Source organism: Nicotiana tomentosiformis, chromosome 8 (genome assembly GCF_000390325.3).
Source record: "Nicotiana tomentosiformis chromosome 8, ASM39032v3, whole genome shotgun sequence".
NCBI classification, from domain to species: Eukaryota; Viridiplantae; Streptophyta; class Magnoliopsida; order Solanales; family Solanaceae; genus Nicotiana; species Nicotiana tomentosiformis.
In genome coordinates, this window is record NC_090819.1 from 57815914 (window position 1) to 57874794 (window position 58881).

The 58881-nt window shown below is 38.6% G+C and overlaps 3 protein-coding genes across 5 annotated transcripts; all 3 read left to right on the plus strand.

Moving 5' to 3' along the window:
• Positions 1-9203: 9203 nt before the first annotated feature.
• On the plus strand, positions 9204-14789 carry LOC104107780 (binding partner of ACD11 1-like). 3 transcript variants are annotated; one of them, XM_070182361.1, is made up of 6 exons: positions 9204-9399; positions 11188-11291; positions 11372-11447; positions 13616-13727; positions 13866-13949; positions 14015-14789. In XM_070182361.1, the coding sequence occupies exons 2-6, from the start codon at positions 11276-11278 to the stop codon at positions 14588-14590; spliced, it is 864 nt and encodes a 287-aa protein (XP_070038462.1). In that variant the 5' UTR covers positions 9204-9399; positions 11188-11275; the 3' UTR covers positions 14591-14789. The 3 variants fall into 3 exon arrangements, with proteins under 3 accessions (XP_070038462.1, XP_070038461.1, XP_070038463.1); XM_070182360.1 differs by having other exon boundaries at positions 13668-13727; positions 14015-14777; XM_070182362.1 differs by lacking the exon at positions 13616-13727 and having other exon boundaries at positions 9206-9399; positions 14015-14772.
• Positions 14790-22304: 7515 nt separating this feature from the next.
• On the plus strand, positions 22305-23507 carry LOC104085719 (uncharacterized). The gene is made up of 2 exons (XM_009589827.1): positions 22305-22699; positions 23216-23507. Exons 1-2 carry the CDS (start codon positions 22305-22307, stop codon positions 23505-23507), a joined length of 687 nt encoding a protein of 228 aa, XP_009588122.1.
• A 29398-nt stretch (positions 23508-52905) lies between these two features.
• On the plus strand, positions 52906-53946 carry LOC138897519 (uncharacterized). Its single transcript, XM_070183493.1, has one exon. It carries the CDS (start codon positions 52906-52908, stop codon positions 53944-53946), a length of 1041 nt encoding a protein of 346 aa, XP_070039594.1.
• The last annotated feature ends 4935 nt before the right edge of the window (positions 53947-58881 follow it).

Sequence of the window (58881 nt, forward strand, 5' to 3'; positions counted from 1 at the left end):
AACGAGTGTGAGGAGAGATTTTAGAAGCTCAAGACTGCTTTGACTATAGCTCCAGTTTTGGTTTTGCCTTCAGGGTCAGGTTTGTATACACTCTATTGTGATGCTTTACAAGTTGGTCTTGGATGTGTGTTAATGCAAGACGGTAGGGTGATTGCCTATGCATCGCGCCAGTTGAAACCCCATGAGAAGAACTACTCGTTGCATGATTTGAAGTTAGAAGCTATTGTAAACGCGCTCAATATTTGGATGCATTACTTATATGGTATGTCTTGTGAGGTGTATACAGATTATCAGAGTCTCCAGCATATGTTTAAATAGAAAAATTTGAATTTGAGACAACGGAGAAAGTTGGAGTTGCTGAAGAATTATGATATCACTATTCTTTAACATCCTAGGAAGGCCAATGTGGTAGCAGATGCCTTGAGTAGAAGAACGGAGAGTATGGGAAGTTTGGCATTCATTCCAACTGTAGAGAGACCTTTTAGCTATGGATGTTCATGCTTTGGCCAACAGATTAGTGAGACTGGATATTTCAGAACCTAGTAGGGTTCTTGCTTATGTTGTATCACAGTCGTCCTTGTTTGAACACATTAATACTCGTTACTATGATGATCCTCACTTGCTTGTCCTTAAGGACACGATGCAAAGAGGTGGTTCTAAGGAGGTGACTACTGGTGACAATGGGGTATTGAGGCTTCAGGGTCATATTTGTGTTCCTAATGTGGATGGTTTGACGGAGTTAATTCTTGAGGAGGCTCACAGTTCACGATATTCTATTCACTTTGGTGCTATGAAAATGCATTGTGATTTGAAGCAAAATTATTGGTGGAGAAAGATAAAGAAGGATATTGTGGGCGTGTTGCATGGTATCTGATCAGCATGTCAAGTATGAGCATCAAAGACCGGGTGGTTTGCTTCAGATGTTAGATATACCAGAATAGAAGTGGGAGCATATCACTACGAATTTTATGGTAGGGTTTCCACGGACATTGAAGAGATTTGATGTTATGTGGGTCATTGTGGACAAACTGACCAAGTTTGCACATTTCATTCTGGTCATGACTTCCTACACGTTTGAGCAGTTGGCATGGATCTATATAAGAGAGATTGTTCGCTTGCATGGTATGTCTGTGTCTATCATCTTGGATCAAGGCACTCAGTTTACATCGTACTTTTGGAGAGATATTCCACGTGAATTGGGCACACAGGTGGAATTGAGTACTGCATTTCACCCTTAGACGGATGGGAAGTCCGAGTGGACCATTCAGATCTTGGAGGATATGTTGAGAGCCTGCATTATTGATTTCGGGGTTCAGTGTGACCAGTTTCTACTGTTAGTAGAGTTTGCCTACAATAACAGCTATCAGTCTAGTATAAAAATAGCTCCATGTGAAGCCTTATATGGGAGACAATGTCGTTCTCTAGTTGGTTGGTTTGAGCCTGGGGAGGCTAGGTTATTGGACACTGATCTGCTTCGTGATGCTTTGGAGAAGGTGAAGTTGATTCAGGAGAAGCTTCGTACATAGCGGTCCAGGCAGAAGAGTTATGTTGATAGGAAGGTTTGTGATGTGGATTTCATAGAGGGTGAGAGGGTTCTTCTAAGATTTTCGCCTATGAAAGGCGTGATGAGGTTTGGAAAGAAGGGGAAGCTGAGTGTGAGACCCAGGTGTTTCTCTCTTCTCTTACGTAATATATGTAATGTGGCGTGGTTATATTAGGTATATATGATTGGGTATAGCATATTGGGAGAATAAGACTGAAAATGTGTGGTAATATCAAGGAACTAAACTAAAGCTTTAAGTCAAAAGAATCCCTTAAACAAAGGTTCATGGTTAAAGAAATGGCTCGGGTAGCACCCCGCGCGTTCGGAAGGTTTAAGTTAACTTGCACCTGTGGGATAAGACTAAGAGTGTATAATATGCTAAGAATAATATGTTATGAGGTATTATAATATCACACTGGTCACATGTTAAGTTTTGGAGTCAAGCAAGTTGCGAAATAAAAGTCGGCAAAAGTTATCGTAAATTTCTCTAATAAATTTTCTAAACTTTGGGTCAAATGTATCAGATCATTTCTCCCAATATATAAAGATTTGTGGGACCCACAATCTACCAAATCGAAGGTCTACGAGTCTAGTTTGCAACCAAAGAAATCTCACATCAAACCGACATTGGAGTAAAATGTTATGACTGTTTTACCGCGGACTGTCCGGGCTGAAATCGGGTCGCGAACCGGGTCGGGTCAAACAAGTGGTATAAGTCGGAAAATCCGACTTTTAAGACCCCAAAACATTTCATCTTCGTCCCAAAACAGTGAGAAAGCTTAAGAGAGGGTTTCATGGTATTCTTGAGTGATTAAGGTGCGTTTTTAACGATTTCTATCGTTAAAGTTTGCCCCCGTGCCTAGAAGCGCAATCTCTACGCTTTGCAATCGTTTTCCCCTTCTATTAGCTGTGTTTGGAGCTATTTTTGGAAGATAGGAAATTGTTGTTCTTGCTGGTTCTTTAGGATTTATACTTGGTTTGCCAAGGTAATCATCTTGGGACTCTTTTATGATCGTTTTTACAAAGTTCTACGGGCATTTTGTCAAGTTAGGGTCATATGGCAAATCTGCCAATTTAAACTCATTTATGAACTGTTTATAGGTGTGTATAAGCTGCATATATATAGTGGTTTCGAAGCTTAGGACGTAAGGAACAACTTTCGTGAAGGAACTATAGGCATTCGGACGTTCGTTGGAGAGGTATGTTAAGGCTAAGCTTCGTCCTTCCTTTTAGCACGAATTTTGGGAAATTCTTAAGACGCCAAATGTGATATTTTACTATTCTGTTGCTAAAAAGACCTTCTGTGAAAGGCATTGGTATCGTAGATAAAGTATTTTCATGATGCTATTAGGTTGATATTCCACTCGTTCGGTTAAAAAGGGTATTCGACATCTATATATGTCATTTTGTCGGCTTTCTTAAATATATGTCCATATATATGAATTCTTATTCGTCTTTGGGTTGTGTGACTTAAAAATAAAGGCATTTAGTATTTGCAATCAGTCCTTCTTCCTTGTTAAAGTGAATTTTAAAATCTCTAAAGTGACACGTCGGTTTCAAAATTCTCAAATATAATTTTTATGTTTAAACTACTAAAACATTTGATTTTTTTGAAATACTTTCTTTTACTAATTATCAAGAAATCAGGTATAAGGACTAAGTGAAGCACCTTAAGCTTTTTATGAACATATTCAGAGTTAAGTTATCTTTCTAAAAGTCGAGTTAAGTTTTCAAACTTATTAAAAAAGATATGAGGTTCCACGAGACATTTGTATGCGATACGAAGGTGATTATGAGATTATGAGAATAAGAGTACCAATGAGCCAAGGTTGGCTAAGTTCTTGTTATGGCCTATTATGTGCATTCAAAGTTCATATCATACATGACATATTATGCATGGACTTCGAGCTATAATCGGAGGTAAGGGGACTATTTGCCCGAAAGATTATATATATTGTACAGATGGCCACAGGTTGGCAATATGATACCGGTTAGCTACCGGGAGAGACCGCCATTGCTAGCATTTGGTTGGGTATGTCATGCATTTACATCAATATATATGTATTCACGACATACGATTACACGAGCATACCATGCATATTTTATTACTATGAGGTCGGATGTCGGCCATGGAGGCTATCAGAGTTTCAGTGTCAGGTGGTATCTTTATTACCTTTTTACATCAGCTATGTATGATTCTACTTTCTGCCTTAGATACCAGTACATTTTTATTCGTACTGATGTCCCGTTGCCTGGGGACACTGCATTTTTGTTTCGTGCGTGCAGGTCTAGGTAGGGACTCTGATCGACCCCTCCGCTAGGATTTCGGGGTTCAGCTGTGAGTTGGTAAGCTCCACCTCTTCCTGGAGCTTTCATAGGATAGTTACTTTTGTTGTACAGTTTGGGTATAGTTGGGGCCTTATCCCGACAGTGCTTATGACACTCTTAGAGGCTATTGTGGACACAATATTCTGGGTTTCTTTTTGCTGCTTTTAGTCTCCAGCCCATAGGCTTGGCATGTATATATAGGTGTGTAGGCATGTATGTCTCCAGTCGTGGCCTCGTCAGCCAGCTAGTATTTTATTATTTTGGCTTGTCTACCTATGTTTATATGGCTTATTGTTATTCATGTCATAACCTTACGGTCCAGGATTAGTATTTCAGATGTTGTGCTGCCCGATCTGTTGGGCCCCAAGTCTAGTTAGCTAGTATGTTTAGTGGCTAACTCGATCGAATACAGTATCGAGTGCCAGTCATGCCTCCCCTAGTTTGGGGCGTGACATTGAGCCCTCGGTACATTAGTCTATTTGAGGTTTTGGAGAGAGTGGGTGAGGTGGCTTCCAAGCTTTCTTTGCCACCCAGCTTGTCAGGAATTCATCCGATGTTTTATGTTTTCATGCTTCGAAAGTATCATGAGGATCAATCATATATGTTAGATTTCTGTTCGGTTCGGTTGGATGAGAACTTGGCTTATGAGGAGGAACCAGTGGCCACTTTAGATAGGTAGGTTCAGAAGCTGCGGTCGAAAGATATTACATCGGTGAAGGTTCAGTGGAGAGGTCAGTCAGTCGGGGAAGCGACTTAGGAGATCGAGCATGATATACGAAGCAAATATTCTCATCTTTTTGGCACTCCGAGTATGTTTCTAAAATCTGTCGAGAATGGACATTTTCTTAAGAGGGGTAGAATGTAATGACTCGAGCGGTCATTTTGTTGTATTTGAGCCTCGTTCCCTTATTTGATACTTTATGTATGTGTGTTTGTGATTTTGTGGCTTGGGGTGGTTAGTTTGGCTTCGGGAAGGTTTGCGAGTGAATTGAGATACTTAGTTTCATTTTGGAGGTTTAAGTTGTAAGAGTTGACTAAGGATTGGAATAGGTTAGTTATGCTATTTAGAACTTATGTGCAAAGTTTAGTTGGAATCCGAATTGGTTAGACCTGAATCGGATGCTTGGTTGCAAGTTGGAAGTTCTTGATTTTAAGAGAGTGATTTTGATCATCGATTCTTGGTTTGAATGTTATTCGTGGTATTTCGATCCCTTAGACAAGTTTGGATTAGGTATTAGAACTTTTTGGCATGATTAGACAGGGTCCTAGGGGGCTCGAGGTATTATTTAGGGTGGTTTCAGACCATTTTCCATTATTTTTGGCATTGTTGGTTTTTGGCAGAGTTTGGTGTGTCGCACCTGCGGAAAATTGGGTGCAGGTGCGAGGTCGCAGATGCGGCGAGTGGTACGCAGAAGCGTAAGTTGGCCTGGGCAGGGGAGTCCGTAGATGCGGACTTAGTAGCGCAGATGCACACGGGGAGGGCACCAACGAGACCACAGATGCGGAGAAGTCTCGGAGAAGAGGAGGTGCAGTTGTTTAAGTGAGTTTCGCATCTGCGATAGTTTTGCCGCTAATGCGACGTCACAGAAGCGACTGTTTTATCCGCAGATACAGAAGTCGCTGGGCGGAAGTTATTTTTCAAGGGTATGAGTTATTTTCACTATTTTGAGTTTAGGAGCTCCGCTAGAGGCGATATTTGGGGAGAATTTCATCACCGCTTTAAGGGTAAGTGATTTCTACTTGATTTTGATATTATATCGTGTTTCCCTATAGATTACTACACATAAATTATGGGATTTGAACGTGAAACTTGGGGGGTTTTACTACAATTTTGGAGAGTGTAAATTGGAGATTTGGGAGTCGATTTGGATTCGGTTTTGGAATCTAATCACATATTTGGACTTGTGGGGTTGTGTGTAGCCGATATCTACTCCTTGACTTGGGTTTTGACCATGTGGGATCGGTTGACTTTTGTTAACGTTTGTGGATTTGATTAAATATCCAAACTTTATTGTTTGGTTCGAATGTCTTTGTTTGACGCTATTGAGTTGTATTTGACTAGTTTTGACTCATTCAGTTGTTGATTTGAGAGGGAAGGCTACTTTGGAAGGTTAAAGGCTACCGGGTGGAAGTAAGTCTCTTGGCTAACCGTGTTAAGAGGGAAATTCCCAGGATTTGACTTGAATGTTATGTGTTTAAGATATTGGGGTGGTATATATATGTGATGGCGAGCGTATTTACACTTACCATATTTACATCATGACCCGGGTAGAATTGGAATACTTTATGCCTTGTTTTGATTATGTGCTATTTGATTCATGGTTTTGTTTAGCTTATATGACTATGTTCACAATTTTATTCATGTTAGAGATCATGCCTAGGTTTATAATTATTTGTGAAGGTATGAGAACTTATTCTTGATATGTTGAATTGCTTAAACCATCTGTAGTCATATAGAAATTACATGAGCACATATCCGTATAATCTTTATTAAATCCTTGTGCATCTTTTATCTATAATCCTTGAATGCATGCATACATTTCTTTATATGGATACTTGAGCTGGATTGAGAATTTTGGCACGAAGGGTAAGGCTTGTGGATGGGATACAGTCATTGCACACAAAAACAAGATGATTGAATACTTGATTATGAGTGAGCTATAGGCTCCTCTTTGCGCTTGGATTTAGATTCGTCCCTTCGAAGTCAGGTTATTATCTACATTACTTTGGGCCCTGTGAGCGTGGTCGATACATGGATTTTGTAACGGGTTATGATGATAGATGAATTTTGTATCGTGGTACATAGATCTTGTACCGCTTGAGTATGCATAGATATATTTGACACATTCACAAGTATTCATTTAGCTGCTAATTGTTGCATGATATCTCTATATGCTACCTGGGAGCCTCGGCTCCGTTATTTGATCATGTTATATGTTAATACCATATTTGAGCAGTGTTATGATTATTTATTACACTGGAAAAGCATGCTTTATACTCTTCGACTGTTGAAATCCTTGATTCTTGTTATTCGTGACATTATCTATTATTTTAGTTCTAAGTTCTATTATTTGTGTTGTAAGTATTCTCAAGCATCTAGCGTCGCCACTACTTCTTCGATGTTAGACTTGATACTTACTGGGTACCGATTATGGTATACTCATACTATGTTTCTGCACATCTTTTGTGCATATCCTCAGGTTGGTGCTAACGGAGCCTCCCGCTGAGCTTAGGTTTTATCGCGGAGACTCAAGGTGAGCTACACTTCATGGGTTCGTTTTGCAGTGCCCGAGCCCTGTTCTTTTATTATTTCCTGTCTATTTGTATTTCAGACAACTTTATTACGTATACATACTCGTTCTACTATTGTAGTTGCTCGTGTACTTGTGTCACCTAGTTTTGGTGGTTGTATTGTATTGATCGTGTTATTGTTACTGCTTTGAGACTATTTCTTTCTTTAGTTATAATATAACTTTGTTAATTAAAGATATTTGGCTAAACTTTTTGTGGAACGTGGTTGGCTTGCTTAGCATGTATGGCGTGGCTAGGCGTCATCACGATCTTAAGGCGGGATTTTGGTTCATGACAAATATGTTCTCGAAGGTTTTATGTTCTTGAGGCAGTCACTTCAACTTAGGATGGAATGGACCTTTTCTCTTACTCTTTTTACATGAGTGCACTTGAAAATATGAGAGAAGATTTTGAAAATTGAAATGAAAATAGGAAAAAGAATTTATGATTTTTGCAAATACTTCAAAAGAATTTTGAAAATGATAATGTGATAAGGAACATTCTGTTTTGGAGAAATAATGGCCCTTTATTTAACTGCAAAATGGGGCAATGGGCCCAAAACGTTCTGTCAACTTCAAATTACTCAGTATTAATTTAGTTTTTTGCAGAACTAGTGTGCGTTTTTGGAAGATAACTATCATTGATATACTATTAATTTAATTATATTGCACATGGATATGGTAATACTTTTGAGAATTGATAATTCGTTGAAACATCTCATTAATTTTTTTAAAAAATATAATTAATTTTACAAATACACTTTGCATCTAAAATTAAATATTGAGTTTTCTAATTTCATAAGGGGGATGGGGGCTTGTTATTTTATGACGCACCTAGACTAGGGGAAGGGAGAGTGAACTGTGTCTTTCCGGATTTTTGCGTGTCAAAAAATTTGGTTCTTTCAGAAATTTAGTTCTTTGACTTAACTATTCAATACAAAATTTAAGGTACATAAGCAATTTTAAGTAAAAAAAACCTTCTTGCTCGAGGGAGTAAAAACCATAATTTACCCTCGTAAGATTTGTCTCAAAACTTTAATAAGTTAAGAGAGTTGTTTTAGGTTATAATTTAATAATCAAAAGGGACTAACTCTAGTACATTAACCCCTACAAGTAGGGATACTAAATGGGCGGGTCGGATCAGATATCGTCGAACCAAAAATGGGTAATGCAAAAGCGGATAAAATATTTGACCCGACCCATATTTGATATGTATAGAAAATGGGTTAACCGGCGGATAATATAGATATTTATATTATCCATGGATTCTTGAATATGATCAATTTTGGAAGAATTCCTAGTCTTTCAAACTTGAGAAACATCAAATTTGAGTCTTTGCAAATGTAAAAGTTAAACTCATTGGTTATCTATTGATAATCTATTTTTTAAGTGGATAATATGGTTCTTATTCAAATTTGACCCAATTTTAAAAAGTTCATTATCCAACCCTTTTTTTAGTGAATAATATGGATAAATAACTATTTTTTTATCCACTTTGCCACCACTACCTACAAGTAATCCTATTGTAGCTACCCTTCCAAGATTATAAACCATTGACTAGAAAACTAAACAAACTCTTCAGATTTGATAACCTAGCAATACACCTTTCAAAAATAAACTAGGTTACAATTAATAAACAATTGACTCAACCTAAATAACTAAAGAATTTAGACAATTCCATCTTCTAGAATATATTTTTTTAGCTGAACAGTTTGAATCCTTGAAAGCACCTTTTTGCTATGATCGCTATGTGCCTCGATCAATTCTCTGAAACTATGTGAATATGTCTAGTTATGTCCCCCCTCCCCCCCCTAAAATTATTCTAATTTTTTCCTCTAAAGGTGTCCGAACAGCTAAAATGAGCCGAAAATAGTAGTCAAAATAATTCCTTCGCATTCCCGTAAAGTTAAAGTCGTGGCGTCAAATTTGAACTAAGGTTACCGCCCAATATTTACGTGTCGACCTGTAATGACAAAAAAAATCACAATTCTAGAAAAAAAGTAAAAATAAATAAACAAATCGGAAATCAGCATTATGTCAGCAAATACATGCTACTGGTCGAATTATGTACACAGTACACATAATAACTCCGTCAACGCCGTAAATTATCGCCGGCTCTCCATTTTGTAAACCCTGTCAACCCTCAATTCCAAAATCCTCTCTTCTCTTTGCTCAGTTGCAATTCATTCTTTTCGCCGTCTGATTTTTTCGACCTCTCTTCGAACGTTTGCAATGTCGGTGAGTAGAAGCTACATTTTGAGCATTTCACTTGCGGATTTTTTCGAAGTTTTGAATTGAATTTCTGTTGTTTATTCCTCTGATTTGATAGATTTCAATGTTGTTTCTATTGATTGATCCTGTTGAAATTCAGCTATGAGTAATGATCTTTGAGCTCTGAGTTTGAGTATTTTTGATATATCATTTTGCTAGAATTATAGGCCAATTTAACTGTTTTACCTTTCTTTGATATTTAAGCTATTCGCTTATTGTTCTTGATTTGTTTTGAAGTCTCCATGAATGAAGAGATCGAAAGGATTACAACGTCATTGTCTGACATTTTTGCTGTAATAGGTGTAAAAGTTTGTGATTTCATTCAAAAAGTTGACTAGCTAAATAATCAACTTGAATTTACTTGAATTGTAGGTTCATTTAACTGATTTACCTTTCTCTTGATATTTATTCATTTTTATTCATGTTTTAATTGATTTGTGTGACTTCATCTTCGATGAAGTGATCAAATGGAGTATAAACGTATTGTTGGCGGTTTTGCTGTTATAGGTATAAAACGTATAAAATTTGTGGTTAATTAAAAGGTTGACTAATTGAATAATTTTATCTGTCAAATGCTAGTCTTATGGACTATGAATTTGAACAAATTTTGTTTACTATCCGACTTGTGGATTATATGCGCCACATTTTGTGTTTTATTAATTGAGGAATCATATCAATTAATTGATTAAGCATGAATCTCAAACTATTGGAGTCGACTATACATACAACAACAATAACAATAATAAACTCAGTGCAATCCCACAAGCGGGGTCTGGGGAGGGTAGTGTGTACGCAGACCTTACCCTTACCTTTAAGAAGGCAGAGGAGAGGCTATTTCCGGCAGACCCTCGGCTCGAGTCAGCTCACTCTCTCTCATACCCTCAGACCCTTACCTTTAAGAAGGCAGTGGATAAGAGGATCAATCTTTAGATCTGAGATAGCATAGTATGATACAGACTTTGCAACTTTCATATAAATTTTCTAGATTTTGGCATCAATTATGTGAAGTTTTGTGACTAAGGGGACTAAGATCCCCGGGGAGTGAACTTACTTTAGAATATCTTCTGAAGCAAAATCTCCATGCTACATCATGAGTGGATATACAACATCTTTTAGTTCAAGGGCATCTTCACATGTAGGATACTGAAGAGAAGTTGATCTTATAATCCTGTTAAAAAAAGGCTGATTTGATAATCTAATTGCAATTTCATAACATTCTTGTAGAATAACTCCTTCAGCAAACATTACTTTTCCTTTTGGTGTGAAAGAGCGTAAACTATCACTGAATTATATTTCTAACTATGTCAAGCAGAAAATATATGGATCAGGATAGTTTCTCAAAAAAGAAAAATGGATAAGGACAGATAAATATTGAACTGGAGCAGTGGAGTTGGGATAGTACAATGATAAATAATTTACCAAAAAGGGGTCAAAATAACAGGGCCTAAAACTTATAATTGAATTAGAATCAAATTAACCAAATTTAAAAGGCTCAAACATTTTCGATAAGTTTCAAGTTGTTGCCTCTCTAATTATATCTCATTCCTAATGGAACATGTGTCTCAAATCTATTTGAAATTAATCCATACGCATCTTTGCATGATCCTTTGATATTTAAGATGTTGCTCTTTTTATTTGTTTTAAATGATGATAAGATGTTGTCCAAGTATGCCTTCTTGATAATGAGGTTTAACTGAAATGGTGAAAATGGTACTGTCTTCCCAAACGCTTGACAGCTTGCTTGTTCCTGAGCAGGTGAAAACTGTTAAAGTTAGCAATGTCTCCTTAGGAGCATCAGAGTGGGATATCAAGGAATTCTTTTCGTTCTCTGGTGATATTGAATATGTTGAGATGCAAAGGTTAGCCCTTGAGATTGTTTACCATTTTCTTTGAGCTAATTCTTTCAGTTTGTCATTAACCCCAACTTTTTACTTTGTAGTGATATTGAACGAAGTCAAACTGCATATGTTACATTCAAGGATTCTCAGGGAGCTGATACTGCAGTTCTTCTTTCAGTTATCCTCATTCTCTAATCTGTCAAAATTTTCAATTTGTTTCCCTTACTCTTTGGATTATGCTTATGTGGGCCTGGGACATTGAACCGATAATCTGAAATCTGATATTAATGGTTGCAACAATGTTGCCTTCTATATTAATTTATATCAAGTAGTATTGAGGCATAGTTGTTGTTGTAGCATTCATGTTTATCTTCTTTACTGTATTGTCCCGGCATATTACTGTCATTTGAGCATGTGACTGAGATGGTACTTTTTACTGCTAAAACAGTTCACTACTAGTAACAAACCTTCATTATAGTCTCTTGCTTACTCTTGTTCATATGCTGTTTGCTGACCACTTTCGTTACATTGTTTTGACTATATTAAGATTTTATGGAACAACTCTAGCTAACGCAATTATTAGAAACTTTTTTTATGTGATTGAGCTTATTGTATGTATATGTTTTTTATGAGGAAAATTTTAATTTTTTTCATTTATCAAGTTCATTTAAAATCTTGAAATTCATGCTAGTATATAACCGGGCATCGATGTAGCATTTCACTTTTCACTGCAGAAGTCCAGGTGCTCCCTTAGGGCTTATTTAAGAATGATAGTTTGATTGATAGGGCAGATGATTTTAGTGCAGACTCTCCATTGAAAGACTCTAGGAGTGAGTTTGGCTAACTCATCATATTAATGTTCCCAAGAAAACTTATCATGTAAGTGTTATTGGAGATAGGGGAAATGAAACTTTTGTCAGGCTGTTGGAAGTCTGTGTATAGTATTGTTTAAATATGTTAGATATAAGGCGGAAGTTGCAAAGGCTGAAAAGTAAATTTATAAGACGGCGGTAGTCTATTAAAATCATTCATGATCTATCTTGATATCAAAGAATCATAGTTTGGGTTCTTATGATGTCTCACCATCAGGTGATCACTAGAAGATGTCAGATACTTGCAAAAATTTCTCTATCCTTTGTAGTTCTAGGGAAGATACTGAGAGGCCTAAACATGAACTAGCACTTAGGCAAAAATAGATTGAACAATAAACTGGACGTTTAACCAGAGATGGATTCAAGATTTAAACTCTATGTGTTCAACCTTTAAGATTTTTAGCATTGAACTTATTATATTTTAAAGTTATGGGTTCATATCTACTATTTGTTGCAATTTTAGTAAATTTTTACACATAAACTTATGTGCCACGTCGAAAGTATTGGGTTCAGATGAACCCGGTACCAAAGGATTGGATCCGCCCTTGGTTTTAACTGTCAAGTCAGCTTAGAGTCCATACAGGTATGCATGGTAAAATGAAAGACCATGTCATGTTTATTCCCTTTCTAGGTTAGGTTGGACTATCTAGGATCAGAAGGTATTGAATGTAACATTGCAATAAGCCGAAGATGAAGCAAGGCAGATAAAGAGCAGCAGATAAGGAAGAGATTTAGGCAACTTAATTGACCTAGCGGACTCTAAAGAAAGGGTATCACTTATTTGGAAACTAGAAACTTGCCGGTTTCCAAGCTGGCTTCTATTAAATTTTTTTTTATTTTTTGCTAACTGTGGTTTCCGGACCAACTTACATCCCACTAGCAATAAGCACCAGGTAATTTTGTCTACCAAGGCTTGAACAGATGGGAAGAAATCACCTAGTATTTTTGCCTCCGTTGAGATTTGAACCTGAGACATCATGGTTCTCAACCCACTTCATTGACCACTAGGCCATACCCTTGGGTGCTTGTCTTCTATTCTTTTTTATTTTCTTATAAGTGGTTTTCGGCTGGGTACACCTCGACTACACTAGGTACCTTTACAAGTATTGGGTAACTTTGCATACAAAAGTTTAGGCGGATTGAAAGAAATAAATTAACTTCTTTGCCTTTCGTGGAATACGAATACTGGTCTATCACGACTTCCGGTCCTGCTTCGTTGATCACTTGGGAATACCTTTGGTAGTTTTGCTAAAACGAAAATAATTTCTTTGAATTATAATATTATATGACTACGATGCAAATGAAGTACTCCATTAATTATGCCAAAGGTACTTTATTTCAGAACATTGCCATGTATCCTCAATGTTGACCTTTACCTTATAATATTTGAAGTTTATATGTCGAAAACTCTTCTTAAAAAGGGTATCGACAATTATGATGTAATTCTCATGCGATAAAACATGTTTTCTTCAGATTAGCTGATTTCATTTCCTTTCAAATCTTTTCCTGCAAATTCCTTTATAAGGGCTCCAAATTTCTGATATGGCATAAACTCTACTTGAAGCAAAGAAAGAGAGTTTCTGTGGTGAGTTAATGAGAAAAGAATTCTAGTCCTTATGACTATCATATTCCCCTTTTAATGTGCTCATTCTTGTAGGCATTGAATGTCTGTAAATATAGAAACATGAAAGAGTTCTCACTAGCGTCTTCATATTTATTTCAGGGAGCAACAATAGTTGATATGTCTGTTACAGTGACTTTGGATCCAGTTTACCAGCTTTCTCCTGGTGCTGCTACAGCGCCCCCGGTAAAAAGAATCATACATATTGCAATATCTTTGAATATGAAAACACACATGACGACCCTCTGCAGCCAACTGGAAAGAAAACTGCTGGTGATTTAGAATCTGCTTTTCAGAAAGCAGAAGATGTTGTTAGCAGCATGCTCGCAAAAGGTTATATCTTAGGTAAAGATTCTGTGGGCAAAGCAAAGTCTTTTGATGAGAAGCACCAGTTGACTTCAAGTGCAAGTGCTAAAGTGGCCTCTTTAAACCAAAAAATTGGTCTCACTGAGAAGATAAGCATTGGTACTTCCATTGTTAATGAGAAAGTCCGAGAAGTGGATCAGAAACTCCAGGTTTCTGAAAAAGCAAAATCAGCATTTGTTGTAGCAGAGCAAAAAGTTAGTAGCGCTGGATCGGCCATTACGAAAAACCGGTATGTTCTCACCGGGGCTACTTGGGTAACATGCGCTTTTAGTAAAGATGCTAAAACAGCAGGGGAAGTGGGCCAGAAGACAAAAGAGAAAGTGGGAATGACTGAGGATGAGCAGAGACAGAAAATGGTCACTGATTTTGCACAGGTTCATTTATCTGATTCTCCAAAAGCTTCTAATTTCACGGAGCATCAGTCTTCCAAGCCTGCTACAGTACAAGGTTTAGTCCTTTGAGTTGATGCCCCTGTAAGTATCTTTGAGGACTTCCACTCCTCATACTTCATTTCATTTTCAATTCACTGGTTTATGAAGAAATAACAAGTGTAAAACAATATGTTCAATATGCAATTTTAGATGATCTCAATTTTGTTTTTGTACTTCGTCTTGTAACAAGATTTGATTGATTTGTATATCATTGATATTGTCAAGTAAATAAATTCATTGTTATGCCTTGATGAACATACATGAGCCCAATCTTTTTGCACTTACAGTTGCTTCATTTTGCTTGTTAGTTGCATGAGACATCCTTCTTGACTTCAGTATATTTCCTTAGATTGTAGAGAAAGATATTTCTGGAGAATGAGTGACCTAACATGTGAATTGTGCTTTATATCGTTGAAGGAGGTTGCTGGGCCTTCTCCTTTTTACTAGCATTGCAGATTCCTTTTTGGCAGTTTTTAGCATACTTCTTAGTTCCTTGGGTGTGAAATGCAGAATATTTATCATTGTAAAAGGCATCCATTGCAGGCCAAATTAGAAATGGTGCACTTTCTTATGAATGTGTGGAGTAGTTCTTTTAGATTACTGTATTGAAGTTTCTCTTGCTTGTTCATATTTTAGTGCTTCAATCCATCTATATAGGAGAATTGCCAATTATTTCAGGTGTATAACATTATGCTGCAATCTGGAATGCAAGTATCTGAATCATTCGCTTTTTTGCTAGAAACTTGAGTTTGATGTCCTGCAGACGTTCTTCCCTTGAGTATATACAGCCTGGTTTTCTGTGGCAAGGATGTGCTTTTGCTTTCCTTTTTATGTTTCACACTGCTAAAAATTCCTGTTCCACACTTTTCTTTGATACTCTTAGTTCTACACAAAATAGGAATTGCATGAACCTCTGGTTTTGGGTGGCAGTTATTTGACCCTCTTTTTTGATAAGGTATGTTGACCCTTGATTCCAATTCCTAGTAACTAGGGAAGGGGAACAAATCAAGTTACAAATATTAAGCCTTGCATAATCTTGATTAAGCTTTCTAATTCTTCCTTTTGATTCTTGTAATTTATGGAAGAATCGTCAGCATACACATAGTGAAATGATACTTTAGAACTTTAGATGTGTTTCACAATGACACCGGGATGCCTAACCTATTGGAAGTGTTGATGATTAGAAGGTACTCCGAAAGAGCATTCATACTTGGTACCCAATCTCTCTATATATATATATAAAAGGGGGAATAGGAAAGATGACTTGGCATATCTCTTTGGCCAAGGATTCTATTTATCTTTTTTCTGCTTTTTTTTAGATTTTTTCCTCTCATTTTAATAACTCATTTACTGCCTAGGAAAGTGAACTAAAGGAAAACAAATGAGGTTTACATAGAGATTTCAGTTATGGAATATATATAAATGTATTACTACCTAATTATAAGAGGATTTCAGTTATGGAATATAAAAAGGAGTAATTAACTAATTAACTTGTAACTGAAAAGCATACTGGTTATATAGGCGGTCCTTTTGCCCATATTTAGATCAAACTAAATCGGTTTGTTTAAGATTATTTGAGCTTTGAAGAGCTTATGCCAATTATAATGGAGCGAATGACGATGCATGCTTCAAGGGCAAGGCTTTTCAAGGAGTATAACAAAGAAGTATAGAGAGAGAAATCTGAGGGGGATTTGCAGCCGTATCTATATTTGTGCCACCTTTTAACCTGTACCCAATTTTTAAAAATTATTAATTTGGTAGCCAGCTGACAAAAAGTCCGTAATAATATTATAATTATACCCCTTACAAAAGATATAAAAGACGAATCACGCATTAATCGCTTTACCGTTCTCCTCCATCACTCCGTCCCTCCTCAGATCTCTTCTCACATCTGCCATAATCACGATCTCTGTCATAACCAGAAAGTTGAACCAGATTTAAATTTCGAATTCAAAATTACAAAATACATTATAAGTATTGCAATTCATCTTCAGAATTCAAATTAGTTTTTGAAATTGATTGATCTTCATGATATATGTTTCTGCAATTATTTTCGTAATTCATCATACTTTTTAAGTTTTAATTCTATCAACGCATATAGATTTTTTCACTTATGCTAATTTAATCACGCTTGCATGAAGTTGTTTGACGGATGAAACATGAAGTTTTCACTTATAGATCTTCAAAAACTTTGCATGAAAGATATAGAATAAAGTTGTTTCACGTTGAATTCAAAAGTTTCAATCAAATACAAGCTAAAATTTTATGCTACTGTAGCATGAAGATTTTTCACGTTAAACCTAATTTAGTGTGAAGTTGTTTCACGTTGAAGCTAAATATTTATGATAATGGATGCTGAAGTTAATTAGTTCACTTGCTAAAACTTCATACCAATAATACTGAAGTTTTGTAGTATTATGGAAAAAATTACAGTTTTGTCATGAGCTTTTTCCGAAACTTCAACGGAGAAATGCTGAAGTTATTTAGTTCATTTGCTAAAATTTCAGGACGAACGTGCTGAAGTTTTTGTCCTGCAGTATGTAATTTTCTAATGAATTTTATTTAATGCATGCTGAAGTTATTTAGTTCATTTTCTAAAACTTCATACCAACATATGCTGAGGTTATTTAGTTCATTCAACAGTTTTGTCATGAGGTTTTTCCGAAATTTCAGCGAAAAAATACTGAAATTGTTTAGTTCATTTGCTAAAATTTTAGGATAAACGTGCTGAAATTTTTGTGCTATAGTATGTAATTCTCTAATGAATTTTATTAAATGCATGCAGAAGTTATTTAGTTCATTTGCTAAAACTTTTGCTGAAGTTATTTTGTTCATTTTCCTAATACTTGACACGAAATATGATGAAGTTTTTATTTTGCAGGGTGAGTTCGATTTGCCTTGTTATTACTTTCAATGGGAGGTGGACTTTTGATTACAAATACTTGGATCATGATACAAAACTTGTTCTGCTTAATAAACAAGTATCATTCAATATTTTTCTGAAGAAAATTAGTGTAGTTACAGATTTTGATTCAACCAAATATTCACTAAAAATATGGTTTGATATCAAACTAAATACAAGCAAAGGGATGCTTGTAACTTCAGATGAAGAACTCAGAACCTGTATACATTTGCTAACAACTGATTCAGCCTTCAAGAATTGCCATTTTGTCGCCGAAAAAATACAACTCATTTCTAACAGTGTACCTGCTTCAGAATCTGCAATATTCAAACCATCTCTTGCACATACAATAGATTCAGAACAATTTTCTAATTATCAAAATGAACTAGAACAACCAATAATGGAAGTAGACAACGAGCGATAACCTTCTAACATTACAGCTGCTTCAGAATATGGAATGCTGCAAGAATTAACTGCCGCTACAATAAATTCATACCAGTTTGTTGAGGCCCAAAAAGAAGAAGGACAACTAATAATGCAAATAGACAACCAACACATAATCCAACAAAGTTTTTTGTTACCTTCTGCAATGATAAGCAACAACGAAGATGAAGAAAATAGAGAATTTATACCGATAACATCAGATACAATTGAAGAAATTGTTGAAACTTCTACTGCTTCTAAGAAATCAAGAAAAAGAGTGAGGAGAAAGCTGAAAGAATCTCCACCATGTAAAGTACTTAGGCACGATGCATTGCCTGAGGAAGTAAAAGTAGGATCAATTTTTGAGAACAAGAAGAGCATGACTAAATTTTTTTGCAGCTTGGAGATAAACCAAAAAGTTGAATTCACTACTGTTAGATCATGTTCAAAGAGATATGAGCTGAAATACATTGTGAAAAAATGTGGTTGGAATATACGTGCTACCAGAATAAAAAATTTCACACTTTTCAAGGTGATAAAATTTCATAACAACCATGAATGTTCGGTTGATGCAAGAAAATCAGACCAGAAGCATGCTACATCAAATTTTATAAGTGAACAAATTTTAGAACATGTTCGGGATAAAAAGATTGAGGTTACACCAGCCTTTGTAAAAAGTGAAATGAAAAAGAATTTGGAATTGACATTGGATATCACAAAGGCACGCGCAATTCAAAAAGTTATTGCTTGCATAAGAGTAACACCGGAAGAGAACTACCAGATTCTTCCTTCATACCTATACATGATGGTGCATAGAAACCCAGGGACGTACGCTAGCATAAAAAGAGATGAGCAGAATCGGTAAGCAAAACAATAGTAACCATCATTCTGAAGTTTCAAATGTTCCTATTTGAAAAACTTCACACCTTATGATTTGTTTTTTTTGTGTTTTACCTGTACATGTTTGCTTACATGTTCTTTGCTCCTGCGGCATCAATAACTGGTTGGTGTTACTGTAGACCCGTGATTGCAGTAGATGCAATATTTTTAAAGTCAAAATATCGTGGTGTTCTATTTGTTGTTGTATCAAAGGATGCAAACAATCAAATCTTTCCTCTATCTTTTGATGTAGCAAATTCGGAAAACAATTGTCACGACCCAAAATCTAACTAGTCGTGATGATACCTAACTCAACCCGCTAGGTAAGCCAGTTAACCACTAATAAATTCCAATGATATTTAATAAGATAGTTAGGTGAAGAAATTATCTGAATCTGATACATTTCCCAAGGACTGGTAGTACAAATCATGAGCTTCTAAGAATAGAATTTACAAAGCTGGTATGAAGTAAATACATCATCTGTTTGAAAAGTACATAAACATAGTTTTATGAATCTAAGGTTACCATGAACAAGATGCAGCTACAACCGGAACACAGGTACATCTTCAGATCCAGCTCCCAACGAACACAGCAATATCAACAGTTAATATCTGCACGCAAGGTGCAGAGGTGTAGTACGAGTACAACCGACCCCATGTACTCAATAAGTAACAAATTTAACCTTAGATTGAAAGTAGTGACGAGCTTGTACCAAGGTCAGAGTCCAACTCCAATAACCAACAACAGTTCATAACAACATAAAGCAAGTAATAAAAGAAGTATCTCAAAGAATAAATGCTCAGCTAAATCATGATTTCTGAAAATAGTTCTGCCTTTCAAGTGTATCACTGAAAATCCCAATTCTTTTACCGAACTTGCCAAAAATATAAGTAAATTTGAAAACAGTAATTCTCCCAAAAATTCTTTCAACAATAAATAAGATATTTCATTTTCTTTCCAGATAGCTAGTGGAAAAATGCATCACTATGCTCGTAGGCCAACATGTGTGAGAAGTCATGAATGACATGATACCGTACAGTATGAGAAAAATACATCTCTATGCCTGTATGTCATGTGTGCATGTCAATGCAATGTATCTCAGAGATGAACTCATGTACTCGCACTCTCGGAGTACTCAATCTCACTATCTCACACATTCCACTCATCATGCTCAATCACTCGGTAATGTATATGGCCAATTCGGCCCAAAGATCCATCCCAGAATATACACATCAACTGATCATCAGTCACTCAGTACCGAGTAGAGCCAATCCAGCCCGTGGAGAAGATCCATCTCCAGGTATAAAATGCTTCAGATAAGATCCATGTCCAGGGAAGATCCATCCCTTAATAATATCAACCGCGCTCACTGGGGGTGTGTGCAGACTCTAGAGGGGCTCTTTCAGCCTAAGCGCTATCATAAATCAGTATAACCACTACGGCGTGCAGCCCGATCCAATAAATGTCACTCATAATCAGGCACTCAGCCTCACTCAGTCATCAATCTCTCCAGTCTCTCTCTCACGGGCACACAGTATCATGAAACTAGCCCGAAAATAATGATATACTGTATCAATAAATAACAACAGAGACTGAGATATAATATGCAATGAATGAATATGACTGAGTATGACATTGCAATGTAAACAAATAACTCAACAGTAGTAATGACCTGAATGGGTCCCAATAGAATAAGCATGTAGCCTAGACATGGCTTCTAACATTAATCACAGCTCGATAAATTTAGTACGTAGAGATTTCATGATTACAGATAAGTTTAGGTAACTATACAGTACCACAGAAATAACGGAGTCATAGTTCACACGATGCACGCCCACACGCCCGTCACCTAGCATGTGCGTTACCTCAACACCAAACATATAACACGTATATTCAGGGTTCATACCCTCAGCTCCAAGATTAGAAGAGTTACTTACCTCGAGCAATACGAATCCAAATACTGAGCAAGCCAGGCGATGCTCCAAAAATGCCATCCCGCGCGTTCCGACCTCCGAACGGCTCGAAACTAACCAAAAATAACTCAAGTACATCAAATAATGCTAAAGGAACCAATCCCGATCGAAAAAGATCAAATCTTGAATCAAAAGCCCAAAATCGGCCAAAAGCCCAACCCTGGCCTGCACCTCGGAACCTGACAAAATTTATAAAATCCAACAGCCCATTCAATTACGAGTCCAACCATACTAGTTTCACTCAAATCCGACTCTAAATCGATTTTGAAAACTCAAAATTCCACGTTATGAAACTTTAGGCCAAAACCCCGAATTTCCTCTTTGAAAATCATCAACCAAAAGCTAGAATCAAAGGTAGATTCATGAAATATAACCAAAACCGAGTAGAGAATAATTACCCCAATTCATATGGTGAAATTTGCTTCAAATATTACCTCAATCCGAGCTCCATAGCTCCAAAAATGCAAAAATGGTCGAAATCCCCGAAATAGAGTACTTTATACTTCTGCCCAGGCATCCTTTTACGCGAACGCGGGAAGTTCATCGCGTTCGCGATGAACAAAAATACACTGCCACCAAAAGCACTATGCGTTCATGATACAAAGCTTCGCGAACGCAACTCACCTTTCGCGATCACGTTGAAGAATTCTCCAACTCCCAGCTGCCAAACCTCAACACTACGCGAACGCATAGCAATGGACGCGGACGCGAAGACAAAAATCTTCAACCCAGTGCGAACGTGACCTCAGAAGCGTGAACGCGAAGAACAAATAGTTCCACTGACCAAACACCTTTCGCGATCGCGGCTACACCTTCGCGATCGCGAAGAACGCCAGAAGCAACAGGTAACAGCAGAAAAACCAGCAATGCAAAGCCATTTGAAATGATCCGAAATACGTCCGAAATTCAACCGAGCCCCCCGGGACCCCGTCCGAACATACCAACATGTTCCATAACACAATACGGGCCTACTCGAGGCCTCAAAACACACATAACAACATCAAAACAATGAATCATACCTCAAATCGAAATCTATAAACTTTGAACTTTTCAACTTCAATAACTCGTGCCGAAACATAGCAAATCAACCCGGAATGAACCCAAATTTTGTACACAAGTCCCAAATGACAAAACAAAGCTATTTTAATTCCCGAAATTACAATCTGAATCCGATATCAAAAAGTTCACTCCCGGTCAAACTTTTCAAAAATCCAACATCCGCCATTTCAAGCCAAATTCCACTACAGAACTCCAAATCACAATCCGAACGCGCTTCTAAGTCTAAAATCACCCAACGGACCTACTAGAACCATCAAAACTCCGTTCCGGGTTCAAATTCATAAAAAATCAAACTTGGTCAACTCTCCCCAATTAAAGCTTCAATAATGAAATCCATTCTTCCAATTCGATTCCGAATAACCTGAAAATCAAAACCGTTGATTCACATAAGTCATAATACATCATACGAAGCTAATCATACCCGTAAACTACCAAGCAAAGTGCAAAGTCTCAAAACGACCGATTGGGTCGTTACAACAATGCTGCATACATTTGGTTCTTCAAGAAAATGAGAAAAGCAATTGAAGTTCGTCATGAACTGGTTTTCTTATCAGATAGAAACCAATCGATCGCAAATGGGATTAGAAAAATTTATCCTGAAGCTCGCCATGATATCTTCCTCTATCACTTTGAGAAGAATTTAAAGCAAAGACATGCAAAAAGTACGGTAATAAATCTTTTTCAAAGCGCTGCAAGGTCATACAGACGTGAAGATTTTAATCAGTTAATGTCCCAAATCAAAAGTGTTTACAAGAAAATATACAATTACATAATGGAAGAGCCGCCAGAGAGATGGGCTCGATCGTGGTTCCCACGGCGACGTTATGATATGCTGACAACAAACATGGTAGAATCAATGAATCCCGTGTTACTAAAAGCGAGAGAAATGCCTGTTTTAAGAATGTTAGATTTCATCCAAGAAAAGTTGGAAGAGTGGATTTACGAACGGAGAAAAAAAGCACATGAAACTTTTCACAAAGTATCAATATGGACATAAGAAGAGATGAATAAAAAGATGGACTTGGCTTGCAAAATATTTGTAAGTATATTTATTAACTTCAGAATTTACTTCAGCGTATTTTCTCTAAAGTAATTAACTAATGCATAATCACTTCACCTTTTAATATCTGCTGCAGTGATTTACTGCTTACACATAAAAAAACTTCATACTTTTTCTTTTTGAAGCAATAATACACTAATATAGTTTTTCTACTTTTTTATTCCTTCTTAGGTGTTCAACCTTGATTTAATATTTTTTAGAATAAATAGTCATGGAATGGAATTCATTGTGGACTTAAAGAAGAGAACTTGTAACTGCTTGGAATTCCAACTTGATGAATTGCCCTGTCCACACGCAATTGCTGCTATCAATAAGAGATATTTGCAGAAATATGATTACTGATCAAAATGGTATTCAAGGGAAACATGGTTCAAAATATATGAAGGACATGTCAATACTGTGGGAGATCAAAATTCATGGAATATACCACAAAATGTAGAATCTGAAATCAGAAAATCTCCTGATGTAGAGATTCTACAAGGAAGAAGACAAAAGAAGAGATATATCCCTGCGACTGAATCAGTACCATTGAAGTCTACCAAATGCAATCGCTGTAAACAAATTGGGCATAACAGAACAACTTGCTTGTCTTCTCCAGCACCCCATCCATATTTCAAGAAACACGCTGAAAAATACTCCAATGTTCAATAATCCTTGGTAAACAAATTCATTTTAAAGGAAGATAGATATTCTAAATTTAAACTTTCATTATTGAATGATATATTTGAAATGTGATTGTTTTCATAGAAATAAAAAAAATAAACTCTTGGATTGAAAAATACTCTTTTATATATTGCTTGAAGTACAAACCACTAATTTTTGTTGGTGGCTTACAGGTTTGGTTGCATTCTAAAAAAGTACGCAATGACTTCAGTGAGAACAAACTGTAAGTGAAATACATATCGTTAACACACACACAAAAAATATATATATAATAAAAAAACTACACTTTTCTGCATGAAGTATTCATACTGCAGGACAAAAATTTCAGCATTTTTAGTATGAAGTTTTAGAAAATGAACTAAATAACTTCAACATATTCTCTCTGAAGTTTCGAAAAAAATCATTACAAAAATTACAGACTGCTGGACAAAACTTCAGCATGTTTTGTGTGAAGTTTTAGGAAATGAACAAAAAACTTTCCGCGTGGATAAGTCTGACTCTTAAAAGATGTAGTTACAACCTTATATATGCCTATTAACGTGAAATATTTACAAAAAAACTTCAGCCTATAAAGTGTGACTATCAAAAGTTATAAACTTTATATCAAAAAGGTTCAAGTTTCTAACTTATATATGCTAACTTCAGCTTATAAGGCATGAAGTTTTAGGCGTACTATATTATTACATTAAAATGAGAATGCAGCCTTCAAAATTGAAAAAAATTATACACAAAAACGAAACAAGATTTTCATTTATATAACATAATACAACATAAACATTAACAAAAGACCACCATCATCAGAACATTAACAAAACAAAAGAAGAGCCATAAAAAACATTAATAAAAACACAGAAAGGGATTACAAAAACTATGCATCACCACCATCATCATAACAGTACTCCTCAATTTCTTGATATATCTCATTATCATTCGAATCAGAGATAATTATAGGATACTCATGCAAAAGACCACTAAGTCTAATGAGATCACACTTCAACTTGTTGAATTGATCACACAACTGATTTTGTTCAATTATTACTCTGTCCATAAGATAAGGAAGACTCTTCAAGCTATTTTGCAACTTGGCATAGTCGTCCCAGATGGAAAACTTAAAACAATTAAACTGCTGGACAACCTTGTCGAACGAGGCTGAATAACCTTCACAACTGCGTTCGAGGTTCAGCCTGTTCTGGAATGATTCATCGGCAAAAAACTATGGCCCGATTCTTTCCCAATCAGCCTTTATTTGATCCCACGTCTGCATAAGATTAGCCATTGGTACATTACTATTCCAATCAGACTTTAAGCTCTCCCACTTCTGCATAAGTTCTTCCATTGTAAGCTTCCTACTTCCGCTAGCACCAGACATTATTTTTTAAAAAAGCTAAAAGGCTAAGGATGAATATAAATTTAAAGAAATATGATAGAAGTCTATGGATGACTATGAAATTTTCAAGTAAAGAGATTGTTAGTATAGCCAAAGAGTGCACCTAATCAATTTAATATCTATAAATGCAAAGGTAACTTCTCACGTCTGTTTACTATTTTACGTTCAGAGAAATTGAATGTAACAAGATAAGTAGGTGGTAAAAGACAACAAGTAGATGGTAAATGCAAAAAAAAATGTAACTTCAGCCTAATAAGTCCACAGTTTTTCTATAGTAAAAAAATAACTTCAGCCCGAAAAGTAACTTTTCAGGTCATTTACTATATGGTCAGACAAATTTAAATGTAAGATGTAGTAGGTGGTAAAAGACAAAAAGTAGTTAGTAAATGCAAAAAAGATAAGTTTCAAGTTAAAAAATACCAAAACATGCTGAAGTTTTGTCCTGCAGTCTATAGTTTAACAATGAGTTTTCCCTAAAGACTTCAGAACAAAAATGCTGAAGTTATTTAGTTCAATTGCTACAACTTCAGACTGTTGTCTCCTACAGTACGTAATTTTCTATTGAGTTTGTACCTAATTTCAAACTTATACTTGCTAAAGCTTTTTTGTTCATTTCCTAACACTTCACACTAAACATGTTGAAGGTAAAACCTCATGCTAATATAGCTTGAAGTTGTTTCACATTGAAGCTAAAACTTCAAGCTAGTGAATGTTGAAGTTATTTAGTTCATTTGCTAAAACTTCATACCAAAACATGTTGAAGTTTTGTCCTACAGTCAACACTTTTGTTATGAGTTTTATCCGAAACTTCAGCCTAAACAAGCAGAAGTTATTTAGTTCATTTGCTAAAACTTCAGCCTAAGCATGCTGAAGTTTCACAAAAATATACTTAAGTTCATGATAAAAGAGACAAAAGTATTTGATACAAACATGTTGAAGTTTTGTCCTATAGTCAGAACTTTTGTTATGAATTTTATCCGAAACTTCAACCTAAACAAGCAGAAGTTATTTAGTTCATTTTCTAAAAATTCAGCCTAAGCATGCTGAAGTTTCACAAAAACATACTTAAGTTCATGATAAAAGAGACAAAAGTATTTGATACAAACATGTTGAAGTTTTGTCCTACAGTCAACGCTTTTGTTATGAGTTTTATCCGAAACATCAGCCTAAACAAGCAGAAGTTATTTAGTTCATTTGCTAAAACTTTAGCCTAAGCATGCTGAAGTTTCACAAAAACATACTTAAGTTCATGATAAAAGAGACAAAAGTATTTGATACAAATATGTTGAAGTTTTGTCCTACAATCAACACTTTTGTTATAAGTTTTATCCGAAATTTCAGCCTAAACAAGCAGAAGTTATTTAGATCATTTGCTAAAATTTCAGCCTAAGCATGCTGAAGTTTCACAAAAATATACTTAAGTTCATAATAAAAGAGACAAAAGTATTTGATACAATCCAAGACAACCTCAGACTAATTAACGCAAATAGAACAAAAATTTAAAACTCCAATTAATGCAAAAATTTAATTCACAAAAATTAATGTATATTCACAAATCCAATTTTGTTTTTACTTACATCCTTCAAAAAATAACAAAAAAAATTTTATTTTTCATTTACATGTTATTCTCTATCGAACAAAATTCGCATAGAGTGTCTTCATATTCTCCATAGTCATGTCCTAGTTGCTCTTCTGGAGTTTCATAACCGCTAAATTATTTCCACTTTTCATGAGCCCAAAGATTTACAGCCAATTCTCTCCTCAATATCAACGCATCACTTTGATTGAATTTGAAGACATCATCTTGCTTCAACCGCAACTCAAGGAACTTAAGAGTAAATATACCACAATCAACACTACAAAAAGAACATGAAAAAAAAATTGAAGAATAGTTAACACAATCACACAAAAGAAAAAACGATAAAGATAAGATGCATGGTAAACATATGTCAAACATGTACTTGTTATCCTGTAGGGGTGTGTTCATCCACTTAATCGCAAATTTTTCCACATGATTTTCCCCATAACTTTTATTGTGTGTGGCAAAGTTCAAGCATTTGAGATAGTGTGGGATCAACCGGGCATAATTTTGTATATGTTCAAGCGCACGCTCATATGGTGTATTACTCATGGAATCATACATATATATAGTTTTTTTTTCAAAGTGCAGAATTCCAAGAAAGTAGTGCGTAGATGACTGGCGACCACTTGGCTTAAGTCGAAATGGAAAGAATATTTTTTCGGCAGATGCCCATGTGATACCACATGAAAGGTCAATGCCTTTTACGTAGTTGGCCACCTTTTCAGTAGTTGATTCTTCAATAAACCAGGTAAACTCGGTAAGTTCCTCAATCTCCACTTCTTCTTCTTTTCCATAATCCCCAGCTTCTTGTTTTTTGACCGCCCGCTTTCTCTTTGATTTGCTCTTTTTCCCTTTCCATTTTTTTTCTCCTCCATTCTCTTTTCCTTATTCTAATTTTCTCCTTCTGTTCATCTAAAGGATGAACACTAGCCAAGTTAGTAATATACTGATCAAAAAGTAAATTTGTTACTGCACATTTTGATTTTGAATAACTTGGAAGGTGATAACAATATTTTTTGCGCAACAAATATACGTCCACTTCAATATGCTGCAAATGAACAACAACAAAAGAAAATATGTGAACTTAAGCACAATATAATTCATAGTAAAAAATAAGATTAGCTAATGAAATAAAAAACTTCAGCATGTTCACTGCATGACAAAAACTTAAGCATTGTCACGACCCAAAATTCATTAAAGGTCGTGATGGCGCCGGACACCACTGTCAGGCAAGCCAACACTAAATAGTTAATTAAATTCTTATTTTAATATTTTTGAAATCGTAAATTAACTTCAATTTATCAAGTAAAAGATGTATTTACAGAATAAATAACAATATTTTCCAATTTCAATACTGAACATTCCATAATCATCCCAGAACCCGGTGTCACAAGTGCATGAGTCTTTTCTAGGAATTTAAAATAAAATATAGTAACTGTCCGGAATATAAATTTGGACATGAAGGAAAGTACAATACTCTGAAGGAGACTCTACTGGCTGCAGAGCGTCGTATAGAATGCAACTCACCTAAGTCCCCGCCATAATCGCACCTCTGCTCCCACAAGGCCGCTAAACATATGTGTACCTGCACAAAAATGTGCAACAAATATAGTATGAGTACATAAATCAACGCATACCCAGTAAGTATCCCGCCTAACCCCGAAGAAGTAGTGACGAGGGGTCGATTTCGATACTTACTATGGGCTATAAATAAATGGAATAATATCATTAAATTAGACATGGATTAATTAATACGGTTTCAAGCCCATTATTCTAAAGTAAGTAAACGGTTCTTTCATAATTAAGATATCTCCAAATTTTATCTCCCATTATTTAACGATTATATCTCCGGCCAATGAAGCCATATCAAATTATCAGTTTATCTCAGACCAGGGAGGCAATATCGTTATTTATAAATTTCAAGGCAAGCAATACAAGGATGCGCAAATCATGCCGAGGTCGTACGTCCCGTTCCAATAATTATTTAAATTGTGCACTGTCAGAGGGTCGAATGGCGCGAACCATAGTCTATTTAATCTAACGAGGCGTTCGGCCTGTTACACAAAAGATAACACATTCAAATAATCAATCAAGAATCCATCAAGGGGTAATTATCCAAGGAAAAGGCAATTTCTCTTTTAAAAGTCAAGAAAATGATGTCTAGCCTTTTAGAAATTTATAAACAAAGTTCGATATGATTTAAGCATTTTAAATTGACAACAAGATTGCAAATATTACAAGTAAAGCATGCTTTTGGTTCCTAGACTACCCGAACTTAAGCATAATAGTAGCTACGCACGGACTCTCATCACCTCGTACGTACGTAGCCCCCCCACAAATAAGATCACACATTGATTTATTTAACCTATGGGGTAAATTCCCTCTTACAAGGTTAGAAAGGAGACTTACCTCGCTCTGAAGTTCCATAACTAGATTCCGAGCCCTTCAAACAACTTGAATCGATGCACAACGCCCCAAAACTAGCCAATAATTATGGAAACCCATTAATATATACTCAAACACTCAATATAATCCAATTTATAACAATTTCTAACCCCGATCGGAAAGTCAAAAAAAATCACCTTCGGGCCCACGTGCCCGGATTTCAAAAATTTTCGAAGATAAACTTTACCCATAACCTCACGAACTCAAATATATAGTTTATTCTCAATTCCATGCCCAAATTCGGGGTCAAAATCCAAAATACCAAATTCTAAGTTTTCTATCAAAAATCCCACAATTTATACTAATTTCCATGTTTAAATCCTTATACTAACCATGTAGTTAACTTATAATTGGGGGGGGGGGATCACTTACCTTGAGTTGCTTGCTGAAACTCTCCCCTTGAAGCTCTTCAAAATCGCCCAAACCAAATGAAAAGGGGAGAAAAATGGCCAAAACCCCGCTTAAAAGCATTCTGCCCAGCCCGAACTTCGTACCTGTGGTGCCTTGGCCGCATCTGTGGTCCCGCACATGCGGAAATCCCATTGCAGGTGCAGCTCCAGCTCGGCATAACATTTTTCGCACCTGCGCTCCATGCGGTGCATCTGCGCGTCCGCTCTTGCGCTGCTCTCTTCGCACCTGCACCTTCGCAGGTGAGCAAATCTTTCCGTTCCTGCGGTTCTCAGCAGCCTGTCCCCTTCCGCTTCTGTGAGCCATTTTCCCGCACCTGCGGGCTCATACCTGCGGTCCTCTTCACGCATGTGCGGTTACACCAGATGCTCAGCTGCTTCAGCCCTTCTTCAAATTCCAAATTCGATCCGTTAACCTTTCGGAATCCACCCGAGGCCCTCGGGACCTCAACCAAATATATCAACACGTCCCAAAACATATTACAAACTTAGTCGAGCCTTCAAATCACATTAAACAACGTCGAATTCATGAATCGCACCCCATTCCAAGATTAATGAAATTTAGAATTTCAACTTCTATATTCGATGTCGAAACCTATCAAATCACGTCCGATTGACCTCAAATTTTGCACGCAAGTCATAATTGACATTACGGACCCACTCCAACTTTCGGAATCGAAATCCGACCCTGATATCAAAACGTCCACTTCTGGTCAAACTTCTCAAGAACCTTCAATTTCTAACTTTTGCCAAACGACTCCAAAATGACCTACGGACCTCCAAATCCACTTCCAGACGCGCTCCCAATACCGGAATCACCATACGGAGGTATTCTCAAACTCGAAATTCCAAACGGACATCGATAACATCGAAATGCACCTCAACCCAGATTTATGGAATCCTTCCAAAATGCTAACTTCCACAATGGTGCCAAAACGCTCCAGGGGCATCCAAAACCCGATCCGAACATAAACCCAAGTCCGAAATTATCATACGAACCTGCTGGAGCCTTCAAATCTCGATTCTGAGGCCGTTTACTCTAAAATCCAAATCTTAGTCAATTGTTTCAACTTAAGGCTTTCGAAAAAAGAATTTTCTTTCCAAACCAACTCCGAACTTTTCAAAATTAAATTCCGACCATGCGTACAAGTCATAATACCTGAAGTGAAGCTACTCAAGACCTCAAACCGTTGAACGACGCGCTGGAGCTCAAAACGACCGATCGGGTCATTACAAGTATTTTCACTATGAAGTGTTAATAAATAAACTAAAAAACTTCAGCATGTTTGATTTAAAGTTTAGAAAAAAAAACTGCAGACTAAAACTAGAGACTGCCTGGCAAAAACGTTAGCATGTTTAGTCGGAAGTTTTAGCAAATAAGCTAAACAACTTCAGTAGTTTTAGTCTGAAATTTTTAGGGAAAAACTCATTGCTAAACTACAAACCGCAGGACAAAAACTTCAGCATCTTTTAGTATGAAGTTTTAGCAAATGAACTAAAAAACCTTAAGCATGCATAAGTCTGAAGTTTAGCAAATTACAGTACAAAAACTTTAAAACAAACATAAAGCTGAAGTTTTAGGATATACAGTTGAAAACCAATTCAAAAAACAAACTTAATAACTTACTTCATCCGCAAGATTAAAGGTAGGGTCCACAAGCTCGGTAAAGAATGACTTTGGAATATCGATTCCATCTAATCTGAATGGCTTGGAATTATATTCCCTAGCATCCACTGTAAATCTCTGTATCAATCCACTGTCTTGATTAATATAATGGAAGGGACACCTTCGTGTAGTCTTTCCTTCTTTCCAATCTTGCCCCCTTGACTTTTGTTTAGGAATGACGTAAGGAGATTTCAACCAAATACTCTCCATACGAATCCTTTTCCCTATTTTAGTTGGTTTTCTTTTTGATTGCTCTTCCTGCTGTTCTGTCGCAACTAACTGATGCGGTTCAGCAGCAGGGGAAATATCCACAGCCGTAGCGGCAGATACTTGACCAACTCCCTATTGTTCATGATGTTCTAGTCTCTCTTCATCAACAACAACAACAGCAGAATTACCTTCTGAACCACTCCCTTGTATACTACCCAGCGAAAATGAACATAAATTGAAGTTGGGGATATCACTGGTGTCACACAAAACATTAGGCGAACTGGACACTTTCCTTCTCTTAGGATTTGGAAAAGGTTGTGATACATCAGATGAGATCTGCAAAAACAAGGGAAATATATACATAAATACAACTGATACAAACACACATTAGGCAAATAAATACCTTGTAATCGAATTGCAGCAAATAACTACCTGGTCTAAGTATTGCGATGGTGTTTGCATTCCAACGGATCCACTTGCATTACCCTCATAAATGCCTATATCTTCATGTAAAAGAAAAATTAAATAATACTAATTAATTTTAAAAATACTACAAAGACACTTCACACCTGTCTTTGAGCCAACAAGTGTGAATAAATGTATTTCTCCTTTTTCAGATAGCCGAATGAGCTCACCAATTTCTTTTTCGACTGCAATGAGTCTTTCTGAATAATCATCAAAAAGCATAAAAAATAAAAGAAAGTATGTAAAATTTCAAACTGAAAATATATACTTGGATCAAAAGTAATAAATTCGTAATCTATAGAATACCTTGACGTTTGTCTTCCACTGTGGTATCGCCAGACTGCATACCTTTGTCGATCTCAGTAGCTCCAGCTTTATTCAATGGTGCAACATCGTCGAGGAGCATTGGAGAATTCTGCGGAATCATTTTTTCGACTCTATCTTCATGCAATGAAGCATCATCGGAGAGTATTTGAGTTGTATCAATTGAAGCACCACTATTTTCAACTTCCACTACAAATTCATAGAGAGGGGGGAGGGATCAATAACATAATATATATATATATATATAGAGAGAGAGAAAATATTTATACATATAGTGACAACTTCATGTGTCTCGACACCTAAAATTTCTTGGCAAATAGCTATTGCTTCCGCAAACGGATTGCCTTTCCCAATAGAAGTACCCACATCACTAGGTGTCTGTTCTTCAGTACCAACAGGTTCATGACCTCCATCCCCACATGTCACGACCCAAAATCCGACTAGTCGTGATGGCACCTAATCCAACCCGCTAGGTAAGCCAATTAACCACTAACCAATTCCAATAACAGTTAATAAAGCTATTAAGTAAAGAAATATCTGAATCTAATACATTCCCCAAGAACTGGTAGTACAAATCATGAGCTTCTAAGAATAGATTTTATAAAGCGGAAATGAAATAAATACATCGTCTGTTTGAAAAGTACATAAACAAAGTTTTATAGATCTAAGGCTGCCACGAACAAGAGGCAGCTACCACTGGGACGCAGGTACATCTTCAAATCCAGCTCCCATTGAACACAGCAACATCAACAGCCAACATCTGCACGCAAGGTGCAGAAGTGTAGTATGAGTACAACCGACCCCATGTACTCAATAAGTAACAAACCTAACCTTAGGTTGAAAGTAGTGACGAGCTAACAAAAAGGTCGGGTCCAACACTAATATTCTACAATAGTTCATAACAGCATAGTACAATAACAAAAGAGTATCTAAGAAATAATAGGCTCAGTTCGTTCACAGTTCCAGAAAAATAGGCATTTTTTTTCAAGCATCTCAGTAAAACCCAAATCTTTTACCGAAAAAGCCAAAATACAAGTAAGTTTGAAAACTGTGGGTTTTCTCAAAACTCTTTTCAACAAATAGTAAGATGTTTCATTTTCAGATAGCATGAGGAAAGTACTTCTCTATGCCTACATGTCAAGATACAGGTAAAATCATAAATGTCCCCAAAACTGGGTAGCAGAAGGAAATGCACCTCTATGCATGTATCTCAAGTACGCATGTCAAATGCAATGCATCTCGATGATGAGCTCATGTACTCACACTCTCAGAGTACTCAATCTCACTGTCTCGCATTCTCTCTCACTATGCTCAGAACACTCAATCACTCAGCGTTGTACCATACCCGCTGCGGCATGTAGCCCGATCCATATTTATAGTCGACTGCACTCACTGGGGGTGTGCAGACTCCGGAGGGGCTCCTTTCAGCCCAAGCGCTATAATCCGCACGGACAACTCACGTGCTGCACGGACAACTCACGTGCCATAATATCAATATCTGGAATCTCACGGATAACTCACGTGCTATAATATCAACATCTAGAATTGTACGGACAACTCACGTGCTATGGGATATTTAGTCTAGCATGATTGACAGCTTAACCCCCGGCCTCACTCAGTCATCAATCTCTCCAGTCTCACTCACAGGCTTACAATCTCATGAAACTAGCCTGACGATTTTGGAGAGCTTCAAGGGGAGATTTTCATCAAGCAATTCTAGATAAGTGGTTTCATCCCATTGTGAGTTAAATACATGATTTATATATGGATTTAGACATGGAAATTAGTATAAATTGTGAGGTTTTGGTAGAAAACTTAGAAATTGGTATTTTTGGAATTTAAATACGAATTTGGGTAAGGAATTGGAAATGAATGATATATTTGAGTTCGTGAGGCTACGGGTAATGGTTATCTTCAAAAATTTTCGGAATCCGGGCACGTGGGCCCGAGGGTTGTAAATTGTTATAAAATGATTAATTATGAGTATTAGAGTATATTTTGATTCGGTTGCGTCATATTTGACTAGTTTTGGAGCGACGAGCATCAGTTTGAATTGTCGGAGCGGCCTCAAAGCAAGGTAACTCTCCTTTCTAACCTTGTAAGAGGGAATTTACCCCATAGGTGAAATAAATCAATGTGTACTCCTATTTGTGGGGGCTACGTACGCACGAGGTGATGAGAGTCCGTGCGTAGCTACTATTATTCTTAAGTTCGGGTAGTCTAGGACCCAAAAGCATGCTTTACTTGTAATATTTGCAATCTTGTTGTCAATTTAAAGTGCTTAAATCATATCGAACTTTGTTAATAAATTTCTAAAAGGCTAGACATCATTTTCTTGACTTTTAAAAGAGAAATTTCCTTTTTCCTTGGATAATGGCCCCTTGATGAATTCTTGATTGATTATTTGAATGTGTTATCTTTTGTGGAATGGTCCGAAAGCCTCGGCAGATTAAATAGATGCATCTATGATTTGCGCCATTCGAACCTCTGGCAGTGCACAATTTAAATATTATGTTGGATCGGGTCGTACGACCTCGGCATGATTTGCGCTTGCTTGTATTGCTTGCCTTGAAATTTATAAATAACGATATTGCCTCCCTGGTCTGAGATAAATTGATAATTTGATATGGCCTCACTGGCCGGAGATATAAATTGTTAAAAGATGAAAATAAATTTGGAAATCCCCTATTAACAAGAGAATTATTTACCTGCCTCATGTTATTGTGTTTACCGTTGCCTCATAAAATCCATACTTAATCATACCATTGGTATTTTATTTATAGCCCATAGTAAGTGTCCGAGTCGACCCCTCGTCACTACTTCTTCGGGGTTAGGTGGGATACTTACTGGGTAGATGTTATTTTCGTACTCATACTACACTTGTTGCACGTTTTGTATAGGTACATATATGACTAGTGGCCTTGTGGGAGCAGAGGCACGGTTATTACGGGGACTTAGGTGAGCTGCATCTTAGGTACGACCCGCAGCCAGCAGAGTCTCCTTTAAAGTATTGTATTTTCTTTCCTGTCCAAATTTGTATTTCGGACAGTTATTTTATTTTAAAATATAAATATCCTAGAAAATGCTCATGCAGTTGTGACACCGTGTTCTGGGATGATTATGGGATGTTCAGTATTGAAATTTGTAAAAAATTATTATTTTATTCTGTAAATTCATCTTTTACCAGATAAATTAAAGTAAATTTACGATTTCAAAAATATTAAAATGAGAATTTACTAGTTATTGGTGTTGGCTTGCCTAACGGTAGTGTCAGGCGCCATCACGACCTTTTAAGGATTTTTGGGTCGTGACAACATGGTATCAGAGCACTAGGTTTACTTAGGTCTCATGAGTCATGAGCGAGTCTAGTAGAGTCTTGCGGATCGGTACGGAGACGTCTATACTTATCTTCGAGAGGCTACAGGGCTGTTAGGAGCACTTACCTTCTTGATTCTCATCGTGCGATTTGATTCCTTTGAGGCTTATGCCTTTATTTCCTTCCCATTCAATCATATGCGACGTGAAGTGTTTTCTATCGATCGAGAGTTGAGGAATTATAATGGTTCTACAGATGTGGTGCAGGATGTTTCTCCCTGCGTAGCTGATTGGGCTATTGTCATCGCCTTGTGGAAGGATATTCTGTCATTTCAGCCTAGTAGTTATACTTCTGAGAGCTTTGAGGCTATGCACAGGTTGCTATGATACTCATGAGTTGTTATCGTATAGTATCGATATGATGGTAGGGTGCTTGTCCATGTGTCGGGGCAGTGAATGACTTGAAATGAGGTTTACTCAGTGCATGATTCAGAGATCCAGTATTTTATTTCTGGCGAAGGAAAGGCAATCGGACTATGAATGTTCAGGTTTGGGTTGATGGAGTAGCGAGACTTGGTATTTCGAGCATGATGGAATTTTCATTTATGATGTGGTGTCGTCGCCCTGGATTGAATGTGTTAAGTTCGCCGATGTTATTGTCTTTATCAATTTGCCTTCGGGGTAAGGTAGTGTGAAATAGTGTCGGGGAAGCGGCTGTCAGAGATCGCAGTGTGCAGTGATTCAGGACTTAATCGGTGGTACGGGTGTTGAAGGCTCAAGGAAGATGATCTTCGAAAAGGTTTAAAGTTGGTAGCGATCTATCGGTTCAAGTGCTACATAGGTAGATTATGATTTAAGGCAACAACTAGGCAGCGAAGGATGAGAAAGGACATGTGGGAGGTGTCTCGCGATGGTTAAACTTCTAGGAGGCCAGGTGTGAGAAACATGAGTTGAGTAGTTGCTTAAAGGAGAGGGTTTGACCAAAGTGGGAGAGTGGCAGAGTAACAGATGGGTTCTGTGGTAGGATAGCTACACGCCTTGGGGAAAGTTTGGAGTGATTAGGATTCATGGTGGACAGTGACTAGGTCTACGGGCTTAATTTGGAATATCGGCTGCTATATTGAGGAAGATTGGGTGTGACAGGAGGGGGTATCTTAATATGAAAAAGGATACAACATGACTTTGGATTGGAATGTATTGTCACACGTTTAGTTGATGCCAATGGGGAGTGAACGGGCTTGTACAGCTGGTGGACGAGCACGGGCTTAGGATGGTTTATTGGCTTCGTGGTAATTATACTCGGTGCAGTGTTGTGGGAATATGTCGGCATGTAATTTCCACAGGTAGGTTATCTCCTGTGAGCATGTTAGCGATCGCGTGGTGTTGACCATGCTTCTGCGAAGAATTCTACTGGCTACCCCGTAAGAGATTGAATATGTAAATGTGGCTAGTGGTTCGGAGTGTTTATTAAAGGTTAATAGAAGGATTTCGAGGAATTTGGCGGGTTGATTGTGCAGGATCATGTTGATGAAGGAAGAATCTTGGTGGGTTCCAGGTTTATACAATGGTAGCTTCAGGCTAAGTGGGAGAGCCCCACCGTCTATGATTGGATTATGTAATTGTCAACTAGTGCGGTTTTCTGGTTATCAGTGTATTGACGGGTCATTACGACTAAGGGAAGAGAACATCAGCAGTAAATTGAGAAAAGGAGTTGAGGAATGTGTGCTATATTTGGCCTTATCGATTCATGTTCAGGCTTTGGGAAGCCTCAGAGTTTATATTTCGTGTAGATATGATGTACAAGGAAAGTGATTCAGCCGGATGCTTATTGAGAGAGTGTTCATGTGCTAGCAGAGTCTTGGAGTTGATTATATTAGGGACCAGCTCAGAATGGGTGACTCTCAACAACGGTCCTAGTGGATTCAAAAGTTAAAGTGCGGTGCCTAAGGATTTCGAGCTTGTAGTATGGTTAAGTATCGAGCTTTTGCAGCGGATTATGAAAGGGGCTTGGAGTGTTCTACGTTATCTTCGAGTTGCGGTGTAGCATTGGAGGAATGGAAGAAAATAACTTCGGATTCATAGAGGGATTTTCCAGAATAGGTTTACCAGTTGAAGATGCGAACATGCGCACAAGGAGGGTATGAGATGGTTCATGGGATTTGAGACAGCATGGTCTCATGAAATAAGGCCACTCAGGATGAGTGCGAAATTAGGTTCGTGATGTAATGATTGGAGCTATTATTATTTCTAAGGCAAGTTAAGAATAAATTGGGAAAGGACGGGTTGGCTAACAATGGTTGAATTGGCATGATGGTGGCAATGATCAGTTCTTTCAGCGTATTGAGTTATGCATATGATTTGTTACGGTACGTGCAAGGCTTGACGTCCGCCATAATTGATTTTATTTGGAGGAATTCAAGTATTATGGCATGTTATGTGTAGATGGATTCCAGAAGAGTTATGGTGGTTTAGACCACTACTTGAGGTTGGTATTTTCTGCGGATATGAGAATTCAGTTACGTGTTGCAGTGGTTCTCTTGAAATGAGTTAAGTAGAAGGTTTCTATATGATGAAAATGTTTACCCTATTAGTGGTTCAGGAGTTATGATGAAATTCTTGTACTCCTACGCATTAGCGTGATTTGGTGCATCATGGGATTCGAAAGTTGAGGATTCAAGATTGCGGTTCGGTTATGTCAAGGATATCATGAGCTCGGATGAGCAGGAAAAAGTATTTAGATGTTTAAAATAAGATGGTATTATTTTTGGCGTCACCTAAGGTCGATGTCATGTGTAAGAGGCCTTGTGTATTTATTTGAGGATTCTTGATTTGCTTTACAGCTTTAGTGTGGTCGGTGGTATGGATCTGCAGACTTGTACGCTGGTGCGGAAGGTCATGGGAGCGCATCCCACGGGAAGAAGGTGTAAGTATGACGTGTAATCACTTGATTGAGTGAATATTGAAACCAGGTATGAAGATTGTGGTAATATCGCTGATCCGAGAATCTATGCCTGGAGGGCGCTCGGTTCACTTGGTTGTGGACTGTGGAAGTTTGTTCCGATTATGATGGTTGTTCTTGTGTGTTATGGGAAAAAGGGTTATTATGGATCCTTGAAAGGTTATTAGCCTAGTACGGTGCGATCATAATCGGCTTGTGGTCTGTGGATGGATTTAAATATGAATATGGGCTCTGTATCTGGCCGGATGTGTTCATTTCAGCATCACGCTCCTTATGGAGGAGTATTCGGGCGTTGGATGTCGTTTCGTCGTCGACTATTTCATGTAATACTATATTGTGCCGTTTGAGTTGTGAAACGGCTTGCTAAATTTCTTATGTGTTGAGGTTCCGCATAGCGATGGTGTTATGTGAGTAGGATGGCTCTTGAGATTCAAATCATATATCGCACCTTAGTTGTGCTTGAGTTTTGTAGCGTATGGCACTATCTGTCTCCCCAGGGATGGTATTATGCACTTAGCGTGCTTGTGGCTGATATTCGGGTATTTTGTATTAATGAGCATTCTAGCTCGGTAAGTATCTCTTTATGTAGATTTTATGTGTGGATCGGGTGGCACGCCGCCACTGGTATATTGTTTGGATCGGGTTGCACACCGCAACAGTGGGATGTTAATTACAGTCCCCTATATCTATTTTCGTGTGCTTTGTTTTTCATTTTCTGGGGAAGGTTCATAACACCTTTTCGGTTGTTTAATTAGTTGTGTGGGTTGAGTAGTGCCTTCCAGAGATTCGTTTTCCTTATGCATCACGTTCGAGTTTGTAGCTTAGTGGCACATTGCGGCATCATATGAGACTTTTGGTCATGTCTGGGTGGCTTGTTGCCTAAGCAACTTATACTGGGTGAGACGAGGTTTTTGAATCTGGTATCAGTGCGATCGGATTATATAAAGTATATTATAGAGAAAATACCATTATTTGGTTCATAATGGGGTGATGATTCTAGTCAAAGGGAGAGATTCAATGGTTTGTTGACTTTGCAGTTGATTATGAATTTCTACACATCTCTTCCATCGTGGCGGCATTGCAAGAGTTGGAACAAGATTTATATATGTCACGAGATGCATTGTGAGCATCAGATTCGTGGAATTTCGGCTATTGTTATCAGAGGATGTTATTATGGTCATGTGAGTTATGCAGTGTATAGTGTGAATTCAGTAAAGGTATGCAATCATGTATCAGTGCATCGTGTAGTGATTGATACAGAGTTCGTATGTTGGAAACAGTCCTAGCAGGAGATTTTGGATGTTGGAATTTGGTTCTAAGTCTAGTTTGACTAACAAAAGGGGAATCTTCAGATCTACTCAATCCAGTGTGCTCAACTGAGTTGTGGAAGCACGGGTAGGTGCACAAGGTGATAATCAGTGATTTCGGACAACTCCATAGTATTTCTTAGCACGTTCGAGCACGAACGTATGTTTAAGTGGGAGAGAATATAACAACCCGACCGTTCGTTTTAAGCTCTAGCGCATCGTTCAGCAGTTTGAGGCCATGAGCATCTTCACTTCAGGTATTATGACTGGTACGCGTGGTCGGAATTGAAATTTCAGAAGTTCAGAGTTGATATGAAAAGAAATTTCTCATTTCGGAAGCTTTAAGTTAGGAGAATTGACTAAAGTTGGATTTTTGAGTAAACGATCTCGGAATCGGGGTTTGAAGGTTCCAACAGGTTCGTATGATGATTTCGGACTTGGGCGCATGTCCGGATCAGGTTTTGGATGACCTGGGAGCGTTTCGGCGCCTATTATGGAAGTTGACATTTTTTTGGAAGACTTTCATAGATTTGGGTTGAAGTGGATTTCAATGTTATCGATGTTTGTTTAGAATTCCGAGTCTGAGAATAGCTCCGTATGGCTATTCCGATACTGGGAGCGCATCCGGAAGTGCATTTGGAGGTCCGTAGGTCATTTTGGAGTCATTTGGCAAAAATTAGAAAATTTGAAGGTTTTTGAGAAGTTTGACCGGAAGCGGACTTTTTGATATCGGGTCGGATTTCGATTCCGAAAGTTGGAGTAGGTCCGTAATGTCAAATGTGACTTGTGTGCAAAATTTGAGGTCAATCAGACGTGATTTGATAGGTTTCGGCATCGATTGTAGAAGTTGAAGTTTCAAAGTTCATTAAGCTTGGAATGGGGTGTGATTCATGAATTCAACGTTGTTTGATGTAATTTGAAGGCTCGACTAAGTTCGTAATGTGTTTTGGGATGTGTTGGTATAATTGGTTGAGGTCCCGAGGGCCTCGGGTGGATTCCGGATGGTTAACGGATTGAGTTTGGACTTGGAAGAAAAGATGAGGCAGTTGATATCTGGTGTGATCGCACCTGCGCAATAAGGGTCGCAGGTGCGAGCCAGTGGTCGCAGGTGCAGTTTGGGTGAAGCTGGGCAATGATCACAGGTGTGAAGGGTTGTCCGCACCTGTGAGGTCGCAGATGCAGAGGTGCGTCACAGGTGCGAGAGTGAGAGAAAGGTCTGGGAGCGCAGGTACGAGGGTATGTCCGCACCTGCGAAGGAACAGATGCGGAAGGAAAGGCACAGGTGCGAAGTCGTGCTAGGCAGAGGGAATGCACAGGTGCGAGGTTTTGGCCGCACCTGCGAAGTCGCAGGTACGGCTACTGTTCCGTAGGTGCGGAAATGTCACTGGGCAGAAGGGTTTTTATAAACGGGACTTGGCCCATTTTTCTCCCATTTTTATTTGTTTTGGACGATTTTGGAGAGCTTCAAGGGGATATTTTCATCAAGCAATTCTAGGTAAGTGGTTTCTTCCCATTGTGAGTTAAATACATAGTTTATACATGGATTTAGACATGGAAATTAGTAGAAATTGTGGGGTTTTGGTAGAAAACCTAAAAATTGGTATTTTTTGAATTTAACCACGAATTTGGGTAAGGAATTGGAAATGAATTATATATTTGAGTTCGTGAGGCTACGGGTAATGGTTATCTTCAAAAATATTCGGAATCCGGGCACGTAGGCGTAAGGGTTGCTTTATAAACCTTTCGAACGGGGTTGGAAATTGTTATAAAATGATTAATTATAAGTATTAGAGTATATTTTGATTCGGTTGCGTCATATTTGACTAGTTTTGGAGCGACGGGCATCAGTTTGAATTGTCGGAGCGGCCTTGGAGCCGGTTATGGAATTTCAGAGCAAGGTAACTTTCCTTTCTAACCTTGTAAGAGGGAATTTACCCTATACGTGAAATAAATCAATGTGTGCACCTATTTGTGGGGGCTACGTACGCACGAGGTGGCGAGAGTCCGTACGTAGCTACTATTATGCTTAAGTTCGGGTAGTCTAGGATCCAAAAGCATGCTTTACTTGTAATAATTGCAATCTTGTTGTCAATTTAAAGTGCTTAAATCATATCGAACTTTGTTAATAAATTTCTAAAAGGCTAGACATAGTTTTCTTGTCTTTTAAAAGAGAAATTTCCTTTTTCCTTGGATAATGGCCCCTTGATGAATTCTTGATTGATTATTTGAATGTGTTATCTTTTGTGGAACGGGCCGAACGCCTCGGTAGATTAAATAGATGCATCTATGGTTTGCGCCATTCGACCCTCTAGCAGTGCACAGTTTAAATATTATGTTGGATCGGGTCGTACGACCTCAACATGATTTGCGCATGTTTGTATTGCTTGCCTTGATTTTTATAAATAACGATATTGCCTTCCTGGTATGAGATAAATTGATAATTTGATATGGTCTCACTGGCCGAAGATATAAATTGCTAAAAGATGAAAATAAATTTGGAAATCCCCTATTAACAAGAGAATTATTTACCTGCCTCATGTTATTGTGTTTACCGTTGCCTCATAAAATCCATACTTAATCATACAATTGGTATTTTATTTATAGCCCATTGTAAGTGTCCGAGTCGACCCCTCGTCACTACTTCTTCGGGGTTAGGCAGGATACTTACTGGGTACGCATTATTTTCGTACTCATACTACACTTGCTGCACATTTTGTGCAGGTACATATATGGATAGTGGCCTTGTGGGCGCAGAGGCACGGTTATTACGGGGACTTAGGTGAGCTGCATCTTAGGTACGACCCGCAGCCAGCAGAGTCTCCTTCAGAGTATTGTATTTTCTTTCCTGTCTAAATTTATATTCCAGACAGTTATTGTATTTTAAAATATAAATATCCTAGAAAATGCCAATGCACTTGTGACACCGGGTTCTGGAATGATTATGGGATGTTTAGTATTGAAATTTGTAAAACATTGTTATTTTATTCTGTAAATTCATCTTTTACTAGATAAATTGAATTAAATTTATGATTTCAAAAATATTAAAATGAGAATTTACTAGTTATTGGTCTTGGCTTGCCTGATAGTAGTGTCCGGTGCCATCACGACCTTTCAAGGATTTTTGGGTCGTGACAATATGATTCTCAACTAAATATCTTCAACATATAAAACTGCATAGAAAATGCCAAGATTATTTGACTACAAAATTCCACGGAAACAATTACGTCACAATTTCTATGGTGCACGCCCACACTCCCGTCACCTAGCATGTGCGTCACGTCCAAACAATTCACATAATACATATATTCAGGGTTCATACCCTCATAATACATATATTCAGGGTTCATACCCTCAGCTCCAAGATTAAAAGAGTTACCCTCGAACAAGACGAATCCAATGCCGAGCAAGCTAAACAATGCTCCCGAAATCCCATTCTACGCGTATCAACTCCTGAACGGCTCGAATCTAGCCACAATAAATTTGATTCAGTCCACACAATAATTCCATATCAAAATACTAATATTTTCCCACAAAATCCGAAATTACACTCCAAATATCGCCTGTGGGGCCCACATCTCGGAATCCGACAAAACTCATAAAATCCGACAACCCATCCAATTACAAGTTCAACCATACTAATTTCACTCAATTTTGACCCCTAATCAATATTCAAAACTAAAAAAATTATATTATGAACTTTAGGCCAATACCCCCAATTTCCTCTTTAAATTCATCAATCAATTGCTAAAAAGGAAGATTGATTCATGGAATATAATCACAAGGGAGCCAAGAACACTTACCCCAAGTTGTGTGGAAAACTTCCTCTCCAAAGTCGCCCAAACCGAGCTCCAAAATGACCAAAATGAGAAAAATCTCGGAAACCCTCATTTTTTAACACTACCCAGGCATTTCCGCACCCGCGGTGCCTGGGCTCGCACCTGCGCATCTGCTTTTACGGTAAGAATTGCGCTTCTGCGGACATCCCTTGCCCAACGAGCCTCCGCTTCTGCGATGCCAAGGATCGCATTTGCGGTTGCGCTTTTGCGCAACAGGCTCCGCACCTGTGAAGACCCTCGCACCTGTGAGTCTATTGTCACTTCTGCGACCATCGCACCTGCGAGCCCTTTTCCGCAGGTGCGATCACACCAGAACCAGCAAATCTCCAGCAATTCTTCAACTTCGAACCTTGGTCTGTTCACCACCCAAAATCAACCCGAGGTCCCCGGGACTTCAACCAAATACACCAACAAGTCTTATATCCCAATACGAACTTAGTTGAACTCTCAAATCACCTCAAACAACATCAAAAACAAGAATCGCACCTCAATCAAATATTAATGAACTTTGAAACTTAAACTTCCACAACTGATGCCGAAACCAATCAAATTACGTCCGATTGACCTCAAAATTTTCACACAAGTCACATTTTGCATTACGGACCTATTCCAATTTCCAGAATCGGATTCCAACCCCGATATCAAAAAGTCAACCCCCGGTCAAACTTCCCAAAAATTTGACTTTTGCCATTTCAAGCCTAATTCCACTACGAACCTCCAAATAATTTTCCGGACGTGCTCCTAAGTCTAAAATAACCATACTGAGCTATTGGAATCATCAGAATTCAAACCCGAGGTTGTTTACACATAAGTCAACATCCAGTTAACTTTTCCAACTTAAGTTTTTAATTACGAGACTAAGTGTCTCATTTCACTCTGAAATCCTTTCGGACCCTATCCAACTAATCCGGTAAAATATAAAACAACTGTAAAGCATAAGTTGAGCAGAAAATGGGGGAACGGGGCTGTAATACCCAAAACGATCGGCTGGGTCGTTACATTCTTCCCCACTTAAACATAGGTTCGTCCTCGAATGTGCCAAGAGTTGTTTCCAAGCCACCAAATCACTATTCCATCTTATCACGCACGAACCCGTGGGTGATCCCATGCCACCCTATTCTATATAGGCTTGACAACACAATACAACTAAAAATCATTAATTTAACATTAGCCCATAAACCTTGGGATTCAATTCTCAACATTCAGAATTTCTTATAAGACCCAAATCTCACAGTTACACACTGTATAAGTCTGAACAAGCTGCATCGAGCCATAACCATAACCACGGATATAATCACCTAACACATTACACAACTCGCATGCTCGTAGCACCATTCCTGATTACAGTAACTACTTCGAACCAACCAAGTACTAGCATTAAACCTCATATTGAACAAAACCTCATCCCAAAACCTTCATACACTATTGATAATAAAAGAAACACGTAGAATCTCGTAACCCCTTATCAGATAAACAGGAGCTCTCTCGCCCCAACCAGAATCATAATCACTTTCTAAACCGACTTTCAATATTATCCTCCCAAATATACCGTTTCAAACCTGATAGTACCTATTCTAGGTCCAATGACCATATATTATTAAACACAACTATCCCAAAGACATGCCACACCAATATAACTGAGAGCCACAAACCGTGCCATCAGTGCACTAATACGCAATAATTTAAATATACTCAGTCATGGAAAATGACTCAAATGAGAGAACTGCCCCACAAGATTAACAAGTACCTCCACAACGAAATGCTGAAAATACATCACACACCGTAGAACCATCACATGATTCTAACACAAGGTTCATACCTTAACATAACTCCGTTGCAACAAGTGACCCCATCCAAACACTGGTCTATCTTATATACCTCGAGCCACCCTGCTCAAAATCAATAACCACAGAGAGGCAAATGACACAATGCCACACAAAACCTGAAAGAACCTAACCAATACGCAATCGATCATGCAATACCCAAATACTCATCTCGCTCAGATTCCGCCATAAGGCCTCCAATAGAATCGCACCATGTGTGCATATAACCAATGAATCACAACTCCTCGTAGCATAGGAGAGTAACTCACCGATCATTTCAGAACACGAATAAGTCCAACACCAACCGAATGGCACATCCCTCAACAATAGCAGTATGGAGCAAACCAATCCGACTCGGTGTAGAATACACATCCTAATTGGGCCTACCAATGGACCCCCAAATCCTCTCTGGTTACCTACAAATAGATAAATAACCCTCCGACAATCCACAATGACTGAGTCATAATACATACTATCATATGGCTAGCTCCAGCCATGACTTCACAGTTTGCAACCAAGAAACTATATGCTCATGTAAACTCCCAGTCTCCAAATCCATAGAATACACGAATCATCATTTCTGATTCCATCTCCACAGCCCGAATGTCTAACACATCTCTTATACACGATCTTCCCACGAGGAATACTTCACCTATTCTTTCGTGCCACATAGAAACAACTTAAAATCAACAGTCGATCAACCAGGAGAGTGCCGCAATACCTATGACATATCCATAATTCAAAACAAAGTTCGCCTTTTGAAATGTACACTATACTCACGCAATACCAAATAGTTATAGCATTCATCTAAACATCGAAAACCGTCCATGCCATCTAAGAATTTATGACCTCCCCTTCAAAACTAAACCATGACCTTGCACACACCAACCTTAATCCCACACAACACACCGCATCTATCATGCCATCATATGAAAAATACGAGAACCTCATAATCATTCTGAGTCACAAGTAGAATACATATCTGATCATCTAGAAGCCTTCCATTTGATTCGATCCAGTAGAAAATCACAATACTCTACATGCTACCTCACATCGGTAGAAAATATCCATCTCAAACCATGGTGGACACCACCCAGAACACTTTGAAATCCATTTGCACATAACCAAGCTATTAGAACTGAATTCTTCTAACTCGACCTAGCGATGCAGGTCACCAAACCCAAGAATATTTCCACCAAAACACCTATAAAGTCTTACCACATCGTGATTACCCAAAGAACCGATCCTAGCATTGCCGTACTGGTCCAGCCTACTACCCAGTTGTCCTATTTCTCCGAGTCCCTTCCGAATTTGTCTTCAGATTGATACTTCTCCTTGCCAAAATGCCACGATCTTTAACCACAACTCACCCCACAAACCTTAGCATAGAACCACAATGCCCTACGGCCCATAAGCAACTGTATTCTTCTTAAGCACCTTCATAAATACCACAACTGTAACACTCACTCTGAAAATACCTTATGTGAATTTGAAATTGTTCTTCTTACCTTCCTTATACAAAATGTAGAATCCATAGTCATACGGAATTTCTGCAAGTCCAGGCACCATCAAATGCAAGTCTCAGAGTTTTTCCATACACAAGTCCGGAGAAATTCTCAATTGCTATATATAAACCTCGAACCTATTAGAACATTCTTAAGAGTCTCCCCCTTTGTTCAAATCAAAATTACACCGCCCAAATGGGCCAAAAGACACGTGCCCCATTAGCACAACAACACTCAAATAAGTAACTCTACTTTAATACCACCTATCAAACCCATACTCCGTGCGCACTTCATCATTCACAAATAACAACTCACTCATCCCACGATTTTCATATACTCATAAAGCGCAATATAACTCGTATCCAGGAATTTCCTTACTCGAGTCATTCTCGAACTCCACCTCTGCAAGTCATAACTAACCTACAAGTATGCCTCAGCCCAAAACTAAACCTTTACATATAACAATGAAGTTGAATTGTCAATAGCAGGCTCCCCCACTTAGCTCAAAGCCATAGATTAAAACACTCGATAACTCACAATACCCATACTCTATTACTGCCTTAATACCGCAGTCAGTTCAACGAAAATATTTCTCAAGCTCTTACCATGCCAACCATAAAAATACCTCGATCGTCTGCTAAGCTCGCATTCATTCTCTTAACACTCGAGTCAACTTTCTCAACCAGATTCAAATTCAAATCTCAACACATACGCCCCAGTGGCAGAAAAGAAACTCTCCACTCACATTATAAGGAACATACCCATGCAGATTACTCCGTAGGGGATAATCCACCTGCTTAGCCTTAAATTGGTATCTTGTTATACCCTTTCACAGTTACAATTACTATGAAATCACTTAATCTTTCGGAGTCCAAACTCATTAACCAGTCATGAGAATTTAATTTGCCCCAAAATTTAACAACGTGAAAGATCCTTCAAAACATTCGTACTCGAGACTATACATCACATCAAAATGAAAATCAAGCACCCAATGGCCTTTCCTTTACATTTCAAGGAAACACTTCTTGTCACATTCAAATAGTCTTAACTCATCCCGCAGTTACATCATAATTATCCCAAGGACATTCCACCGCTCATCGAGCTACAAATTTCACCCGTAGGGACATCACCGGACATATGAGTCCAAATGTACAAGTTACAAATGAAGCTACCGAGCTCAAGCTGCGGTCTAACCATGGTCTCAAGTCCTCCAGACTAGCCAATCACCAAAACACAATATACATATCTCGAACTTTCATAGAATCACAAGCCGGCGATGCACAGATGATACCGAGCACTCATGTGCGCATACGAATGCGTGGAAGGAATTCAAAGAGTTATGTCTCAAGCTGAATCAATTCCGCATGATAAGAAAAGAAAGATGGGAACTATATATCCTAAATGCCCTGTAGCCTCTCGAAGATAGGTATGGACGTCATCATACCGATCCGCAAGACTCTACTAGACACTTGCTCATGACTTGTAGAACCTATGAACCTGGCTCTGATACCAACTTGTCACGACCCAAAATCCAACTAGTCGTGATGGCACCTAACCCAACCCGCTAGGTAAGCCAATTATCAACTATCCAATTCCATTAACAATTATTAAAGCAATTTAAGTAAAGAAAAATCTTAATCTTATACATTCCCCAAGAACTGGTAGTACAAATCATGAGCTTCTAAGAATAGAATTTACAAAAGTGGTATGAAATAATACATTATTTGTTCGAAATGTACATGAACAGATTTTTATAAATCTAAGGCTACCATGAACAAGAGGCAGCTACAACTGGAACGCAGGTATATCTTCCGATCCAGCTCCCAACAAACACAGCAACATTAGCAGCCAACATCTGCACGCAACGTGCAAAACTGTAGTATGAGTACAACCGACCCCATGTACCCAATAAGTAACAAACCTAACCTTAGGTTGAAAGTAGTGACGAGCTTGTACCAAGGTCGGGTCCAACTTCAATAATCAACAATAGTTCATAACAACATAAAACAAGTAATACCAAAAGTAACTCAACGATCAAATGCTCAACAAAAACATGATTTCTGAAAATAATTCTGCCTTTCAAGTACATCAATAAAAACCCAAATCGTTTACCGAAGTTGCCAAAAATATGAATAAGTTTGAAAACAATAATTTTCCCAAAATCCTTTCAATAATAAATAAGATGTTTCATTTTCTTTCCAGATAACCAGTGTAAAATAAATACATCACTATGCTTATCTGTCAATGTGTGTGAGAAATCATGAATGATGTGATACCGTACAGCATTAGGAAAATACATCTCTATGCTTGTATGTCATGTGTGCACGTCAATGCAATATATCTCAGAGATGAGCTCATGTACTCACACTCTCAGAGTACTCAATCTCCCCTTTTCACATATTCCACTCATCATGCCCAATCACTCGGTACTGTATATGGCCAATCTGACCCAGGGAAGATCCATCCCGGAATATACACATCAACTGATCATCAGTCACTCAGTACCGAGTAGGGCCAATCCAGCCCATGGAGAAGATCCATCTCCAAGTATATAATACTTCGGACAAGATCCATGTCCAGGGAATATCTATCCCTCAATAATATCAACCGTGCTCACTGGGGGTGTGTGCAGACTCCGGAGGGGCTCCTTCAGCCCAAGCGCTATATAAAGCCTATAAGGCCTGCTGCAGCGGGCAGCCCCGATCCACATAATAATAATAATAATAATATATAAAGCCAATATGGCCTACTGCAGGCGGGCAGCCCCGATCCACATAATAATATCCTCGCAGTCACCCTCTCGGCCTCCCTCAGCCATCAATCTCTCCAGTCTCTCTCTCATGGGCTCGTAATTTCATAAAAATAGCCCAAAAATGATGATATGAAGTATCAATAAATAACAACAGAGACTGAGATATGATATGCAATGAAATAAATATGACTCGGTATAAATTTTCAATTTAAAATAAATAATTCACAGCAATATGACCTCTGTGGATCCCAATAATACTGGCACATAGCCTCTACATGATTTTTTTATATGATTCTCAACTAAATTTCTTCAACATATAAAACTGCATAGAAAATACCAAGATTATTTGACTACAAAATTCTACGAAAATAATTATGTCATAATTTCTATGGTGCACGCCCACACGCCCATCACCTAGCATGTGTGTCACCTCCAGACAATTCACATAATACGTATATTCATGGTTCATACCCTCAGATCCAAGATTAAAAGAGTTACTTACCTCGAACAAGACGAATCCAATGCCTAGCAAGCTAAACAAAGCTCCCGAAATCCCATTCTGCACATATCAACTCCTGAACGGCTCGAATCTAGCCATAATAAATTTGATTCAGTCCACACAATTTATAGAAATTAATTCCATGTCAAAATACTAATATTTTCCAACAAAACCTGAAATTACACTCCAAATATCGCTCGTTGGGCCCATGTCTCGGAATCCGATGAAACTCACAAAATCCGACAACCCATCCAATTACAAGTTCAACCATACTAATTTCACTCAATTCTGACTCCTAATCAATATTCAAAATTCAAAAATTTATATTATGAACTTTAGGCCCACATCCCCAATTTCCTCTTTAAATTCATCACTCAATTGCTAAAAATGAAGATAGATTCATGGAATATAATCACAAGGGAGCCAAGAACACTTACCCCAAGTTGTGTGAAAAACTTCCTCTCTAAAGTCGCCCAAACCGAGCTCCAAAATGACCAAAATGAGAAAAATCTCGGAAACCCTCGTTTTTAACACTGCCCAGGCATATCCGCACCCGCAGTGCCTGGGCTCGCACCTGCGCATCTGCTTTTGCGGTAAGAATTGAGCTTCTGTGGACATCCCTTGCCTAGCGAGCCTCCGCTTCTGCGATGCCAAGGACAGCATCTACGGTCGTGCTTTTGCACAACAGGCTCCGCACCTGCGAGTCTATTGTCGCTTCTGTGACCATTGCACCTGTGAGCCCTTTTCCGCAGGTGCGATCACACCAGAACAAGCAAATCTTCAGCAATTCTTCAACTCCGAACCTTGGTCCGTTAACCACCCGAAATCAACCCGAGGTCTCCGGGACCTCAACCAAATATACCAAAAAGTCTTATATCCCAATACGAACTTAGTTGAGCTCTCAAATCACCTCAAACAATGTCAAAAACACGAATTGCACCTCAATCAAATATTAATGAACTTTGAAACTTCAACTTCCACAACCGATGCCGAAACCAATCAAATTACGTCCGATTGACCTCAAATTTTTCACACAAGTCACATTTCGCATTACGGACCTATTCCAATTTCCAAATTGGATTCCGACCCCGATATCAAAAAGTCAACCCCCGATCAAACTTCCCAAAAATTTAACTTTCGCCATTTCAAGCCTAATTCCACTACGCACCTCCAAATAATTTTTCGGACACGCTCCTAAGTCCAAAATCACCATACGGAGCTATTGGATTCATCAGAATTCAAATTCGATGTCGTTTACACATAAGTCAACATCCGATTAACTTTTCCAACTTAAGTTTTCAATTACGAGACTAAGTATCTCATTTCACTCCGAAATCCTTCCGGACCCTATCCAACTAATACGGTAAGTCATAAAACAACTTTAAAGCACAAGTTGAGCAGTAAATGGAGGAATGTGGCTGTAATACTCAAAACAACCGGTCGGGTCATTACACAAGTAGTTGGTACCGGATGATGGTTGAATTTCGAAGATTGGGTAACCGATAACAAAGATTTGAAGAGTTGTATTTGAAGAGTTGATATCGGATAGCATTCAATGAGCAGCCATTACAGATATTTACATTTATATCCAACCGTTATGCAGCCATCAATGACGATTTTATTCTCATTCAAGAGGAGCTTGATGGATCTTGTCTCCCTAAGTAGAGCTATAAATAGGAGAATTAGTATCCAATGTACAACACGAAACATGTTGTACATAAAAGCTAAAATCAGCTCCCATTTTATAGCACTATTCTTTTACTTTCTGGGTCAAATATATGGGTAAATAGTTTGACGTCCACTGTGGGGCATATACAATTGTGTAATTGCTTTGATTCATTCATCTGTTACTAACAAATTTTGATTCCTTTCTTAGCAAAAGAAAAATCAGATATGGTAGCTAACGATGTTAATAATTCCTATAATATTGGAGTAAATATTGAACGTGAGGGTGTGTTCCAACGTGATGATTCAACCAGCAAAACCCGTAATGAAGGAGATAAAACAACTCTAGCGAAGATCAAAATCCTCGACATGTGAGGAGTCCAACTCCTGATGATGCGGATGATGAACACGTTGTTGAAATGGTCAAAATCTTAAGAGAGGAACAAAGGGCAATTATGGATCACCTCTCAAGACAAGATCAGGTGATGACAGAGTTGAAGCAGGCATTCTCGGGTGCTTCCAATAATGCTAATGGAAGAGCTCATATTCCTCCCAGCCTCCTACAAATCAAAGAACCGATAACGACGCTCCAAGGGAGGAGTTTAGTTTTAACAAGGCAGGAGGTACCAGTAGTGGATCCGGGAATGACAACAACGCAAACAACCCTTTCAAAACTGAGCTCATGAGATTTATGAGGGAAATGAATGAACGAATGGACCAAAACGCTAAAGAATTCCATTCCCAGATGGATCAAATCCCTGGAGCGCCTCTGGTGTTAAAGGGACCAGATTCTAGGAAGTATACGCAGTTGCTATTTAAACCAAATGCAAACCCAGAATTGATCTCGAAAGGTCCAAGCAAGGAAGGCGGATATATTCAGAATATCCCAAAGAGAATCTAAACTATTGTGAGAGTTCGTGATCCGATTTCAAAAGGAAAGGATGTTGTTACCGGTAGTACCGGATGAGTGGGCAACGGAGGAATTTACAAAGGGTCTCAACCCGTTGAGTTCCGATGCCTCCAAGAAACTAAATGAAAGCTTGCTAGAATTCAAAGCAACCACATGAACAGATGTTCATAATCGCTACGAGTCAAAGATCAGAATAGAAGATGATTAACTGGGTTCGTCAGTGTCTTCCAAAGGACGGAATCATGATCAGAATTAGGATAAATTCAAAAGTGATTTTAATGTAGATTGGAGGTCCTCTAAGAGTCGTTTTCAACCTTACAAAAGGGCCGATGGGCGAGGAAACAAAGGTTTTCAGTCATCGAAGAAGCTTGCTTCTGATAGAAGGGTGGATCGTGGCCGAAGTAGCAGATCTTTGCAGGAGAAAGAGCGCGGGATCCCGTGAGTCAACATATCCTAGGTTATCCGACTACAACTTTAATGTCATCTTGGTAGAACTAGTATCGGTTATGAGGAATATTAAAAAATCTAGGTTCCCGAAACCAATCTTATCGGATCCTAGCCAAAGAGATCCTAATCTATGGTGTGAGTTCTATGGAACTCACAGTCACATGACTGGGGACTGCCGACACCTTCGTGATGAGGTAGCAACATTGTTGAAGAATGGTCACCTTAGAGATTTTTTAAGTATCCGGGCCAAGAGCAACTATGGGAAAAATCAGGATGTCGCAGAACCATCAAAACCAGCTACAGGGTCACCTCGTATGATGCAAAACATGATCTTTGGTGGAGACAAAGTAAATGGGGTAACATCTTTGGCAGCAAAGAAGATAAATATATTGGTAACTCACGGCAAGAGGATCCGAGAAGTTTCAGAAGATGACATCACCTTTACAAAAGAGGATACTGATGGACTTCTTTTGTCGCACGATGATGCTCTGGTAATTTCTCTTAATGTTTTAGATTTTAAAATTAAATGTGAACTGGTTTATCTAGGAAGTTCAGCCAACATCATACAATGGAGAGTTTTGGAGCAAGCAAAGTTAATCGAAAACATAGTTCCGACAACAAAACTTCTGGCAGGGTTCAACATAACGAGTGTAAAGACCCAGGGAGAAATCTTATTGCCAACGTATGACGAAGGAGTAACAAAGACCACCTTGTTCGAAGTGGTAGAGGGCGACATGGGTTATAATGTGATCCTTGGAAGGCCATGGATACATGAAATGAAAGTTGTACCTTCAACATATCATCAGATGTTGAAATTTCCTACTCTAGAACGGATCAAGCATATCAGAGGAGATCAACCGACTACAAGGGAGATGAACACAGTTACTGTTTCCAGTAGAAAGGGCAAAGAAACAAGCAAATAGCAATTACAGGAACTAGTGCCTTCTTCCACCTCGATTAAAGTTGATAAAGAAGAGGAGTCATCGGAATTTTATCAGGTACCTGTAATGACCCGACCGGTCATTTTGCCTTATATATTCCTATTCCCCTAAATGAGACTCCACATATGTGCTTTTACTATTTTATGACTTGCGAGGATGGTTAGTTTGGGGCTTGAAAGGGTTCGGGTTCAAATCGGAACACTTGGTTCCTTAATTTAGCTTTAAAATACTAAGTTTGACTTTGGTCAAACTTTTACGTAAATGACCTCTGAACTGGGATTTTACAGCTCCAATAGGTTCGTATGATGATTTTGGACTTGGGCATATGTTCGGATCGGGTTCTGGATGACCCGGGAGCGTGTCGGCGCTTAATATTGATAGTTGGAACCTTGAAGGTTTTAAAGTTCTTTATATATGGTTTGGAGTAGGTTTTAGTATTATCGAGGTCTGTTTGGGATTCCGAGCCTGAGAATAGTTCTGTATGGTGATTTGGGACTTGCACGCAAAATTTGGTGTCATTCCGCGTAGTTTAAGTATGTTTCGGCGCGTTCGGAGTAAGTTGGAAGAACTTGAAGTTCATAAGTTGATTCAATTTGGTTTGGGTTGTGATTCTTAGTTTTGATGTTGTTTTATGCATTTCGAGGGTTCGAGCGAGTTCATTTTATGATTTCAAACTTGTTGGTATGTTTGGCCAGGGCCCCGGGGGCCTTGGGTTTTAATCGGACGAGGCGCAGAATTCATTTGGACTTGGAAGAGCAGCTGAAGCACCAGGTTTCTGGTGTAATCGCACCTGCGGAGGGCTAGCCGCAGGTGCGAGCTCGCACAAGAGAGCCTTGGACCGCAGAAGTGGCACATCACAGGCTGCCCAGTGATCGCAGAAGTGGCAAAGGGACCGCACCAGCGGAGGCGCAAGTGTGAAGAAGACGATCGCAAAAGCGTAATAGGTTCGCAGGTGCGACGAGCTCACCGCATAAGCGGACTCCTGTCCGTAGAAGCGAAACCAGCCAGCCTTAGGCACTTCCGTAGAAGAGGACCTTAGTCCGCAGATGCAGCCTAGCGACCGCAGGTGTGGAATCGCTGGAGGCAGTGTGGTCCTTTTTAAAACGGGACTTAGGCTATCTTGAGTTCATTAATTGCACACTTGGGAAATTTTGGAGCTTCAAAGAGGGGGATTTCAACCTAGCTTATTGAGGTAAGTAATTTCTATGCAATATGAGTTTAATAGATAGATTATGGGTAGATTTAACGTGTAAAATTTGTGAAATCATCGGTTTAGATGAAAAACCTAAATTTTGATAAAATAGAATTTAACCACAAAAAATAGTTAGGGAATTGAGTGAAAATTATATATTTGAGTTAGTGAGGTTATGGGTAACAACTTTCTTTGAACATGTATTTATTAATTTATATAATGTTTGGCTAGTTTTGGATTATTCGGCACCGAGTTGGGACTTTAGAGCAGAATTTTGACCGGAAAGTGAGCCTTGAGATGAGGTAAGTCTCTTGTCTAACCTTGTAAGAGGGAATTTACCACATAGGTATTTTAAATTAATGTTTTCCTCTAATTGTGAGGGCTACGTATGTACGAGGTGACGAGAGTCCGTGTATAGCTACTATTTATGCTGTGTCCGGGTAGTTTAGGACCCAAATCATGAATTATTTGAAATGTCGCGCCCTATTTGTCAATTAAAGTGCCTACAATATGTTAGAACTTGTTAGAGGAATTGTGAAAGATCGTTTATGGAATTGTACTACATTATGTGCTAGCCTTTAATAACGTCTATGTCAAATGCTTACAAAGTATCCTCTCTTCTTGTGAAGCGAGCCAAATGCCTCAGCAGTAGATAGATGTATCTATGGTTCGTGCCGCTCAGCCCTCGGCACTGTACACATTATTATGGATCGGGCCATACGACCTCAGCATAATCGTGTGTGTTAACACTCAGAGTTTAATTATATATTTGATATCATATCATGGCTTGAAAGGTTAAAAGTGTACATGATGGAATTAATTTGGGACATACCATGTGTGAAAATTTTTTTTACTCCATGCTTGTTACTTAGTTGTTATCTTGATTACATAATCCATATTATTTAGAACTTCTATACTTTTATTGGTAGCCCATAGTAAGTGTCGATGTCGACCCCTCGTCACTACTTCTTCGAGGTTAGACTTGATACTTACTGGGTACATGTTGTTTATGTACTCATGCTACACTTCTGCACTAATCGTGCAGGATCTGAGGCGGGTGCATCTAGCGGTCCTACCGGCGCGTGTCCCAGATATTCGGAGCCCTAGTGGTGAGCTGCTTCCATAGCCGTTCTGCAGCCCTTAGAGTCTCTCTTTGTATTTATATTCTGTCTACTTTATTTCGGATAGTAGTTAGAGTTTAGTATATTCTACTAGTTGCTTATATACTTGTGACACCAGATCTTGGCACACACTCTAGTAGACTTTATGGTTTTGGGGTATTTACATACTTATGCTCGCATTTAGATGTTTTCATTTTAATCATTTGTCTCTCTATTTCTCAGATTTCTAAACGAATGGGATTTAGTTACTTGAAAATTGTTTAAAAGAAAATATCACGTAGTAAATGCATCGTAGGCTTGCCTAGCGGTGATGTTAGGCGCCATCATGGCCTATAGGAGAAATGTGAGTCGTGACAACATGGTATCAGAGCACTAGGTTCACGTAGGTCTCACAAGTTATGAGCAGGCCTAATAGAGTCTTGCGGATCGGTGCGGAGATATCCTTACTTATCATCGGGAGGATGTAAGGTGTTAGAAAACTGATCTTTCTTCATCTCCTAGCGTGCAGTTGATGTAGTACTAATCATTTTTCTCTCATTCTCTCACAGATGGTGAGAACGCGTACAACGGATATACCAGACCATGGAGGAGCTGCTCCCCCTATTGCTAGAGGCCGAGGTAGGGCTCCAATTCGTGGTAGAGGACGAGGGCGTCCTAGAGTTGCTCCAGTTACACAACCAGTGGATGCAGTAGAGGATCCCATTATTGAGGAGCAGGGTGAGGTGCCTGCAGTAGGACCAGCCCCGGTGGATTTCATGTCCGCACAGGGATTCCAGGAGGTCATGGGCCTTATGCTATGGTTCATAGATTCTGTGACTCACGCTGGTTTATTTCCAGCAGACCCTGCCACATCTCAGGCAGGAGGGGGAGCACAGAACCCTACCGCTCAGGCTCCAGGGCACGCAGCAGCCATATATCAGACCCCGAGCGAACTACCCATGGGCGGATCTCAACCAGTTGCAGCAGCTATACCTGAGCCCATACCAGCTACGGCCGATGATCCGCATAGGCTATTGGACAGATGGACCAAGCTACAACCTCCTGTCTTTGGAGGTGAGCGACACGAGGACCCCCTGGACTTTATTGACCGGTGCAGGGACAGACTGCACAACATGAGGATATTGGAGTCTCATGGGGTGGATTTTACTACCTTCCAGCTGGAGGGCAGGGCCCGTAGGTGGTGGCAGTAATATCTTTTCGGCAGACTAGCGGGTTCTCCTCCCATGATGTGGGACCAGTTCACACGCCTCTTCTTGGACAGGTATATTCCACCCTCTCAGAGGGAAGAGTTGCAATTTTAATTCGAGCAGCTCCAGCAGGGCCAACTGTCAGTGACTGACTATGCGGCAAGATTCTCTGAGTTGTATCGCCATGCACTTATGATACTTCCGACAGATGCAGAGAGGGTGCAGAGGTTTGTTGACGATTTGCACTCCACTAGCAGGCCACTATGGACCGAGAAGTGGATATGTGGACTTCTTATGAGCTAGTTGTAGAGATAGCTCGGAGGATCGAGGATGCACGTCAGCGTGGTCGGGAGCAGGCTACGAGGGATAAGCGATTCCAGTATTCTGGAGAGTTCAGTGGTGCCCCGGCTGGTGGCAGGGGTCAGTTAATAAGGGGCCAGTCTAGCAAGCCCACATATCCAGCACTGCCGCCTCCTCGGGGTGCTCCAGTGCGACCTTATTTCAGTGCCATGCCAGAGACTTCTTACCGCCCGCCAGCTATTTTAGGGATCCTCCAGTGGGTATTCAGGTCATCAGGGTCAGACTTCAGGTCAGCAGTCCACCGTATCGAGAGGTTGTTTCGAGTGCGGGGATCTCAGTCATGTGCTGTCACGACCCAACTGGAGGGTAGTCATAACTAGCACCCGGGCCATACTTGCCGAGCACCAACGTACATTTTATCTAACCTTTCTTATTATCTTTAAGGGCCGACAAGATCAATATAAATGGTAGACATGGATCATGAACATCCAACAATGAAAGATAATGTCATGAACATACATAACATGGGACGACAAGACTGTCAAGAAACTATATATAAGGTACGAGCTACCATGCTGCCATGAAAGACTATACAACAAAAATTAGCCGACAAGGCATTCCAAACCATACATGAGTCGACACCTATCTATGAGCCTCTAAAAGAACATAAGTGCTACGACATTTCCGGAACAGGGCCCCGACATACCCATAATGTCTATAACAAAAATGCATACCAAGACCACGGCAAGTCCGGAGAAGGGATCTCGCCAATAACCACTGAACCAGATAACTTACTGTGATGGGGGAGCTGCGTCTACCTGTCTATCAGGACCTGCAGCATGACATGCAGCGTCCACAAATAAAAAGGATGTCAGTACGAATAAAGTATTGAGTATGTAAGGCAGGAAAGCATAAGTGAGAACAGTAATGTAAACAGGGATAGAGAATATACAACCTGTGACATCTAGGTACCTCTGAGGGCTACTGACATGAAATACATGATACATACATATATATACATAAACTTTTAAAACATACGCCTTTGTGGGCATCACCATCATCATATCGTACCCGGCCGTAATAGGCTTGGTAAAACGTACCCGGCCATCATAGGGCT

Excerpts from the sequence above, each read along its gene's own strand:
- LOC104107780 (XM_070182360.1), top strand. Across the intron at positions 13,728-13,865 it reads AAAGAAAGAGAGTTTCTGTG|GGAGCAACAATAGTTGATAT; the intron begins GTGAGTTAATGA and ends TATTTATTTCAG. Across the intron at positions 13,950-14,014 it reads GTGCTGCTACAGCGCCCCCG|CCAACTGGAAAGAAAACTGC; the intron begins GTAAAAAGAATC and ends GACCCTCTGCAG.
- LOC104085719 (XM_009589827.1), top strand. The coding sequence starts at position 22,305 with ATGAGAAAAGCAATTGAAGTTCGTCATGAACTGGTTTTCTTATCAGAT. Across the intron at positions 22,700-23,215 it reads GAAATGCCTGTTTTAAGAAT|GGAAACATGGTTCAAAATAT; the intron begins GTTAGATTTCAT and ends ATGGTATTCAAG.
- LOC138897519 (XM_070183493.1), top strand. The coding sequence starts at position 52,906 with ATGGGCGAGGAAACAAAGGTTTTCAGTCATCGAAGAAGCTTGCTTCTG.